Genomic DNA, 66180 nt, shown 5'->3' on the forward strand with positions numbered 1-66180 from the left:
TGATGATAGATGAGATAGGCTTCAGCATTCCCGTGACCTTTGTGAGGATAAGTGGTTCCGATAATGGATGGATGGATGTTATGTTATGAGTACTTTCTCTCTCTCGCTCTCTCTCTCTCTCTTGCTCTCTCGTGTGCACGTGCTTTCTCACGCGATGTATGTTTATATAGTGTACACATAAACACGTAAAAACCTCATTATTCTTAAATATTCCATCTTTTTACCCCTGGAATATACAAATATGTCGTCATAAAATTCTCATTATTTTTATCAAAATTATACAATTTTGTTGAGTAAAAGGCAAAAAAAAATCTGCCAATATTCTGACTTCTTTCTCATAATAGTCTTTAATACATCCAACATGTTTTTTTTGTCTTTCAAACATCCAACATTTTTCTTGAAAATGTATGTCTGAATATTTCCTCAAATATTTCAGTTTTTTTTTATCTGTGAAATATACACATTCAGTCCTCGACAAGTTTTATCATATTACAACTAAAAAAACATGTTTGTATAATTGTTTTTCAACTCTTGATTTGTTTTGTGTAATATTGCAGCTTTTGTCTTGAAAATTCTGTATATCATTTTTTAATCTAAAATATGTGATTTTATTTTCAAGTATTCACTGTTTACTGTGAAAATAAAGACGTTATGATGAGTTTGTTTTTGTAATATGGTTTTTATGACATTTCAAATATCCTTTTTTCCCCTCCATGTAACATTTTTGTCTCAAAAATATTCTACTTTCTTAAAAATGCAAGACTTTTTTCCCCAATATATAGTCGAACTGTTTATAGAACAACTTGACTTTAATCTAGTAAGGTAATTTCTTTCCTGTGGCCCTTTGTAGAGAGGGCGTGTCCTGCACACACACACACACACACACACGCACACGCACACAGGAAAGCAAGCAGGCCCTCAGCATTGTGCCTGGGGCGAGTCACTGCAATTTACGAATGAGTTAGCGTGTCAAGGTAGCGTGTCTCGCCGACAGACCACGCCTGCACCTGTCAGGCGTTACGTGCAGAAGAGCATGTGTGCGTGTGTGCGTGTGTGTTGCATACCCAAGTGATGATGGAAATGATTTTTTTTAGGGGTATAACATACTGTATACATTTGTATATCCTGTCACCTTTGTTGACATGTGCCACGATCAAAGTTTCTCTGTGCCAACTGTCACATTTTGTGTGTCACTGATTCAAAACACGCTGGGGCCTACATCCGACCTCACAGTGCTGCATAGTTCAAGCGTGACCTGCAGTTTTAAGTCTTCAGAGTAGAAATGATGCATTCTCAGATACATCATAAAACCTTTATTAACTGTATATGCCGTTTTAACCGTGCACACATTCGTGACTCACATTGCACTTGACCCCTATGGGCCCTCTCACAGGTGGTGAGCCCATGTCACCGTTTGCCATGGGTGCAGGCCCGGCGACGAGGCGCTCGCCTTCGAGCCCCACCTTCAGCCCTGCCCCGGTGACGTCCGGGCAAGGGAAACCTGAATCTATTTCTGTATACCATCATGTAGGTCTTTTGGCCATGCTTTGTCTGGTCCCTCACCCAGAACCTGTTTGCCATTGATGTCCGTACTGGGGCACGAAGTCCCACCAATCTTAGCTCCTCGGATCATCGGGAGAGACAAACCCCTCCACCAGGACAAAGTGGCGGCTCAAGGAGGGGGTAGAGTACAATATTATAGCAAATCCATATAAAAAGCTAAAATTTTTGACAAATTCTTAAGTTTATCCCAACTTGTTTAGCAATTTTGAGTTCCAACTGGATACCATTAGTTGACTACAAGGTTTGTTGAATTGGGGTCCATTCCATTCATTTTTGGCTGTAATTGGTAACATTTTACCATTTTTTGGTAGGCTCTTCTCATTTTCTCCGACCCTGCAATCGGGCGCCCCTCCGGCGTCGCCCTGCAACCCCCGGGCCACGCTTCGGATCGCATGACAAGCGGCCCACGGAAATGAGCTCATCTCTCCTTCTCTTTCTGCCACTTGACACGCACCCTTTCTTAGTTCTTACTTATTGAGTGAATTGTTTCCTGTTGTTTTGGGGCCCTGATTGTCTGTGACCTTGGCAACCTGTGGAGAGATGGCTGTCATGGGAGTCACGCACGCACACACCTCAAAACTGATTGGCTGACATTCGCAGCTATACAGAATGCCACATGCGTGGTAACTGGGAGGATGACATTTCTAGGTTTTAGGCTTATGTATGTTAATGTATGTATTAATGCACACATGCACACACATGCGTCATGCACAACCCAGTCTGATGACCATACATCACATTTCAGACAGTCCGCGCGATTGTGTTTGTTGAGTACATAGTAGTGGTGAGTGCAAATCCAAGCAAGCCCATCCCCCTTTCACTCTGCAATTATCCCCCCAAGCTGTTTTTTTTTTTATCTCTGACCTCTGCTACCTACACTTCTCATAATGACAGCCAGCCACGCAAGGGTTCAATGGTGTGTGAAGATTTACATTTACGCGTGAGTATGCATTTGTGTGCAGGAGTGTATGTGAAAAAAAGAAAGAAGAAAACATTTATGGCCTGTCATTGGTGATGACCTATTGAAAAACACATGGAAGAGTGGGATTTCACCAGAGTAGCCTCCTATGGACAATATGACCTTCAATAAAAAGAATAAAAAATTATACAATGTGTGAAAAACAGATGCTATTTAAAAACCTTTGTTAGGGGAAAAAAAGTTTGATAATGGGTCACAATTTATGAGAATTAAAGGAGGACTTTGTTGAAAAACATGGGAATGGGAGCATACACTAAAAGTTACTAGATGAGAGTTCAGTGTTTCTTTTAATGCCAGAGGTATCCACAGAATTCACCAAGAAACATCTCTAAATTGGAAAAGTGTTATCGCAATTCCTCTCTCGCTCAGACCTTCCAATGAGCCCGGCTGGATAACTGACAGCCAATCAGCGTTTGCCACGCCTGCAGTGCGTCCTGTTCTGACCCCCCATTGCTCGTGGATAGGTATCACCGAACAGAGAACGTCCCCTGTCTGGCATTTTCTGGCCAATTTTTATGAAAATTAATTACACACAAACAAAACAAAAATAGCATAATGCACAATGTTCAAGCCTGTGCATTTGAGCCAGAATACACACAGGTGGAACTTGACGTGTTGGAGAGGGGGGCGTGGCACTGACGGAGGAGCATAACAATGACAAAACATGGACCTCGGAGATGTTCCAGACAGGCTCATTTCCAAAGACTGGTGTTCGTGCTCTCTTTGTGACCTAATGCCAACTGTGGCAGAATGCCAGTGTTGTCGTGAATTTGAAAAGGTCGAACAAAAAATGGAGCTTATCGGAATGAACTTGGATCATGATCAACATGTCTGTATAACTACCTCAGATAGATACGAAGTTGTTTGTTTGGACAAAGACGTGTTACATATGAATTTACTTATGATCCATGACAGTTTGATGTAAGGACCATTTGTACATCCAGTGGAAAATCGGTGAGTACACATTTTTAACGTTCTTGGAATCCTATGTGAATGCTACGTGAATGCTATGTGAGCTATATGAATGCTATGGACTATGTCCAAAGTTTATTAAAAATGTGATCTTATTTTCTGAGTACAGCATATGACTATCAAATGGTTTATTTATATCTGGAACATAAACTGAAAAAAAGGGACTTCCCGAAAGTGATTACATGTACATATCCATCGATCCATTTTCTTAGCTGCTTATCCGCACGAGGGTCACAGGAGTGCTGGAGTCTATCCCAGCTGTTAACAAGCAGGAGGCAGGGTCCACCCATACAGACACAGGGAGAACATGCAAACTCCACACAAGGAGGTCCGGGATTGGACCCGGGTCCTCATAACAGTGAGGCTAACACTTTACAGCTGCACCACCATGTATGTTGTTGCTTATACAGTACCGGCACGCGAGGCTATCGCTAAGCGGCTAATAACCAGTAATGGTTAGATTCGTGCAAATATCCCTGGCTGACAAAAGAGCCTCAACTGTGACAGCCACAGCTTTATCCTGACAGTTTGACCCCACGGGAGGTTAACGAAGGACAAGTTTGGGTGCGTTTTCTCAGTTTTGTTGCAGTTTGGTGCACAACACGTCAGCATCTTGGCCTAGCTGGAACGAATGGTCTGTAGTGCTAAGCACTGGCAACGTCATGGGGTGGGGTCAAAGATGTTTCTTCCGGGTCTGGCTGTGAAAGCTGGCACATATCCAGATAATGCATGGATTTCAAAAATGTTCTTTATTTTAAGTTTTTTTTTTCAATTAATGTCCAAAGTATATGTAATAACAATATTTCTTCACTGCAATTGGCTGGCAACCTGTTCAGGGTGTACCCCGCCTCCTGCCCATTGACACCTGGAATCAGCTCTGTCAAGTCCCATCGGAACGAGAGTAGGACCCAAATGCAGGACTCGGAAGATGTAAAATAGCTCAAGGAGACACGTTTATTATATGCAGAGGTAGGGGATCGAGCAGGCAGTCCGGTGCGGCAGTGGTAGTTGGGACGTCGGGCAAAGAGAGCAGGTCAGCGGGCAGGCAGGAGTCGGTACACAGGGGAACAATCAAAGCAGGCAGAAGTATCGAAGGAGTCAGGCTTACAAGGTTGGTCGGAGAACATGCGAAGGTCGGTACACACAGGTTCGATCAGGGATACCGGAGCACACGAACGGGACATGAAGATCAACGAACTGGCGCCGGCCAGTTGTCATCGCGGTCATATAAATCCACAGCATAATCAGGCTGCATGAGGCGCAGGTGTGCACCTTCGCGGACACCCGCACAGCTCGTGCTGGAGCGGCAGGATCATGACAAGCTCCAGCATTCCCCGTGACCCTAGTGAGTATAAGCATGAAGAAAATGGGTGGATGGATATTACTTCAGATTGAAGGCTTTTGTACATATGAATTTTGGGCAAAGGGTTTTGAGAACATTTCAAGTTATAAAAGTTAAAATTATAGTACAAAAGTTGCAATTTGTAAGCATAAAAGCCTTCTAAAAAAGTATTTTTTTTAATTAAACAAACATATTATTTTATAATTGGAAAATATCGAACAGACGTGGTCGGGTCAGTGTGCTCCTTAGCGCCATCCTCTGGTTATAAGTGATAAAATAAATGGTTAAAAAAACACGTTTTTAATAAGCTATACATTTCTGAAAATGTGGTCGTATTAGATAAAGTCAAAATAATGCAACAAAATGTTTAATTTTTCTATTCATGAAAGAATATATGTTTGTTGTACAGGCTAGATTAAACTAACAATTTCATGAGGAAAAAAGTAATAATATATTGACAAAAAGCATTCTGATGTTTTGATTAAAAAAAAAAATCTTAATCCAACCATGAATGTATTTTTTTTCTAAAAGATAAAGACACCGTTTTCAAAATAGATTTAAGTATTTAAGGAAACATTCTTCAGTAACAAATAAAAGCAATAATTTTACCAAAATAAAGTCTTTTGTTCAAGAATGTTGAAAAAAACCACTGCAATGTTGAAAAAGGGTAAATTTGAACGGAATAAATTCGTCTTTTTCCTAAATTAAAAAAAAAAGGATTTCCCAAGGATCCAGACAAATGTCTAGGAAAATATTTTTTGTTGCAATGTTATGAGACAAAAATTTGCAATTTTACCATAATAAAATTTTATTTTATGTTTTGAAGAGAAACATAATTCGCTCGGGCAAATTCATGGAAAAAAAATTGAAAATATTAATTTGGATGACGGGTTTGAAATGAAGAACTGTGAGAATCTATGATAAAATTACATGGAAATATTAACATAAGCATTGAATTACGATCAATTCTTTGTTCCTGGAAAATGAACCTCAGTGACACTATACTGCATTGATTTTAGAAATGTGGTATTACTTGTGTAATGACAAATAATCACAACCTTTTTTTTTTTTTTACCGTTCAGTCGTAGTTTAACTTTGGCGTAAAATGATTTACATTAATAGTTTAAGAAGTGTTTGTTTTCAAGTATTTGATTTCAAAATTTCTGTACAATATATTTGAAAGAAATCATTATCCAAGTACTGTACTTAATTTAATGCAGCCCTTTGTGTGTCAGGAAGGGCATCCGGCATAAACACATATGAGCGTCGAGTCGTGGTTCGGGTTAACAACGTCCGACCCCGGGCACCGTCAACGTGCAGGGCGTTGGTTGAAATTTAGCTACTCCGGCTGCTTTTATCTTTCAAATTTCTCGTCCCACTAATCAGCTTCACAAGCGCTCCCCCCAACCCCCCCCCCCCCCAATTATCTGATGGACGTTGTGATTAGCAGAGAACACCGCGCTTGTTTGTTATTTCATTCATCCTGACAAAAAACAAACAAAGCATCGCAAAGCATTTCCTACTTCAGCCCTTCAGCTTGCGTCCTGTATACACGACATTTAATGTTTGGGTTAGAAAACAAGATGCAGTCGTGTTTTTCTTCTTCTAAGCCTTCCTGATATAGAAAATAAAACTGCCATATTTGCATTTTTCTGATTTTTGCTCGAGAGTCATCTAAAGTTTTATTGCTGCATAGATAGATAGATAGATAGATAGATAGATAGATAGATAGATAGATAGATAGATAGATAGATAGATAGATAGATAGATAGATAGATAGATAGATAGATAGATAGATAGATAGATAGATAGATAGATAGATAGATAGATAGATAGATAGATAGATAGATAGATAGATAGATAATAAGGGAGGCGCAAAAGGCTAAGAATGCAAAGGCCATATGAAAGAATGGACACACAAAAAACTTTTTTTTAAAATCTCAAAACACCACAACTTTTCTTTCTGTAAAAATACTTTATTCCTGTAGAAATACTATTTACTTCTCATATAATTGTCTTCATAATATTTTTTCTGCTAAAAACGTCATTTCACTTTTTTTAATACTATATATTTTCCTAGGGGTTTCAGTCACCTACTATTGGTTTTCATTTTGAGATGAGTTTTCACATGAAACAGTGACTTTAATTCTTTTCTTAGAACAAGTGTGACTTAATTCTAAAAGGAACCGCCCCCCCCCAAAAAAAAAAAACTTTTTTTCTTGAAAAGGGACCTGAGCTCATTGTACTGACACCTTTTCTTAGTGACATATTTTGCTCTTAATAGTCTTTTTTTTAATTGAACAAACGAGATCCTGAAAATATGACTTCATTTCCCGCGACAGACACGCTCGCACACACGCACACACACACACAGATTGCACTATGCAATGTCAATAAAAAATTGTAATTCCAAAGAAGCTTCGTGGTTTTCATGATTGCCTGCAGCAGGTGGAGAGAAGATGCTTGTCCTTTCAAGTCCTTTGTGTCCTTTCGCAATCCTCCATGTTTTTTTTTTTTTTTTTTTTTAAGAATTTCACCAGGGGCGTTCCAAAAGGATTCAGGTGCTGAACATGAGGTCCCCCTGGCCGGACCCCCACTCGGCGAAGTCCGCCTCCCCGCCGGAGGGAGAAGAGTCCAACAAGATGCCTTTCTTCTCTCCGAAGACCTTCTCCTGCAGCTCAATGATGTCGTTGCGGATGTCGGCCATCATCAGAAGCAGGAAGTCGAAAGAGCCTGGAGGACCCTGACGACAAATCGCTGTGATCAGTGTTTTTCTTCCCGGCAGAAAAGGTTGTTCTCGCATACTTGTAAATAATTGTCCCAAATCTCATGGTGAAACGAACAAAGAATATCAACAAGGTCAAGTCGGTCCTCCGATTGATGAATTCATAAATTAAGGAGGTGTCTCAATACTTTTGCCCACTTAGTCGATATCAACGCCACTGTAAATGTCAATTGTGTGAATCTATAATTCATGAAAGTTTACCTTTTACTCAACCAATCGATTTTCGTGCACCATGAATTATGTTTCATTTTTACTTATATATTTAGATAGATTTTATTTTTATTTGAAGAATAAAAAAATGTTTACCTGTATTTTCTTACCTTCATTTAAAAAAATTGCGTATTGAATATGCATGAATAAAATTTTCAATTAAATGTGCTGTCATTCTAAAATTAGTAAAGATTATTTTTTAAAATAGAATTTGAGTTTCAGTCACCCCCTTCTTATTTCTTGTATGCCTGTAAAAAGGTAAAAAAAAATACAAAAATATGCTAAATTAAGCCGCTACTAAACAACAAAATAATCTTATTTAAATAAAAAAAAAATAAAGATGTACACAGACATTTGTGTAACATTTGGGCCTTTAAAATGTACAACACACTTACAGGTGGACCACTAGGACCATTGGCTCCTCTCGCACCCTGAAAAAAGAAAATTGTGTATATTGTTAATACAATAAAATTCCACAAAAATCATGTATTCACATTTCATATTACAGAGGGTAATTGATGACTAAGGAATAAAATATTTTAGTGTTGTTGTAACTGCTACTTTGTCCACTAGAGGGAAGCAGTGCATCTCAAAGACACACGAATGTAAAAATGAGAAACTTTTATGAATGCGTGATGATATTGAATTGACCTTTGAGCCGTCTCTTCCGGGCGCCCCGGGTGGTCCCTTCATGGAGGATAAAACATAAGTTTCAAAATTTTATATTATTGCTTTCAATACACATGCCTAATATTACACATCTATACTGAATATGCAGTACTGCATTACTATTATTTATTTAAATAGATTTTTTAAATCTATTTATTTAGTTTTTTATTTTACCACTGGTCCTCTGCGTCCTCTTTTGATGTGCCTCAGATCAGGCTCTGGACCCATAGGCCCAATATCCCCCCGGAGACCCCGAGGCCCTGGAGGGCCTCCCCCGCCTGGGTCCCCTCGAGCTCCTGGTTCCCCTGGGTGACCTGTTGAGTGGTAGTTGGGTATTTTAGGTGGACCAGGTAGGAAGGAAGGAAGGTATGTCGTGTTAATAGACAGACTAGATATATATTTTGCGAGATTAGGTTCATACAGACATATGGGGAAATTAGGTAGGCAGGCTAGACTAGGTGGATAGGTGGATTCAGGTTGGTATTTTGGTAGATGAGGAAGGTATACTTGGTAGGTCGTCTATTAGGTTGGCGTATTAGGTAGGCGAGTAGGAATGTAGATTGAGTAGACTTTTGGTACAGTATGGACAATAGGTAGCTAAATCGCAAGATGAGGAACACAGATTAGGTACTCTACATGTACTGTTGGTAAAGGGATTCTATACATTGGGGATAAACTATGTAGAAGACATCACCTGGGACCCCAGGAGGTCCCGGAGGTCCAGGTAAACCAGGACGACAGGATCTTTCAGGAGTTTTTCCTGGCCTTCCACGATGAGGTTTAACACTGCGGCTGGCCAGGAGGTCAGGAACCTGCCATCAGACCGGCCGTTATGAGTGGATTAGCACTGTAACCATCATAAAACCACCAACGAGGCTACCTGTGAATTTGCCAGCTGTAGTTTTATTTGCAGCAGATTGCTTTTCATGTTGTTGAAGTCCTGGCAGGTAAAGGAGCAGGTGCCTGCACTCATCAGTGTGTCAGACTTCCCTGTTGAACTCACTGAAAAACAGGACAAACCAAATGAAAACATTCCATATATTTGGGATTTCAACGAGATGTACAACACAACAATGTAGCAATTCGCTTAGGAATTAACTTGAGAATGAAGATAGCGCTATGACCACCTCAGATTATGTACATGGAATATGGGTAGGTAGATTTGGTACATCCAGGTAGGTAGGTAAGGTAGGCAGGTTGATAACATAGGATAGGAAGGTAATTTACGTAGGTTAGTAGTTACAGTAGGTCGGGAGACATGTAGGCAAATAAATGAATAAATCAGTAGGTAGGTGGTCTAGTTCAGAGATTTAGGAAGGTTGGGACAACAGATTAGGTGTGTCGACATTACACAGGTCGGGGGGTTTGGGAGACATCGACTTAAGTAGACCAAATAACATTGATGGACCAGCCAGGAAATCTCTCTGGAGATGTTAACATGCAAATTTAGTTTAGTTTTGCATGAAGTGTGCCCCACACTCAAATGATACGACAAAGTTGATTACTGTATTGGTAATCAACATTGCAGTAAATTGAAGGCAGTATGAGGTAGTCAAATTAATACATCTTGATGCATTTCTGAAACTACAATGGGCATTTAAATAATCACAGAGTATCGATGTCCCCAGATCACTTTCAACTTCAGCGGTCCAGATAACTTAAGTGAAACAGCCAGAATACCGTGGTTATGTCAGCATCATTTGATTTAACTTTGCACAAACTTGATGGTCAGACCATGTCTCATAGAATTCAACGTGATTTTGAAGCTAGAATGAGACAGATTAGATAATTACATATTGTTCCGATATCAAAAAGGATTTTCATTACATTGTGCAGCATGTTGACAGCACAGTGGAGCAACTAGTTAGAGCCGTAAACTCACAATTCTGAGGACCGGGGTTTAAATCCCAGCCCCGCCTGTGTGGAGTTTGCATGTTCTCCTCGTGCCTGCGTGGGTTTTCTCCGGGCACTCAGGTTTCCTCCCATATCCCAAAAACATGCATTCATTGGACACACTAAATTGCCCCTGGGTATGATTGTGAATGCAACTGTTGTTTGTCTCCATGTGCCCTGTTATTGGCTGACAACCAGTTCAAGATGTAGCCTGCCTCCTGCCCGAAGATAGCTGGGCTGAGCACCAGCGATCCAGTGACCCTTGTGGGCATATGCAGCTTGGAAAATGAATGAATGAAGGTGTGGGATGTCCTCTTAGAATAGGAAGGATTTTTTTAAAAAAGAAATGCCAATTCAATACTGTTGGTTTAAGTCCAACTCATATGCAATGACAAAAAAGCAACACGCCCTGATTTTCTACCCCCATAATATGTGATCAACTTCTTGTGCTACATGTTGCTGTGCCTTTGGCAAACTGCGCACATGGCATGGATTTATTGCTGTGCTTCACGCTTTGGAGTTACAACATTAACAACATTCAGCTGCTCCACATAAGATGGATATAAATATATAGAATGACTACATGTCTACTGCAAATGCACTAGCTTTTTATATCTTTATAGCGCATAATGTGTTTCACATGCACAGGGTGCACCTGCAATAAAGGAAGTCTACATGTACTTTTAATTTTATTTATGCAGCACATTTTAGAATGCACACAGGCAATGTGGCCATTTATAGGGCAATCAACCATATAAGGTCAAAAACAAAATGGACACCACAAGCATTCACTATGAGGTAGTGATATCTCCAAATATCGGGACACTGAGAGGACTGAGGAGAGGTGAAAGGAATACATTGAGATGCGACCTAGGGCAAGGGTAGAGCTGGCGAAGGCTAAACAAGAGGCATGTGATGACATGTACTCCAGGTTGGACACTAAAATAGGAGAAAACAATCTCTACAGGTTGGCTGGACAGCGAGATAGAGATGGGAAGGGTGTGCAGCAGGTAAGGGTGATTAAGGATTGAGAAGGAAATGTGTTGACTGGTACCAGCAGTATGCTAAATGGAGGGAAAGAATACTTTGAGAAGTTGATGAATGAAGAAAACAAGGGAGAAGGAAGAGTAGACGAGGCAAGTGTGATGGACCAGGAAGTGCAATGATTAGTCAGGGGGAAGTTAGAAAGGCCCTAAAGAGGATGAAAAATGGAAAGGCAGTTGGTCCTGATGACAGATATGGAAGACATTTGGAGAGGTGACTTTGGAGTTTTTGAACAACTTGCTCAACAGATTAATAGTGGGTGAAAAGATGCCTGAACAATGGAGGAAAAGTGTTCCAGTGCCCACTTATAAGAACAAATGTGATGTGCTGGGCTGTGGGAAATACAGAGGAATAACATTGATGAGCCACACAATGAAGTTATTGGAAAGAGGAGCGAAGGCTAAACTTAGGACAAGCAACAGTATGGTTTCATGCCTAGAAAAAGTGATGCAGATGCATTATTTGCCTTGAGGATGCTTGTGGAAAAGTACAGAGAAGGTCGGAAGGAGCTACATTGTGCATTTGTGGATCTAGCAAGCCTATGACAGAGTACCCAGAGAGGAACTGTGGTACTGCATGCGCAAATCTGGATTGGCAGAGAAATATGTTAGAATACTACAGGACATGTACGAAGGTAGCAAAACAGTGGTGACGTGTGGCATAGGTGTGACAAAAGAATTTAAGGTGGCGGTGGGACTGCATCAGGGATCAGCTCTAGGCCCCTTCCTGTCTGCAGAGGTAATTAATGTGGAGACAGATGAGGTTGGACTGGTATACCCTTGGACCATGATGTTTGCAGGTACCATTGTGATCTGCAGCGAAAGCAGGGAGCAGCCAGAGGAACAGTTCAAAAGATGGAGGCTTGCAATGGAAAGGTGAGGACTGAAGATGAGTCAAAGTAAGACAGAATATACAATGAAGAAAATAAGTATTTGAACACCCTGCTATATTGCAAGTTCTCCAACTTAGAAATCATGGAGGGGTCTGAAATTTTCATCGTAGGTGCATGTCCACTGTGAGAGAGATCATCTAAAAAGAAAAATGCAGAAATCACAATGTATGATTTTTTTTTCATGATTTATTTGTGTGATACATCTGCATATAAGTATTTGAACACCTGAGAAAACTAATGTTAATATTTGCTACAGTCGCCTTTGTTTGCAATTCCACAGGTCAAACATTTCCTGTAGTTTTACACCAGGTTTGCACACACTGCAGGAGGGATTTTGGCCCACTCCTCCACACAGATCTTTTCTAGATCAGACAGGTTTCTGTGCTGTCACTGAGAAACACAGAGTTTCAGCTCCCTCCAAAATGTTTCTATTGGGTTTAAGTCTGGAGACTGGCTAGGCCACGCCAGAACCTTGATATGCTTCTTACCGAGCCACTCCTTGGTTTTCCTGGCTGTGTGCTTCAGGTCATTGTCATGTTGAAAGACCCAACCATGACCCATCTTCAATGCTCTGGCTGAGGGAAAGAGGTTGTTCCACAAAATCTCACAATATATGGCCACAGTGGACCTTTTTTCACCAAGCTGCTTGGCAATTTCTCCATAGCCCTTTCCAGCCATGTGGAGTTGTAGAATTTTGTCTCTGGTGTCTTTGGACAGCTCTTTGGTCTTGGCCATGTTACAAGATTGAGTCTTACTGATTGTATGGGGTGAACAGGTGTCTTTATGCAGCTAACGACCTCACCCCGGTGCATCTGATTCAGGATAATACATGAAGTGGAAGTGGACTTTTAATCGCGGACTTACAGGTCTTTGAGGGTCAGAATTCTAGCTGATAGTCAGGTGTTCAAATACTTATTTGCAGCTGTATCACACAAATAAATTGTTAGAAAATCATACATGGTGATTTCTGGATTTTCTTTTTAGAATATCGCTCTCACGGTGGACATGCACCTATGATGAAAATTTCAGACCCCTCCATGATTTCCAAGTGGGAGAAATTGCAATGTAGCAGGGTGTTCAAGTACTTATTTTCTTCACTGTACATGCGTGAATGAGAGGGGTGGAGGGGTCAGAGTGAGGCTACAGGGTGAAGAGATAGCGAGGGTGTATGACTTGAAATACTTGGGGTCAACAATACAGAGCAATGGAGAGTGTGGTAAGGAAGGGAAGAAATGGGTCCAAGCGGGGTGGAACAGTTGGCGGAAGGTGTCTGTTGTGTTATGCGACAGAAGAGTCTCCGCTAGGATGAAGGGCAAAGTTCATAAAACAGTGGTGAGGCTGCCCATGCTGTACGGATTAGAGATGGTGGCACTGAAGAGACAATAGGAAGCAGAGCCAGTGGGTGTTGGGGAGGAAGATGCAGGAGATAAGCTTAGATGGAAAAAGATGACACGCTGTGGTGACCCCTAAAAAGACAACCTGAAAGAAAAAGAAGAAAAAGATATATGAGAAAAAAATTGGTATTAGCTTCCCATCTTACGGTTGTGTATAGCGATGCAGGAATGCTGATCGGGAGCCAGAATGTATCCACTGTGGCATTGACACAGGAAGCTGCCGCCTGTGTTGACGCATTCATGCTCACACACGGCACCATCCGACTCCTCGCACTCATCGATATCTGGCACAAAGGAAAAAAAAAATCACAAAATAAATACTCGCAGTTCAAGTTCAAGACAAATAGTACCCCTCACCATATACATAGCATGATTACATACACATACATAGCCTGTAAGTGAAATACAGAGAAGGGATTCAATTTCACGATCCATGCTAATAAATAAATAGCTCTCATAAACCTTTGAATAGACGGCCGCACCACCACCACCACCCCCCATTTTGGGAATTCACAAAGCAGTAAATCACCACACAAGTGTGGACTGAGTATGAAAAAAATGAAAAAGAAGAAATAAAATGTGAGTAAATTAAATGCAAAGTAAATGTTAAAAAAAATTATGATAGCTGGGATAAGCTCCAGCACTCCCATGACCCTTGTGAGGATAAGTGGCTCATAAAATGGATGGATGGACAAATAAACAAATGAGCAAAATTGTAAAAAATAAAATAAATACAAAATTTGAAAATAATATAAATGTTATACAAAGTAAAAAATGAAATTATTAGAATAGAACTTTATTAAAATAAAAGCAAAAAATAACTTTAAAATACATTGGCTAAGTGAAAACATACAGTAAATAATGATGGAAACGAGTAAATGAATGAAACAAAAAAGTCAGTTTCGCATGCCCAGATCCTGCAAAATAGCTGTAACTGGGCCGGAACATGTCTTTGCTGGGTTCAGTTCTGTGATTCAGCCTTTGAAGTCTCCATGGGAACGCGGGCTTTTCGTGATACTGACCCAGACAATAAGGAGACAAGTGTCTTTGGTGTCTCTCTCGGTCGAAGCGATAACCTGGGTAGCAAGTGCACACCACCCGTCCAAAGTTGTCTGTGCACTGCTGTTCGCACGGCGACGCGGCGCACACGTCCACACCTGTGCAGAAGAAAAAAATATATGGAGGAAGACCGTGAAAATTTGGGGGGATGGGACAACACAATCCACGTCACAGTTCTGATGTCTACATACAACACTCCTTGATGGGGGGCCGTTCATTGTTGGTCTTTATTTAACTTTGAACTATTTTCTTTGCGAAATTTACTGTAAATTCTCCATGTTTCTCTCAAAATGGAAACCAGGTGAACAAGACCCACTTCTGGTCTTATTTTACTCTTTTATCTGTCGTTCAGTGTATTCTGTGTCAATAATCTCTTTATTAATGCAACCAAATACATAATGATTGACGATATATTGCACATGACGATCAAAAAGGAAGCACAAATGTTCATCAGCCTTGGCCGCTTTGTTGTCGACGCCAGCAGTGAGTTAACTCGGCTGACGTCATCGATCCAATGCGACAAAAAGGCAATGATGCGGAATTCTTTGGCGGGCCATGCACGTCAATGTGGTCTGCAGACCTTGTTTTAAGGCAGGATGTTTCCCAGCTATAAAGGCGCCGGCGCAGTGGCAGCACTGGATTGGAAAATGGGAATTCTGTGAACGCGTATGTATGTGTGTGTCTGCATGTGTGTGTGAGAACAAAAAAAGAAAACTTGAAAAGGAAGTGTGTTTTACCTACTTTCAGGTATGCATTGGCCCATAACGAACCTGAAGCCTTCACAGCATTTCCTCCTGGGGAAAGAAAAATGAGAACAACTAAGATGAATCATTGCCGTTATAAAAGAGGATTTAAAAAAAATATATTATTTTAACAAAGACCATGTCCAAAACCTTGGTGTACTGATAGATTCTGACCTGACTTTCAACATACACACTCACACACACACACACACACACACACACACACACACACACACACACACACACACACACACACACACACACACACATATACTGTATAACTTTATAAAACATACAAGAGCAAAGTCATCAAATTGTCCAACCCAGCTGTCAACAAGCAGGAGGCAGGGTACACCCTGAAGTGGTTGCCAGCCAATTGACCCCTCCGTGGATGTTGTGCAATCCGCATCACTGACCAATCAGAGGCCAGAGATCTGCATAATCTCAGACTCAAATATCAGACAACACTGGCTGGATGGTCCAGTATAGCTTCTGTTGGCGTTTTGTCGCGTATTTGGGTTCTTTAACAATAGATATTGCTAAGAGGTGTAGTCACGGACTTTATAATAGTGACGACAGGTATCCTGAAAGGCTAGTTGGTGGAGTTCAATTCGTACCCTTTCCAAAACCGAAGACCCAGTATGAAAAATGTCTTTGATGGATCAAACTTTGTGTAAGACCGCATCGTCAACTGAATCCATCAAAAATCAACCAGAACGGAAGACCGAGTACGAAAAATGTCTTTGATGGATAAAACTTTGAGGAAGACCGCATGATCAACTGAATCCATCAACCGGAACAGATATGTTTGCATGAAGGTAAACCCTAAATTTGATTTTCAATACATGTCTCATATAAATGAATTAGCAGTTCTTCGCTTGCATAACATAGCTAAGTGTGAATGATTGACACACTTGATCTGTGTTGAGCGATACTTTGCGAGTACCTGACTGCACAAACGTGTCTCTGTTGGGCGGCTCCCAAGCTAAGCTAAACCGGACTTTGTTAGCACGAAGGTATGCCCTATATTTGATTTTCAATACATGTCTCATATAAATAAATTAGCAGTTCTTCGCTTGCATAATATAACGACGTGTGAATGATTGTCACACTTGATCTGTGTTGAGCGATATTTTGCGATGATCTGACTGCACAAACGTGTCCCATTGTTCGCGGCTAATTAGCTAAGCTAAACCGGACTAGCAGTCCTAAAAGCCTTCGACGTGCACCGAGACACCAAGACTGAAGGAAGGATGTTTGAGGACACTAAAGTAGTGATTGTCGTACTCGGTCGGGACTTACGTAGGTTCGGCACTAATTCAAGAATAATTATTGAGGGGAGCGCGTGACGTTACACAAAGAAAATGAGAGAAACAACTCTTAAATCAAGCCTCGCCTTCTTTTCCTTCATACGGCGGTTCACAAACGGCTATACAGATACATATACAGATTCTGCACACAAGTGTGATAGGTAACACTGAAATAGGAAACTCTCAATGACGAATTCGTCTTTGGGTTATAATATATTATATTATGTGGCTTCTCTGTCTTCCTCTGACTCTGGAAAGATCTCGCGCTAATATCAATGGTTTCTCCGTCGATATGCATGTAAATACCATTGAAATACCCCTCGCTGAAATACTTGAACCCTGCTGTCTGCTTTTCAACGATATTTCACTGTTAGCTAAGAATGCGAGTGAGAAATCAGCCGGTAAATTGGACAGTTTTGCTCTATTCCTTTCTTGCTGCGCCGATATTTTTCCTAATTGTTTGTCTGACGTCAGCGCACGTGGCGTGACGTCACTTCAGGAGGCGTGGTTAAGTGCCCTGTACGGAGGGGTCAATTGCAGGGCACATCGAGACAAACAGCTGCACTCACAATCACACCTCGGGGCAATGGACCTCTCCGACCTGTTAATCACTCGTACAATAATCAGATAGCCGCATTGTCTTAATCCCTGGCTTGACACGCCCCTCTTGTCGTAATGTCCCACAAGCAATGCTGGTTGTCAGTGACGTGCTCTTGGAAAAGTGAATGTTACGAAGAAAATGGTCCTCAGATGCATTTGGGGAATGTGCAATTCTGATGAATGATATCCAGGTAGGTTACAATGGGGGCCCGGTTGATTCATTTTCCAGATTTCAGATTCCAATTTCCTATGATGGATTAAGGCTCGCAGAAGAGCACACGTACAACTTGTGTGTGGACAACAACAAACACAAGGCTGTATGTTCAAAGGTAAGTGAGGGAGAAGTATATTCTCTGAGTTTGATTTAATCATTGTCAGTGCTTTATACATTGCAGGAGAACATTTTTAGTGTATCACTGACCTGCTAAATGAAGTGTGTCATGATTCATGCCGAAGAGTCGGGTTAGTGATACTAAATGCGTGATGTCATGCAAGTGAAATTTCTATTTGCCCATTTGTATCACATCGGACTTTGAAGACAGAGCACTGGGTTCAGTTACGAGCCAAGTCAAATGAATACACCCACTCACTTCTAAAGACGACAATGATACTGCCTCACGGAACTTTCATCTGTCAATCAAATACATGACTTCGGGCCTCAGAGAGGTGCTCAATGGCTGCCAGGCAGTCTCTGAGCCCCAGCGTAAAGCCGTTGGGACAATATTCTTGAGCTTTGGTGAAATTCAACGGGCCAGTGGTGAGCTCTTATGGTTTGAATGCGTCCACTGCAGTGCGATTCGACGCAGTCCTCCTGGATGATATTTTTTTTCCTCATCCTCCCCCCAGGATTTCGTGGCCAGTAATTGTGAGATTCCCTGCCTTAGTGGCAGTCAGCGAACCACTGGCTGCTCGTCAGTCTGGCGGCGAATTGCCATGGACTGGCGGAGCTCTCCGCTTTGCTGCTGCCTCACTACTTATGCTGCAGGTGCACACACCACTGATACCGAAGTCCAATTATCACACAACACATAATACTCCAGGTAATATGCTTTTTCAATTTTTTTTCAATTTTTTTGTTTCGCTGTTATGCGAGAAATAGGTTGATGGCTAACTGCACACTGCAATGGTAGAAATGGGGCAAATAATTATCAATCTGAAATTGCACCGATTGGCCATTGAATGAAATGAGGGCACTTGGTGCTTATGCAGTGCGAGAGGTGCGCTTGTTACATTACCGGGCCACAATTTTAGCCCCACCTGAAAAATACAGACAACTTGAGGTGGTAAAAAAGAGATTAATGCTATATCTAAAAAAATCAGTACTCAATTGCTATCAGTATTTGGATGTTATCAGAACTCACCATCTAACATATTGTATGTATAAGAAAAACCCCACAAAAACATGACTTTACTTTCTGGATTTTTTTTTGTACAGTCAATGGAGCTTGTTTCCACCTTTTGCTGTATGGCGCTAATGCTCTTTGCGCACCACAAACAATGTAATCACTTGAAAAAAAATGTAAAGTATACATGTATTGCTTTTAAAAATACTGTCCTTCAGCGCCATTTTAATTCATTCATGGAAGCCATTATCCCCTTAAAGTGATTTACGGTATTTGTCACGTGTGGCCCAACATGTGTTACGCACATCATAAGAGGAAATGACTGAAGGGGCATGACCGCACAACAAATACCACACAAGAGGGGAGGAAACGCCTTACAAAAGTGTGCGACTTAGCGGTCTGCGTTGTTCCACAAGTCGCTTTTTATTCATCTGCAGCCTCCATGCAGCGTCACTCTAAATCATCAACACAGCCCCCACCCGTCCCTCCCCCCGGAGTGAATAATCACCCATAAACCACTGAGACAGGCTTGAACTGATGAGATCCAGATGATTCGGCCGCTTTAATCCCAAACCAAGGTGGAGACAGGTGGGTGAAAGTTAAGATGAAAATTGTCACTACTTCATTGAGTCCGTCGACAAATCAGTCATTGGTGGTAATGACTTGCAGATGGGACCCAGGTCCTCAGGGAGAAACTCATACGTTTTACGCCGCTTGGATTAAAGTAAACGCAAGGTTACGTGACATGAGGAGTCCAGTCGGTGTGATTCTGATGTTACAAGTGACGTTAAGGCAGACCGAAAGTGCTCTTTATTACAGATGACCTCACTTCTACAAGACGTGCGTGCTGTGAGGCCGAGTCAGAAACTGTTTGACATCCTAAAAAAGAGATTATTCCGAGGAAAGAACTACTTTTGGGGAGAAAATGTTGCTCCAGAACCCTTTAATAGGGGTGCAGTATGTAAAAGTGACATTTTGTATAAAAATAGTTAGGTTTCTTGAGGGCCGTGACCCATCAAGAGTTAAATTCCAAATCCAAGCAAATCTTTAGTGTGCTGCCTAGTTCTTAAAATGTGTCTGTGAGCAAGCCTTTCTAAATTTTGCTGGATTGCAATGTCACATACACACGTTTGTACATAATACCAGCCCTTCATAGAGTTTCTACACCCAATTCATACAAATATTTACCATAATTATAACTATTATTGTGCTATCTTGGGTCTGTGATAAACTACAACATGCTACGACTTATGTTCAAATACGGGTTACAGAGACATCGAGGGGAACTCTCCGCTACTTCTGTGGAGCGTAAACCAGATATCCCTCAAATTAAGATAACCTTCAGCGACGCCTCGATCCTCAATTTTTGGTCCTCCATGCGGATCTAGGTCACTTAAGATGCTCCTTAATAAGGTGCCGTGATAACTTCAGTGTCACGTTTAATGTTTTGAGGACAGAGGAGGTCGCAACGTTACATTTAAGGAACTTGAGCTGTGATGTATCAGAATCCACCTCTGGTTCTGAAGTGATAACCCCATCATGTCAAAGCCAAAAAGTACACAGTTTGAAGAAAATGGACAAGAGGGTACTGGTATGCAATCACCTTTGTCTTCCTTTCTGCAATATAGTAGTGGAAGCATGGACGATGTTGTAACGTGGCAACGATATTTACGTAGCGGACCGGCAGCCTGTCAGCCAGCAATTCTGCATCAACATCTGCACGTGTCCCATGGGTGCTCCCGGTGGAGGGCACGGAGGAAACCGGAGTGTCTGGACGAGAAGATGAGGGCAGCAGGAGGCTTTGACCCGTGTGTTTTTGTTTTGCTGCGTGCAAGTATGTCAAGTAGACAGGAAACAGGCCACCAGAACACACTGACGAGTCTGTGTGTGTGTTCATATTTGTGCGTGTTTGCGTGTGCGTGCATGTAAGTGTGTACGAAGTGTGACTTCATGTTTGAGGGTTCTGCGGAGTACCTTTGCGTTTCTTCGGAATCCTGCTTTGGCATGATTCCTGGAACATCCTGCAGACCCTTATCCAATTCAGGATTTACAATCCTAATACCACAGGAGTATTTAGCCTCCACTTCCACCCCAGTCCAACGGTCATTTTCTCTTTGGTGCTTATTTGACAAGATTGCCTAATGGAGTGCTAATGCCTGCTTCTGGTTACGGTCAACTCAGAACTGTCAACAGTAAATCTTTACATTGTCAACCGACCGCCTTGAGCATGGACTACCATCTGGTCTTAAGGACTTCTCGTTTGTCTTCTGGACTGATGTTCCTACAAACATTTCTGAGTGCAAACAGATCATCAAGTTGTATCTCCCAAGCTAAAATCTACACCAGTGGTTTCCAAACTGGGGCCGCCAACCGTCGCATCAGTGCTGGAAAAATAAATGTACAATTCATTATTTAGTATTTTTTTCAAAAGGCAAATACATACATATGTGGACCCACACGTTAATGAAACAAACCTACCTAAAGCAATTATCCCTCCCAACCAATGAAAGACTTGGATATGATTCTGATGTATCATCACATAAATATAAGATCCCAGCAAGAATGAAGTTTTTTTTTTTCACAAACAAAAGGCTTATTAGGACCAGCCTTCCATCCATCCATTCTCGACTGCTCACTGTGGAGTCCAATTCTTACCCTACAGATACAATCAACACTATGACATAGTGCACTATATTTCTCCAAGGACCCCCAATTAAGTATGAAAGTAAAAAAGCCGAACGTCTGAATAGGATGCTGAAAGACAATCTTAGATTGAACTGAACAGATGACAGGGGATTTTTTTTTAGCTTGAACTGGTCTACTAATTCAGAATTTGACCTAAAATTACATGAAAAAGAAGACAATGACAAAGAAAGATGACTTGGTCATCATTTATGGAGTTTTCTGTTGAGCAGGTGGTATATTAAATATAAGATGGACAAACGGGTGAAAAGGGCCAGCTCTGTCCTGAGCTGCTCCCTGGACAAACTGCTAATTTAAACAGAAAATTGTTTGAGTCAGGTTGGCTAGGATTAGAAATGAGCTCATCAGAGGGACAGCCAAAGTTGGATGTTTTGGAGACACTCATATTTGTTTGGCACAGTTTTTACACCGGATGCCCTTCCTGTCCCCCTTGCATGTGATTTAGATTATCCACAGTTGCTGCTGAAATTATGGAAATTTCCCAAATGTGGGACTAGTAAATTTTTCTCATCTAATCTTATTGTATCTTCTCAAACAGAACAAAAAAATGATCTTTTTCTGTAGTCAATAGCATGAGGGAGAACTACATTTTTCACCACACACAATGAACCCGCTCCTATTTACAAATTCACATGGTTAAACACACCTGTCATGTATTTTGTCGCACTACTTTTGTATTCAAAGTGCACAAATAAGTTATTTGAACTTTTTTTTTCAGATATTTTATTGCTTAAAAATGTGATGTAACATGCCATGTTTTCTTGGCATCAAAATAAATGTTTCAAAATTGTCAAAATGTATTCTTAATTATTGTAGTATTTCTACTTTGAACTTAATCAATATCACACCAGTGAAATCTATCCATCCATTTTCTCCATCACTTATCCTCACGAGGGTCAAGGGTATGCTGGAGCCTTTCCCAACCCCCCTGAGGTTCAGGAGTCGGGGCACACCCTGAACTGGTTCCAGGACAATTTCAGGGCATTGAAATGAATATCAATCAGAACATATCCAGATTGAAGGCTTGCATGTGTCAAGATGACCAGGAGCAGCTCATCCATGTTTTTACATCAAGTAGACTTGACTATTGTAATGGTCTTCTGACTGGCCTCTCCAAAAAGAGCATTTAACAGCTGCATCTCATTCAGAATGCCAGAGCTCGGGTTCTGACCAGAACAAAGAGGTCAGACCATATAACTCCAATTCTAAAGTCCTTACACTGGCTTCCAGTCAGCTTTAGAATATAATTTAAAGTTCTGCTACTGGTCTACAAATGACTAAATGGTTTAGGTCCTGAGTACAGTACATGAAAGAAATGCTTACGAAATACAAACCCAGTCGAGCTCTGAGATTGACTGACTCAAATCAAACAGCAGAGCAAACATTGTGAAGCAGCATTTGCTAGTATGCTGCACACAAATGAAATAAGTTGCCAATAGAGGTGAGGTCAGCCCCAAGTAGGAATGGTTTTAAATTCTGTTTAAAAACTCTAATTTTTTTCTCATGCTTTTTAGCGTATTGCCATCTTGAAATTATTTTTATTGCACTGTATGCTCTTGTACTTGTTTTTCTTTCTTTTGGGGTGTTCAGGGGGTGTTCTTTATTTTTAAATCCTTTAAATCCCGTAACCACATTGAGTTATCTTGAGTATGAAATGAATTTGCTTTGCATTTGCTTTTCTTCATTTAAATTATTAAAATGGTCAATCATGGCGGCACGGTGGCTCACCTGGTCAAGCGTTGGCCTCACAGTTCTGAGGACCCGGCTGTGTGCAGTTTGCATTTTCTCCCCGTGTCTGTGTGGGTTTTCTCCGGGCACTCCGGTTTCCTCCCACATCCCAAAAACATGCAACATTAATTGGACACTCTAAATTGCCCCTAGGTGTGATTGTGAGTGCGGCTGTTTGTCTCAATGTGCCCTGCGATTGGCTGGCAACCAGTTCAGGGTCTACCCGGCCTCCTGCCTGTTGACAGCTGGGATAGGCTCCACCACACCCCGTGACCCTAGTGAGGATAAGCAGCAAAGGAAATGGATGGAAGGATGGTCAATAATGAACATTTTGCTACCATTTTGCTCATTGGTAGGGTTCAGTACCAAAACCCACTAAAGAGCTGAAAATGATGTAATCTGTTTTGCAGCTGTTGTTAACTTTTGGTAAAATGGGAGCTTCTTGGCTTCTTTTCAGGATGCTATAACACATTTTCTTTGTCACACATTCCCTGCCTGTAAATCAAAGAAACACACAACTGTGAGCCTTTTAGCCCTCATCTTCAGCATAAAGTGATCCAGTTCAAACTATGGAAAGTGTTTCGTGCAGCGGTGCTCTGCTGCTTTTGGCACCTCGAACCCAGAGTGATGGCGGTGTTAAAGCTTAGTGATGAGATGTTCAAGACCCCCCCAATGCAACACGCCCCCAAAAGGTCAGTTTAGCGTGTAGACACTCGTTGTCATCACTCACAAACGGCAACTCACCCCCCCCCCCCCTAAGGCATCCATCACAGAGAGGGATTAGCACAGCATGTTTTTTGAACGATTTTAAATCCTCATTTTCGCTCCTCGGCCAGCTAGCGTGATGTGTTGCCGGGAACAGACAGCAGATTTGTTTGAGCCACGCAATGCTTTGTTTACTCTGAAGATGACCTATCTCACATTTTGCGGAGAATACAACAGCGAGTAGCAGAGTGAGAGAGACTTTTGCCACGATCATTTGGGACTTGCTTGAGACTTAAAGGTTGGGGCTTGAGGCTTATTTATGACTTGCATATGCTTATTCCAGCCTCACGAGAAATGACAACATCCGATATTCCCTCTCACAGGATTCCTATTGGAAATTCACCAGTTTCAGGCTCAAACTATCACTACCCCAAAAGCTTTTTATTAAGGAGACATATTTTACAATTTCTCTTCACAATTCAAAACAGTCCACAAGTCTTTTGATCACACACCTCTTCTGTCAAAATAATTGTCCCACGGGGATGAATATTTTTTTCCGAAACTGAATTAGAATATCCAAAAGGATCAACGATCAATTTTATTTTCTCTCTTGTTTTTTTTTCACTGCTTTTTCATTCAACTGGGAATCATTACAATACATTTAAAAAGTGAAAGTGAAACCTATTATGAGAAATTGTTTTCTTATATCAGAACAGTCATAATAATTTTATGAAAATGTAGTTCATGACAGAACTTGCAATTTTCAAAGAATTAAGTTGAAATGCTACATGCTCATTGCAACTTATTTCCTAATTTATGAGTTGTCACTTTTGTACTTTTTTCTTGCAATTTTAAGGTTTGAATAAAGAAAAAAATGTATCATTTAATATCATTGAAATGCTATCATAATATGAGCGAAGATTTCATTTTGTGAAATGAAGTTGTAATGTCAAGAAAAAAAACTTAACTTACTGCACTCATAATATCTTTTTATTCATCTGAGCAAAATCATATCACACTTTTATGAGAATAGAGTTGTGACATCATGATAAAAGATGTAATTTTCAGAGGTTTTGAGGTTTTGAGCTCATACCTCCTTAAAAATGTTCCTTTTTTTCTCCTAATATTCCAATTTTATTGAGTCGTTACTCTTTCTCTTCATGCAATTTTAAATTTTGTTTAATTTTTTGGCTTTTGAGCAGCCTTAACATGCCCATAATTACTACATTTTAGTGCTCTTCAATACGACCCCTGAAATACTCGTGTCCCCAAGAAATTGATTGAAAAACGTAGCCACCGAGACCAGTTTCACCAAGTGACACAAAAATAGTGTATGTCTCTATAGTAACACAAGAAACATTTTCGGAATTCAACCATTTTGTGAAACAGACATTTGGGCAAAACTATGATTGAAAATTTGTCCCAATGAGCCCCAAATGGAAGCAGGTATCCTGGACAGATACGTGATGCCAAATTGGAAATTTATTTCATTTTGTTTTTGCTGCACCATCAAATGTGTGGTTTCAAAATTTGTTAACAAGTTCAAGGATTCTCCAAAATTATTTTTAAAAAAAGTCTCAAAACACTACTTATATGCATTGACTTCAAATTGAGTGTACAGGTCTGTCATAACAGGATGCACCAAAGAGTCTCAAGGACCCATGCCCAAAGTTGACCATTTCGGCACAGCTTTTATACTGACAAGTGGGACAGGTGTTTCTAATAAAGTGACCAGTGAGTGCAAAGCTCAAGCAGCCGTTACAGAGTGCAGATTTCTTATTTATGTCAGAGTTTTGCTTATGTCACCACTTGTGGGTAAATTGCATGCAACTGCCCAATTTCTGGCCTTGGTGAAAGCCAACTGATGAAATGCTGGTGTAATATTTGGATATTCTTACAATCGTGTTGAAAATGTATGTGTGTGGTCATCAGTTTTGTGTACAGTACGCTCCAGATGCGACAAGAATACTACTGATTTGGAATGTGGAAAAAAGTGGGTGCGTGTTTGTGTGTGTGCTGCAAAAGATGTGTTAGCTCAACATAGGCCTCTCTGAGCCTTATAAAGATGGATTCAGATTTACTATTTTAAATTTTAAAATGTTTTATAAACCACATGTCAAGCTATATATACTTTTTTTTTTTCAATCACTCTGGATCTTTTTTTTTTTAAATATTCGTATCTGTACATCCACCAGGGAGGATTTGTTTCTTCTGGATCGACTCTCTACCCAGCGATCACTTCTCCTTATTTCGTTGAAAGATGTTTCTGTTAAATCCATACGTAATGGTGTCATTAAAATGTCTTTATTTTATCTTCTTTCTCTTTTATACAGGTTTTTAATTGTGTTGCATTTCATGACACGTTTAACTCCAGACTTTCAGTACAGATTTTTTTTTTAAATATGTATTGAACATCTGATTGGTATTTGTGTATTTTTCCAATTATGATTATTTAGACATGAAAGCCAACCAACATGCTTTCCTTTTCCAATGGAGTGTGTTACAGCCTCTCTGGTATTGCCTCATGATTACATGTGGCCTATGCACTTCTCTTGTGTGAAGTTGTTCCACGCCAAGACCTTCTCCAAGGCCTTCTCCTTGGCTGTTTATTTGCCCTGCCAGCCCATCACACGCTTCCAGGGCGCCGGCCTCCGGGGAGACATCAGAGCTTAGCCTCACAGAGGAAGCTTTGACTAGAGCGAGCCGAGCAGGAGGTCCGGAGGGGCTTCCACGACCAAATACATTTGACCTGAAGTTCCTGCTTCACTTCCCGTCTTATGCCTGGCCTCCCTCTTGGCCATGGCTTCACCTGTCTGTTACGTTCCCATCTTTTTTAAACAGATCCCAGGTGTCTTCATAACTCGTCTGTGGCGTGCTTTCATCAAATATCCAAAGGACCAAGAATTCTAGAGCACCTTTTCCCTCGACGTTTTCGTCTATAAGAAATTACCGTGTTTTGAGGTCCTATCTGATGTATAAAAAGTACTTATCACCAAACTCCTCAGGAGCTAGGACGGTGCAGCAAGATGAGCATATGAGTCCGGCCCACACTATGAAGAGAACACTGAGCCCCTAAAGGCAAAATAACAATATGGGGGACACAGCACTTCATAACCAAGGTGATGAATAACGTGGCAGACAAAGAGACTTGCAGTCCATTCCCCTGAATAAGGTAATCTACCATATCCCCAAAAATCTGTTTTTGATTTCATTTCAGGTATAGTACAGAGCAGAATTTAATTGAAATTCTGTTAGAATATCGGTTGTTTATCCACGGCTAACCAATCAACGTTAGAGCAACATAGCAATATTTCCCTCTGGCTAGAATTTATTCTGTCGTCAACTGGAGTTCACCCCAAGTTAGCAAAATGTCATCAGAAGTGTGAGTGGAAATTCTCACCTGATACAGCGTGGGAAAAAAATGTTCCGATCAGCCCATCTGAACAAAATTGACACTAAAGCACTACCTCCGCAGAGTCTCATTCATCCTGAAGAATTTCTGCTGCTTTGATTTTCCCCAAATTTTATTTACTTGACCAGAGCGAGGCAGTACAGTGGATAACTGGTTAGCACATCTGGTTCACAGATCTGTTCTAAAGACCGAGGTTTGAAGCCTGCATCACCTGCGTGGAATTAGCATATTCTCCTCATGCCTGGGTTGGTGTTCTCCAGATACTCCAGTTTCCTCCCACATCCCAAAAGCATACATTAATTCAAGACCCTAAATTGCCCTTAGGTGTGAACGTGAGTGCAAATGGCTCTTTGTTTCCATGTGCCTTGTGATTGGCTGCGGACCAATTCAGGGTGTACCCCGCCTATCGCCCGTGAACCCGTGCTCCAGCACGCCCACAACCTGAGTGAGGATAAGCGGAACAGAAGGTGCCTGATTTAATGAATGACCAGAGAGAAAAAAGTTAGACTCGTGACAAAACCACTTCTTCCAAGAATTGAAAGTTATTTTGGTGATTGTGGAAGATTGACTCACTCATTTCCGGACAAGCATTATGATCTTCCGGTTCCAGCCTTTGAACAACCTAGTACGGGTACAGATTTATCACTCTGTTCACTGAATCAAGTTTTTGTTAGTGCTGAGTTCAAGTGCTGTGTCTTCCAAGTAGACCTTCCCTGGCTGTGTGCAAACGCCTGCTCCAGAACTTGGTGTTTTCATTAGTAGCGGCTGTAGCAGAACTTCTGCTGTGAGGTTGCGAAGAACAGGTCCTGTTTTGAGCGACTTGCTATTGATAAATTATTATAAATGAAATGATGATGCATTGGCACAATGTCCCAGCTGTAAACGTTCTGAAGCTGGTACGAACTGCAGGTGGAGACAGAAAAACTTTTTGTAAGCGATCCACAAGGCCGGCTTGGCCTTGTCGACAAGGCCGGCGGTGATCCACAAGGCCGTGCGTAGGCCGTCCTTCCACGCCGTCTGACCCACACATCGACACATTTAGCACCCCTGACTTAGGCACACGGATCCTTTGTTACGTTAGGAGAGGATTCTGCAACTCTGGACCAGCTTGTCAATTTGTGTTAAAAATATGTCCATGTGGCGCATTCAGCAGATAGCACGTGAAGAAGAAAAGTAAGCCCTCACAAAATCAATAGACAAGAGAAGAGGTGAGAACCAGCAAGGGGGATTTCCTCAGAGAGGATGAGCATGGGGAATGTGCCCCTGACCCCCAACAAAGGGATCAGTGTCACCACAAGAATTTGGCACTGGTGACCTTCTGAGTGTCTTACTATCACATACACACGCACACACACACCTGCACACACACAGACACACCTGCACACGCACACACACACGCATTTTTATTCATATTGGTAATTTCTACTGTTGTACTTTATCCTCAAATCTTAACCAACAATATCGGAACAATTTTATCTGAGAGAAGGCACCAAGGAAAGCTAAATTCATCAAGTGTATTTATGTTTATCATTTTGGGAATGTATCCTCAAGTGTTAGAACATTGCAAACATTTTAGACAACAGGAGACTACCCCCCCCAAAAAAAAAAAACAAAGCAGTGATGCAACAAATTGGAGATCCATCCATCCATCCATCCATCTATTTTCTCATCCTCCACTGCTTTTACAATTTTCAGTACGAGTACCCCACCCCTAAGCCCCGTTGCTGAAAACTTCAAGTAGCTGGGGGGCACAGAAAAAGTTGATCTCCCAAAAGGGGTCCGTGCCCACAAAAGTTGGAAGACCACTGCATTAGCACTAGCGTTTATTGTTGTCATTAATAGCTGTATAGTCCCAACGGGGCAGGAATTTTATTCAAGTGGAAACTCCACTGCTTCAAAGTGGAGACTGTGGAGGAGGCCTACAATATTACCAGTACAGCAACATGGGAAGATAATATGTTTTATTTTTCACACAAGTATTAAGTATATACCATTCTCAAACTTTCGCCCGGTGCATGCAGTTTTGATAGATGACAGTTTCACACAAGAGGTTATATGTACACCACCGGATTTTTCTTGCCTCAGCCAAACAATGGCATGGCAAGAGTGTAGTTACAGTGTGTTATATTAGCCTGCTGATTTGTTGTGTTGAGGCATTGACACTGACAGCCTGAACACTGCTAATGAAGACCACATTGTATGAAAAAAAAGCTGTCATGGTGGTTTTCTATAGGGGCATTCAGGTGCTTGCTAATCAGAAAAAGATGACTAGAGTTTTTGTTTGTGTCTTTTGTTGGGGTGTTGGGAGGGGGGGGGGGGGGTCTGACTCTTTTGGTCCACAGCCGCTACCAAGACAATTAGGCCTCTATTAAAGACAGGAAGCAACACTTAAAAGGCTTTGTAAAATGATTAGGAGAATGATAGAGGCATTTGAGGTGAAATTGAGCAAGTGTGAAAAAAATGATCAGGGTACTGTTCTCTCAGCTTTACCCACGCTCCCTGTTGGCATGTCAAAGTACTGCAAACCATTGTTGTATTGAAGAGGTGCTACGGCAACTCTGGGGATGTGGAAGCTGGTGCATGTCTAAAATGTTTAAAGTGCAAAATTTATTACAAAGTCAGTTTAGCTGTTGAAGGTTTTGTGTGGCTTATTAAATTGGCAATAAATATTAACATCTTGTTGGAGGTTATGGTGGGAAAAGTGGTGAGCCAACTCAGTTGGGAGGTTTAAGGTGTTGCATTGCTTCAACTTTCTGCTGAAAAAGTCTTTTTTTTTTTTTTACACTGTTCCAACTCAGCCAAGATGGTAATGGTGGTGCGGTGCTTAAAAAGTGGGGTGCACCAACTATGTCGGCATATTGAAGGTTACATGAGTTTATCCTTAAATATTTGTAATAAAAGCTTTTTGAGGAATTTTTTGGTGTGTGAAAATCTTAGCATCTAGCGTCTCTTGTCAGACTCAAAAACAGCAGATATTTGCGAGGAAATATGACGCACGTCCTCATCTTTGGCACACATTATGTCATAGGTGTGCATCTGCGCACACACGTAACAGCTAGAATATGACAGTCAATCTTGATCAAGTGCTCTAACCCAATCAGAGTAAGGAAGCGTTAACTAATGCACAAAAAAAGCTTCGGTTCTTCTTTTTTTGTGTGTGATTATTGCAGCAAATAAGCCAATACAGGCACGAACGGAGGGCCCATTAAGAAACAATGAGGAGTAAACGCAGCGAAAAGAGACAAGTGGCTAGACATGCAATGGATGACGTGTGTACTTTGGGAATAGAAGAATGAAAGTACTCTGGAAGCGTGCGGGATGTTTTCATCCAGATGAAACAAAGACACTCACCCCATGGGGAGAATTGGATGGGTTGGCCATTTCGATAAACGAACGGCAGCCTGACACAACAATTCTCTTGAACGCTCTCCTTATGCTGTCAATATTTGATTTTAATGCACTCTCTCTGGCTTTGAGTTTGGCTTTCAGTGCCAGACATTTTTACGACTTCACCTTCCCAGTTTTCTGTTGCTTCCCTTTTACTTCCACTTGTTACCTGCTGTTTCTCCATCACTCATCATCATCTTTCTGTTCCACGCGCTGTCTGCTCTCTTAAACAGCCATTCACCTAATGGCCAAATGGGAAGTGGTGCGTGGATTAAAAAGTTAGGATAAAAGCTGGTGTGACTTCTGTATTGGGGAGTATGCTAGGGAGAGAGCTTGCAGCAGCAAGAAATTGGATGGATGGATGGATAGATGGAAATCAGTTGGCATGCTGACTGCGTTGGAAAGGTGTGTGTTTTAACAATTAGCTGTGTCAATTTAATTGGGATGTTCAAATGTGTTCATGGCTAAAAGTGGTGGGGCTGGGGGTGTACGCACCCTCATTTGGGTAGTTGTAAGGGTTAAGTGGCCTAAAAAAGTTGTGTACTACCTGAATCAAGATGTTGAAGGGGTAGCAAGGTCTTAAAACAAGTTATGCCAAATTTGTTGGCAAGATGGGAATAGTGGGTGGCTTAAAATAGTGTTTTTGTTGTTGTTTTGGTAGAACAGAGGCGATGCACCAACTCAAAGGGTTGTGGTTTAACTTTCCTGGCTTAGTCATTATGGATTCAGTCAGCCTGTAACACTCGTCTCTGGTCTTCGTGTCTCTTTGTCTTTTCCATTTACTTTTCAACTGTCATGTTAGCGTGTCTTGCCCCCAGCACTGTTTGCTGAGGTGGGTAACTCATTAGCCGTGTTTTGTTTTTTTAAATCTAATCCGCCGTGGAGTCTCCCCCCCCCCCCTCCCCAGAAGACCTGCATAGCCTCATTACAATTGCTCTCATTTGGCTTGTACGGATGCTGATGTGTGTTTATAAGGGCAAGGTTCGCCGCTTTTTTTTAAGTGATAGTCGGAGTGAAAGCCAAGTGCAACGGCGTAAAACAAAAGAGACGAGTTAAGCGGGTTGGAGGTATTCCGTGGGGGATAATCCCGCTTTGGCACGCACACACCATCAGTACATCTGCCGTGGTCTCCCTTAGTGATGACATAAAGTTCATCAATCAATTTGTCAACTCGTCAATTGACAAATGAGTTCAACTGTTCTGAGTTCAGAAACTATTGTGATCTCAACCAGCGTGACTTCACAGGGATCATCTCAAAACCAGAGCATCAGAGCCGTAATGGAAGATGGAGAATGAAGTTGGTTTTTGTATCCATCCATCCATTTTCTTCACCGCTTATCCTCACGAGGGGAATGCTGGAGCCTGTCCCAGCTGTCAATTGGCAGGAGGCAGGGTACATCCTGAACTGGTTGCCAGCCAATCGCAGGGCACATGGAAACAAACAGCCGCACTCACAATCACACCTTGGGGCAATTTAAAGTGGCCAATTAATATTGCATGTTTTTGGAATGTGGGAGGATACCGGAGTCCCCGGAAAAAAACCCACGCAGGCACGGGGAGAACATGCAAACTTCACACAGGCGGGGCCGGAATTGAACTCGGGACCTCAGAACTTTGAGGCCAACGGTTTACCAATTGATCCACCGTGCCGCCTGGTTTTTGTATTTTACACAGAATCCAGCGAAGGGGGCACATTTCTGCAACTGTGAGTCTTTTTTGGCTTTGATACTCAAGGCAACTTAATACTGGGTCAACCTTGCCTTCCCTATTTCCTGTCAGAGTTCTAGATCAATGGTACAGATACAGCAAAAAGAATAAAACAACAACTTTTAAAGGCAGTGTTAAACTGACTTTTGACACTACCTCCGTTAATCCCACCGTTCTGTGTTGGTGCCATTTGTATAGAGCAGTGAGTCAAAGTAAGGTGGAAATATGCTTTCTTTGGCAGTCTGTCTGAAAGGGGATTCATCTACAAAAGGTGGAAAATTGCATGATTGATATGGAATAAGGTAAAAAAAAAAAATTCACAGGAAACATAAAAGGGGCTACTGATACTAGAGCCACAGATGCCTCTCAGGGTCAACTTTGTTTCCCCTACGGTGCAGTTTATACAAATCAGTGACCTGGAAAAAAATTAGTACAAAACGTTTTTACAGGCATTGTAAAAAATGCTTCTGATATTACCTCCAAAGATAGAATGATGCTAGGTCATCTTTGTCCCGTTCCATGTTGGTCCCGTTTATAAAGAGAAGCAGCCAAAAAATAATATAAAAAATAAAGTGTAAAAGTAGCCACTGATACTATCGTACTTCCAAGGATGTAAAAATGTCATCTGAAATTTATTTCTCCATTCCATGTCAGTGCAATTTATACAGAACAGTGACCGAATAAAAAGACAAAATAAAAAAGTATAAAAGTGGCTTCACCTACTAGTGCCAAAAAAATGCTCAAATGCGTCAAGACATATGGATCAGTTAATACACAACAGCGACTTGAAATAATTTGGAAGAATAAATTTTAAAGGCTGTTTGGAAGTAGCTTCTGACCAGACAACTGAAGTTAAAAAAAAAAAAAAAAGGCAGGTAAACTGCATCCCACATTCCATGTCAGTGGAGCGTTGCAAGAACTACGACATAAAAATAAAGGCAGAATTTTGTTTTTAAAAATGGGCTGCCAAATGTTAAACATTGCTGTGACCTTTCGTTTTTGTTAACATTACTCAATGGAAAGTCCATGACTCTTGGCAACATGTTTGATGAATGTTGTGTCACTTTTCTCCAGAAATTCCTGCTTCTTTCCACATTCCTAAAATATGCGTGTTGGGTTTCTCAAAGGCTCTAAATTGTCCTTACGTCTTAATACTCATATAAGTGATAAAGGTTGTTTGTCTCCATGTCCATGTAATTAGTTGGCTACCAGTCAAGATTGCACCTCGCATCTCATCCAATGTTAATTGGGATCAGCTAAGGCAAGCTATGGATTGAAAGTGTATGAATCAAAAAGCTCCACTGTAATGCCTATAAACAGATATTGTAATGGAAAGTACATATAACATTAATCACTTCAATGTCAATACGAGAAAATAAATCTGAGTGGAGAGCGTGTCATTCATGCGCAAATTTGTGGAAGTCTCCCTCGACATCCAAGTGGTAGCCATATTGCGTGTAACGTCATCAGCAGACGTTACACCGGGACATTCGCCATTGAAAACATGTTGTGGCAACTTGCTATGAAACACGGAAGGCCTTTTCGAAGAAGAGAACATCTTACAATTGAGTGAAATGACCTGGGCAAGATTACCCTATCATTTCAAGCCATATTTTGATGATATGCGGATCACTTCTAACTAACAACAGACTCCCCGACAGTATGTAGCGTACTCAGGAGGACCCATGCCGGGCAGGGGGGAGAGCTCCTTTCTCGTCCCGCACCCTCCCAAACCGGGTCTTTTTTAAAGGTATGAAGAGTAAAGCCATCCTCCCGAGTGTTCGAACAATATCCAGCAATACAAAGAGCCGGCATTTTGGCTAACACGGAGGAACAACGAGCTATTTTCCAGCAGGTAAAACTACTATAAACACACAAGACCGCCTGAGTTCACTGCTGCTGTTAATGTCACTTCCTGCTTCTTCTCAAAAACAAATCCCTTGAGAGGATTTTCATGGCGGGAGTTACAAAAACCCATATATGTCAAAATCATGTTTTGTGGTGAAAAAACGGATGGGTCTATTCCGGATACCTTTTTTTTCATTAATAACATACTAAAAATCATGCATTTCATGACAGTGGACCTTTAAAGTACAAAATACATTTGTACTGTATATAAGAGGTGGCATATGTGTTAAAGTTTTTCTCTGTTACTGATCCGAACGACCATGATTTGGCCTTACCAGAAGTCTTCATGCTACTCTGGTTGTGTTTTCCCTCAGTATTATTACTGGGGACTAGAGTCAGCAGGATGTATACTTTGCCCGCAGGCCTTGACATTTCATCTGAAAGAACGAGATTTACGTCTGACCAACAACCTCTGACGACCTCATTTGCCTGTCACTGGTGTCACACTTGTGAAACACATTGTTTACCCCACTTGACCAAACGTTAACATGACGGCTACTAAGCAGATGTCTGGCTTGTGTCTCTTTCCCGACAAGTCAGAGGGACAGGAAGTCATAGAGCTGGAGATGTAGACCAGGTGCATACTTTGTCCCAGTCACTGGAGGAACATTTGACATTGACCACCACTACCCCCCCCCCCCAAAAAAAAAAAGTACTCACTCACAAGGCATGAAAAAACATTTGTGGTTACATGACAAACAACCTCAAAAAGACCCATTATGTTTTTTTTTCCCAGTTTTCCAGGTGTCTTTAGACCACATCCGTGACATGCTTTCATCAAAATACCCCAAGGATAAAGAATTACATTTCACACTTTCCACTCTATTTTTCTAGTGAAATTAGTGTGTTTTAAAGGCTACCATGACAACCAAAGAACGAGCTTGGGCGTTGCAACGAGTCACTTCATTACCATCCATCCATTTTCTGAGCCACTTATCCTCATGAGGGTCGCGGGGAGGGCTGGAGCCTATCCCAGCTGTCAATGGGCAGGAGGTGGGGTACACCCTGAACTGGTTGCCAGCCAATCGCAGGGCACATAGACAACAGTCGCACTCACAATCACACCTACGGGCAATTTAGACTCTCCAATGAATGCATGTTTTTGGGATGGGGGAGGAAACCGGAGTGCCTGGAGAAAACCCACACGGGCATGGGGAGAACATGCAAACTCCACTGAGGCAGGGCTGGGATTTGAACCCCAGTCCTCAGAACAGTGAGGTCAATGCTCCACAGCTGTACCACCGTGACGCCGAGTTGTACACATGCTATTAAAAAATAAAATTTTACTTTTAGATTATTTACATTTGAGAGAAAGGGCTAACCTCCTCCAGGTTACTTCAACACAAAAAGTATCAAAATCCACAGTGCGGTCCAAGTCTTAAAGCTAGGCCAAAGATAACAACATTTACTGACCACATTGGTATTTCCCAGGGTTCTTTATGCAGAAAACAATGAGTAAGCAAATGGTCACAATAATAGTTTGTACGGTAAGTAAATCAAGAACTAAGTGCTTAGAAAAGACCACTATTGATACACAGACAGCGGACAATAAAAATCCTATTTGGTTTGCTTTAGTTGTGTTTTGTGGTATTTATCACCTCTGACAAGAAGGTTTTAAAGGCAGTAAGACAATAAGTCATTCATGTGATCAACAATGTGAAAAATCAGTTAAAACCCAAGATAAGAACTGTGGCCAGAGCTAACTCTTGTCCACATTGGAATTGATATGATCTAAATTGAAGAGGTTTTTTTTTTTACAGCAAAAGACAAAAAAAGGGCTGGCAATAAACAATCACAATGCTGTATATTCTACACAGCTGTTTTAAGTAAGGCGGCATGTTGGCGCAGCTGGTAAGTGTTGGCCTCACAGTCCTGAGGACTGGTGTTCAAATCCTGGCTCTGCGTGTGCAGAGTTCGCATGTTCTCCCCGTGCATGTGTAGTGTTTTTTCCAGGCACTCCAGTTTCCTCCCACATCACAAAATACATTTTAAGTATTAGATGCCAACCAAGGATCCCTGAACATTTAAAGCTGTCGGCCGAGAGTGTTAATTGCTCGAGTTCTGAAGAGAAACCATGTTGTCAACTAATGTTCTGGGTTGAATTTGTTAGTCTCACATGTTCTTAGCTAGCAAATAATAATCCACGCATGTTTGACAAAAAGACAAATTCATTCAGTTTTTTTATTCAACTTTGGATGTTCCTCTTGTGTTTTGACGACAAACTCTCCATTCAAACTAAAACTGAGTTGTGGAAGTAAAAGTACTGCTGTCGTTCAATAAGACTGTCAGTTTAAGATTTATTCATGTATTGCTTGTCTGTGATTAACTAGTAGTGTCCCGTTCGCAAGTCATGTTGTGGTAGTATATCTTTTCACTGGAGGATAATTTCATCAAGATGTCCCCTTTAAGTAAACTCGGTTATTCACTACTTTTGGACTTTTGGTCACGTGCGAACACAGCAGAATTGTGATTGCTCGAGTGCCGAATAGACTGAACGCAAACATGGCATACCAGGTTCAAATTTCACATTTTGACAAATGGGAAAGAAAACTGGAAGGCTCAAAGAGTGATTATTTTTGGTCATTTATGAGTAGAACTAAACACAAATGGGAGAACGCTGACATATTTGAGTGTAATATATTATATTTAGAAAAATATCAGCGTGAGGTTTATGAGCCACAAAGAACAAAGTACATTATTCCCAGACTCCTAAAAATTGCTTGCTGACCGCACATCAAAAATCTTCAACGTCAAATGTGGGTGTTTGGATACGCCAACACACACTTATGAGATCCCGCACATAAAATACAGAATCTTTCCTTTCGGGATACGGGATGGAAACTCCTGTCAGACATTCCTACACCAGTGAGGATGTGAATGCATCTAAAGTATCCCCTGATGGCGACAGAGTCCAGACTTGACATGCATGGGAACGCTTCCTGGGCATGTTCAGACAGGGGAAACCCTGCACGGGCGCCCTAATGAGTCAAGACAGGAAGCGATTGCGGTTAAAGTGTAAGGTTGACCTCACGTCGCCATAGTCTCGAACCAGAAGAGCTCTTTAGGGGTCATTAGGAGCCCAAATGTCTGCTTCTTCTCATCCAAAATGACATTCATTTCGATGTTGCTTCAATACAAATTGTTTACTCAATTTTGGCCAAGATTCCTACGAGCTCAGTGACCTCCATAACCCTTAAATGGAACACGTTTGGGATGACCTGAACCCTTCCTATAGCTTTCTGTTTGACCAAACTGAGGAAGTGGGGGAGAAGAGGCTTGGTGAGAGAGGCAGCTAAAAAACAGCCCCAAAGCACGATGCGCCACCAGCATGCTTCACTGTTAGGACTGTATTGGACTGTTGATGAGCAGTGTCTGCTTTTCTCCACACATACCGCTTAGAATTAAGGCCATAAAGTTCTATCTTTGTTTCATCAGACCAGAGAATTTTATTTCTCATCGCGTTGGAGTCTTTCAGGTGTTTTCTCTTGGAAAGCTCCATGTGGGCTTTCATGTTTCTTGCACTGGGGAGAGGCTTCTGTCAGGCCACTCTGCCGTAAAGCTCCGACTTGTGGAGGGCTGTGATGATGGGTGACTTTCTAGAACTTTCTTCCACTTTTTGTATCTCTGGAGTGCACTCACAGTTGAGTTGAGTTGAGTTGAGTTGAGTTGAGAGAGACCGGTTGGAATCAAAGGAACGATGAATGCAGTCAGGAACAGGAATATCCTGCACGAAAACCTTCTCCAGAGTGCTAAGGACTCTGGACAAGGAAAAAATAAACTTAAATGATTTTAGCAAATGCAAATATCAGATTTTTAAAAAAAAAATCTGAGGGTCTGAATACTTTCCGTTCCCACAGTAAATAACCAATTATTAAGACAGAGAAAGTAATAAAAGAACATTATTAAAAAACTTGATTTAACCAATTTCAGGAAAGAAACAGCTAAATTAGTGAGTTTTTGTTGACTAATATTGGATTAATCCCAGTAAATCAATGAGCTAATTATTTAATAAGACATTGAATGCATTTATATCAACCAATGTTGGGAAAAATGGAAACACTAATTCAACAAATATTACAGGATTATTGTTTACGAAATTGCTCAGTGGACCCCAATGAAGACAAAACTATACCCCATGTGGGTGTCGAGCCATGCTATGCCCATCACCCAAATTTGTGCAGAGATCCCGCAAAAATGCTGAAAAAGAAGACTTATTTATCTAAATTTGCATTCACCATGCAATCTAGCAAAGATGAACGATTGCAGAATTTCCTTCTCCGACCTTTCAAAGGTAATAATGCTTTCAATAGGACATGACAGGAGGAGTGAATTTTGAAATTTCACTCCCTTCTCCTTGTCTTGTGGAGTTCCCTGACACAAGTGCTTTACAAACTGGCCGGGGGGGCGGGTGCACCCAAGGGCGTCATGAGCACCGTCATTATACAGTATCTACAAAATACTTTTATTGTGTGAATAATGGCTGAAACAACCACTGTTTTTCACTCGAGCATGATGTCATTATTGCTGGCCCTTTACTCTTCCAACTAATCTTGTTCCTTTGTACATTTTCTTTTTTTTTCTCATTCACCTGTTTATTACAGCATCGAGCTGTTGTCACACTAACTCTGCCGTTGAGCCATACATCTGCGAGAAGACGGACTCCAGTAGTCCGAACATTAAAATCTTAACATGTTTGGACTTCCTTAAATTATTGTCTTTGTGTGGGGTCTTGTTTTAGGACCCGTCAGTCAAAACAAAACCAAGCTTGTTGTCTTGTTGGTCTTTCAAATGTGAGAGCCTTCCACAGCTGAGAGTATTTATCCACAGATACGCGCACGCACACACAAAATACCATCATGGAGAATACAAAACATTTGGAGGCAGAAGCAACATGTACGCTCGTGGCTTCCCGCCAACACTAAGTAATACGAGCAAGAAAAGACCACAACAATGAAAATGTTAAAAAGTCGTTTTTTGGCCTCATTGCTGAGAAAACCACAGAATGCGGGATAAAGTGGTCGTTTTGTCAGCGGGTGGCAAAGGGCCTCACTGCATTTTGACGCCGTAAAAGTGCTTGATGACCAAAACATTATATTTGGATTTAGAAACCTACCTGAACAAAGAGAGTGCTGCAAAGAAGGACTGTGACAGAAAGAGACAATGAGAAGCAAGTTCCCGAAAACGGTGTGTCAAGTCAAGTACAAAATACTTAAAGGTCTACCGACACTAAAGCATGATTTTTAGTATGTTTTTAATCATTAAAAAAAGGTAGCCAGAATGGACCCATCCGTTTTTTCACCACACTTCATGTTGTCGTATATGTATTTTTGCATCTGCCGCCGTGAAAATCTTCTTAAGGCATTTGTTTAAGATAAGAAGCAGGATGTGATGTTTTTTGCAGTAGCGAGGTCGAGTGTTTATATTGGTTTATATCTATTCTACCGGTGAAAAATTACTCGTTTTTTTCATCGTGTTAGCCAAAATGATGGATCGTCATATTTCTGTATTTTGCTCGGACACTCGGGAGGATAGATTAACTCTTCACACATTTCCAAAAGACCCGGTTCGTCGGTAAAAATGGATTGTACAGGTGCAAAGGATGAGAGCTTTGTGGGTTCTAAATGACAGCGAGGTGCGTATAGAGCAATTGAAAAAAATAATAGTTGTGGGGGACTAATTTGTCTCACAGTTTCTACCATATGTTACATGTGAATTTAGAATAAATTCCCTTGGTCAAACCGTCAAAATATAACAAAGCACTTGTGTTGCGTTTAAGACAATTTAATCACACACAGTACAATACAACACAAAACAATAAAATAGATGATACAATGATAGAGTTTAGTAGCGTGTAACACGAGCTAACTAGCTAACTAGATGTATAGTCACCAAACTCGAAGAACTTGTCCAAAAGCAGCAATAATAAAAAGCTCCGTCCGCGTCCGACGACATAATCCTTCTCTCAGAACGTAACAAAAGATTCGCGTCATATCAGTAATGTCCGTTGACTTGCTCGATACCAGCAAGATTACTAAAAAGCTCCATCGGAGTCTATTGACGTAATCCTCTCAGAACATAACAAAAGAGCTGCGTCAAATCGGTAGTGCTCGTTTACTTGTTCGTTAGCAACAGGACGAATAAAGAGCTCCGTCGGCGTCCGAAGACGTAATTCTCTCAGAACGTAACAAAAGAGCCGCGTCATATCAGTGGTCGCCACAGTTAGCTGCCGCTTCTCCTGACGCGGAGGCGGGACGGGCCGGGAGGCTGTCTCGCCTGTGTTGTCACACAGCTGGCGGCGAGGAGAAAGGAGCTCTCCCTCTCACCGGCAACCGGTGTTTGGGTACCGCTGACGTACTTACTTCGCCCGGCATGACTCCTCCTTCCTGAGTACGCTACATATGCAAGACTTGGAAAAGAGTGAGTAAATCGAACAATTATAGGCCTGTCATTTTGAACATTTCATCAAATTTGTCGTCCGTCTGTCAGGGAGTCTGTTGTTGGTTTGAAGTGATCCGCATATCATCTAAATATGGTTCAAAATAATAGGGTAATATTGCCCCTGTCACTTCACTCGATTCTGAGATGTTCTCTTCTTCAAAAAAAGCGCTTCAGTCCCAGAAGGGTAATCAGAAAAATCTGAAAATCTCTCTTGTTCATTTGCCATAGCAGGTGGCTCAATGTGTTTCTATGGCGACATTCCCAGTGTGACGGCCTTAAATGATGGTGCAGGCAAAATAGGATGTCAAGTGAGACTTGGCACATGAATGACACGCTCTCCACTCATTTTTTTTCGTATAGACATTGAAGTGAATAATATTATGTGTAGTTTTCATCACAATATAAATTTTAAAATGTATATCGGGATGTCGCTAGACCTTTAAAGAAAGAAGAAAGAAAAAAGAAATACAAAACATTTCACATCCATACTCTGATTCTGAATCACTCAGATTTTGGGGGGGGGGGGTTGTCTCCTGCAAAAGCTGAATACATATATTATGCAAAACAGGATCTGAACCCCAGTCCTCAGAACTGTGAGGTAGATGTGTTTGTCCGCCATTCCATCTACAGAAATTTGCTTTGAAAACTAAAAGAATCATAAATGCATACATGCATCGTATTGCAACCCATAAAATAAGCAATTCTTAAGCAATAACATGACCCTCGTCATTTGTTAGTGTGAGCATTTGATAGTCACTCAGTAGAGCAAAAATATACAGGTGGAGCAAATATCTGAAATTTGGGATCCTGGCTGAGATACAAAGATCTTAGTCATTCAGTGGGGGCTCTAAATTGGCCTCTGGTGTGACTTTGTGTCTGAATGGTTGTTTGTTTCTAAATGTCTTGTGATTGGCTGGCAACCAGTTCAGGGTGTACCCCGCCTCCTGCAAAAAGAAAGCTGGTATAGGCTCCAGCACTCCCGTGGCCCTTGTGAGGATAAGCAGCTCAGAAAATGGATGGATGGATGGATGGATAGTGCAACAACATTTGTAGCCAGACAATGCAACAAAGATCTGTGGCATATATTCCTTATCCTCTGTAGAAAACGACTAATACACTGCATCTTAGTTGTGACGGTCTTTGTGTTCCATAATAAAATGGAAGTGTATTATCGACTTTGTCTGCATAACAGTATGACAAGGTCACAAGCTGTTTACACAAGAAGGAAGCCTGTTGAATTAAAGCATATAATCATGATGAAAAAGAAAAAGATGAATTATTTGCCTTCAATTTAATTCTGTTACTGCTGCATATTTTTTACAAAGTACTGCACAATATCGTAGGGCTACTATTTTTCTTTTTAAAAACACATGACATTTTCTGTTGGTGTTGGTTAGGGGGTGGAACCGATTAGTGACATTTTCAATCCTTTGAATGTGGAAATATGATTTGAGATACATGTGTTTTGAGTTACGAGATCGGTGGTGGAATTAATTAAACTTGTAATTCAAAACACAACCCTCCTTCCTCAATGACTATTTTCCTATCCAGCTTTGGCGCCATCCTGTTGCATCTTAGGCCTGGTACACAGAAGGATTTTTCAGATCTTAAAAGATTATTATTTTTTTTTTTATCTGCAACAGATCCCACACATGATGTTAAAAAATCTGGTCGTGTTGTTTGTGGTGCGTTCCAATAATCTCAACACAGTACACCACACACATAATGATTCGTTCCACCATCAATTGCAAAATCTCATGGGATCACACGTGATCTCATGAAAATGAAGAAGAAGAAACATTTCTGGAAATGTGCAGATGTTTGCTGAGTGTTCTTGGTTATTGCCAAAGTCAGCAGCTTTGTAAAATGTCACCGTCCACCAATAAACAACTTGCTTTGGAAACTACTTCTTGCTCTCTGAGTAACACACTTTTATGCAAAAAAAAAAAGCACGAGATTCAAATTGTTTTTATTTACAGTGTTTTCCTTTTGCAGAATCAGGGCGCTTTTTTATTGATTACATTCTGTTCCGCATCACAATTCATGGCGCGACTCAGATGAAGTCGTACAAGAGTTTTGGTCGTGCATATTGAACACAATCAATATAGAACAAGATTGTTTCCTAAAATCGAGCTAAATCCACTCTATACACACCTAAAAGATAAGAGTAAGCAGTGTAATCTTTAAAAATGTTAAATGGTCTTGCAATTACGTGGCCTCGAAGGTGCGAAATTGGGACATTTGTGCCTTAGGTTGTTCCAGAAATAAGAATAAAAGCTGCAAATGCGTGAGTTTTTTGGTGAATAGCTGAGAGTTAGTTCTGCGTCAAGAAAAGAAAATGTTTGGTCAATTTGGAAAAGGTGGACAATGAATTGTGGCGATTAACTGTACCTGTCTTTATTTAATCTTAAACTCCCCTTTCACTTGACACTTTGCAGAAATGTAATTCCAAAAATCTACAGCCATTGGCAATGCTACCATAGTTCAGGACAAAAAAGCAATACAATTAATTGTTATTAATAGCAACATGTGTTGCTGGACTTATTTGAATAATTTTAGGTCAAACGTGGCCATGTGGCGCAACGCAGCAGCTGTACAACATGATAGAATGTGTCAGGCAATCGTCCTGAGTCAAGAGAACTCGTAGCCGAGGGTGGTTGAAGCACCATAATTGACGTAATTAGCCAGGCTGTTTGGACAGAGGCCAGGACCGCCGCTTCTAAACGCTTAACACGTCAATGCCAATCACACGGAAAAAAAGATCCGGCGCTTCGGGCGATGAAGGACTCACTGGTTGCCAGTCAAATGCAGTATAACAGCATCACTCTCACACTCGCTCTTCCCCTCTCGAGGCGCTCCTGGGATGACTTATGTGAAAGTGTTGAGTAGACCCCTCGCAACTCCGAAACATGTTGCCATTGTAACGTTTACATTTGTGTACGTTTTACTGACGTGTGTTGTGTTAGCACATCCGAGTGCGTAGTAGAATGAAGCTGAGGCCTTGTTTACGCTATGAGGGGCTCCTATTTACACTGCTTAACATAATGTGTGAGATGGTGATGCCAGTAATGTATTACTTAGTGATGCATTAGTCTAATAATATTGCGGCTTTGATCAAATTCAGACTCTGAGACTAGCTGCACCCACTTTGCAAAATTACAAAATGGTTAATTCTACCTGGTAGGATTCAGAAACTAACTTTGAGACCCATTTATAGCTTCACCGTCTTGGAGGAACATAGGATTGTCAAAAGAGAAATGACAGATAGGACATGAAAAGAAAACAAAATTTAGTCAGTCAAACGATGAGTATGTTTTTTTTTTTGAAGGGTTGACAAAATACCATGGTTTGAATCAAACCTCTCGAGTTTACTCCCACATCCCAAAAACATCCAGTGATTGGAGACTCTAAATTGCCCCTAGGAGTGATTGTGAGTGCGACTGTTGTCCGTTTCTATGTGCCCCGTGATTGGCTGGCAATCAGTTCAGATTGTACCCCGCCTCCTGCCAGATGACAGACGGAATATGCTCCAGCACTCTCGCAACCCTTGTGAGAATAAGCGGCGAAGAAAATTGCTGGATGTGCGACATTACAACCAGGTAATCAGTAAAGTAAGTAAGTTACTTTTTCAAGGTAAACTTACCACTAATGGTGGATCATATTTATTGACATGAAGATCGACCAATGAGTATATGCAAATCGGAAATGAAGAGCCACATTTTTTAGTGTCACGGCAAAGAGCCACATCATACACATGGATATCATTGTCTCCTCACACACACCTTTGCTTTGTCAGATTTATTGTAAATGTCACACACCAACATGATGAGAAAAATCGACTCCTACAGACCACAGGCCAGTATTTTTAATAAATAAAATTGTGTGCTCTCTCACGCAGATGCACTACCAGTTCAACCAAGGCTTGTCTTGCATGGCACAATTCTCCTCTGATGCAGCAGTAGAATACTCACATGATTCGAGATCTGAGTTCAACTGTGAATCAGTGGCCATGCTAATGTCCAATATTCTCTGCTCAACAGTGTGACGGGACAGTTGAAGGTCCGTTACCATTTCCTTAAGATTTTTGTTTTCAGGACACCAAGATTTAAGTGACATCACTGAGACATTTTTTAAATAAATTATCCTTCAGTGTACAGTCTTCTGGCCCTTCCAATGTTCCAAATCACTTGATATGATCCAAGCATTCGTCTCTGGATGTTTTTTTATTTCTTTTAAAAACTAGATCTGCTCTTCTGTGTGATTTTTCAAAGTGACTAAATCGTGAGTGGGAAGTTTAGTCCCTTTTGGAAACTCCAGGTCAATGTTAGCATGGAGTGAGCTCAAGTGAAGATTTGAAGCTGTGAAATGCGATAGACATCTGAAACAAAAGGCAGAGTGGCTGGCGGTTGCGCTCACCGCCCATAAAAACATGTGCTCTCCCACTCTGGTAAAAGGGTCCTGTGTTCATCCATATATTTTCATTTAACTCTGCATCTCTCCCTCGCATTTTGAAAGCAAAATGGACAAATTATTTTCTCCACGATCCCCATTCGACTGGGAAACCTCGAGCTATTTTCATTCAATGCGACAGCCAGTTTTGCAAAAATACATAAACTTTCCCGCTGCAGTCATGTGACCGTGGTCAGGAGACGCAGTGCTCTTCTCCATGCCAAGGTGGTCCTGCTTGGGGTTAACTCTTCCTTCTCTCGTTGCACAGCTGAGCTGGGCGACGGGAAGAGTAATGGCGCTCTTCCCCGGTCGCCATAGCGTTTTTTTTTTCCTTTCCCCACTCCCGCTGTGCAGTCCTGTCTCATTCATACGGTGACGGCCAATGGACACATACACACTGAGCTTGTTGTCACGATAGACTGTTTTCGACTGACGCCACACACCTTCCGATTTAGAACGCGTGGCGCCATCTTGGTTTGGTGAATTCACGTAAACACACGTAACTCAGCAGGAATCATTTCAGAAAGGCGTATGAATTGGGGTGCACTGCTATGTTATCGGTTGCTCAAACGGACATTGTCAAAAATCTTTCTTTTGACTGCCAACTGTGATCAAGAGCCAGCGCGAGAAAACGGAGCTCTTAGCAATGAAACGGCGACAATGTAGCTGTTTCGTATTAGCAGAGCTGATCTAGCAGCCAAGCACAATACTCGTGTGTGAATGCAATGCATGTCACCAAAATCTGTATTTCCTGTTTAATTATAATAAGTTTGCAAAAACGAGTTACCGCACCGCGAGCTGTTTCGTGAGTTGAGTTAAAAATGTAGCCGTGGAAGTGGAGAAAAAGGTTCAGGCTCCACTTGGGACTCGAACCTCTCTCTTTCTCTCCCTCTCGGTAACAAAACTGAAATAATAATCTACACCTCTTTTGTTGGTATAATCAACATAATTTAACACTGACTATAGTCACGTGGTACATATTTAAATTGTATTGTGCGGTACAATAACCTTAGCAGTGTGGAGACACGGGTTGCTTACAATGGATAGCCAAACCCAGCCATTGATGAATTGGTTGTAGGCCTCCAGACCGTTGTAATTATTTAGGTAGTCAACGGTATAAGCACTTGTCAAGAAGAGGAGATAGTTGACGATGATAGGTTACTGAGGCCCACACTTGTGTGCTCCGTTTGTGTTTCTCCAAGGCATATGGGTTGATTTTGTCGCTCAAAGCGCACTTCTTGTCGTAACGGTTTCTTGAAACAACATTTAATGAGCACCGATAATTTTTCAAAGTCTTTTTACCCATCATGCGTCACTTTTAACAGTCGTACGAACATTTGTGTAACTCCGGTCTTTATGCAAAAGCATTAGCAGGAACGGCATGTCAGTAGAGTGAACCCATCCAACACGACCAGGTGCCCCAGATGTAGTCACGTGGTTGAAAACAGTCTATAATAACCATAATAAACCCAACTAATGCTCACTCGCAAATACCGTAATGAACTCAAGCAAAGTACGTGCCCGCACGCACATAACTAGAACGTCGATATGCTTTCGTGCCTTCATGAGAGCCACACGAAAGGAGTTAAAGAGAGCAGCAGGTTGGGCACCCCTGGTATATATATACATATTAAGAGACATGCCAAGCAATCATGGTGATGAGCGTAATGAAATCATCAAGTGACGACCAATCACTGAGATGTACATAAAGATTTGTGTGTAAACTAGACTATACTATGATTATCATTGTTATTATGTTATTGACACAAATGAGTGCATGAAGTAAACGAAATGAGCCGACTCACGTTTTTTTCATGTTACTCTTTTTTTAAAGAGTTGGATGAAATGCCCGAATGGCGACAGGATACAGGGACACCTGCTGATTCAGAAAGCCTTCGACAACCTTTTTTTCCATAGAACCAAATTTGGATTTGATTTGAATATCATGAGCTACAAAATGGAATAATAAAAGATTGAGAAGAGAACAAATTTTTGTGGCCAGTACTAATAAAATCAATGTCAAAATTATTTTACGTTAGAAAACACATATTTCTCCTGTTTTTGCTACAACAGTCTACCATGTGTGTGCTCTTGGTTTCAGCCAGTTAAACCAGGCCCCCAATAAACCCATCTCAACCTATCAGTCGTGAGCTATTATTTGAAAAAAAAATTGATCCAAGAGGGGGAAAAATAATAACAAGATGACATCCATCTTCATGTAAAACTACCCCCTGCAGAGTCGTTCGGCTTTCAACAGGCCAAGAAAGCAAACGAGATGCAGTCCGACCGCGACTGTGAGAGCATCCTGACTATACGCCAGCCAGTTTTGCCTTCAAGGGGAACTTGTCTAAATAATAAAAGGACTCACTGACGTGTTCCCCTGGCGTGTGGGAAGCTCCGTGCGCTTGTCATTCCGACATAAATCTGCATTGAATTCTCTATTCTGTCTATTTTTACACTGCGCAACCAGAAGGATGTGTGATGATAACCACAGAGCAGTAAATGGAACGTACACTGTTAAATGTCAATTATTTGTACATTGTCTTTACTCACTTTGGCATGATGTTATTATGGTGCTAAATTATTAGCGCATAGCGACTAAAGGAGATCACACCGATACATGATTTGGAGCTAAATCATTATGTAACATGGTTAAAAATTGCTACTGTTAAAAATTCAAATAAATAGAGTAGCAATTAAGTTACAGGTTTTCTTTATACAAGGGTGGTGGAATATTTGTTCAGGTGTGTGCTGAATGTATTTTCTTTTAGGGGCTTTGTATTGAAATGTGTTTAATATTTTTGTGAAAAATAAATTGTCAATTAATTTTTTTTAACCAATAACGCGTTAAGAAGGAATTAAGGACAGGAAGTGACATGTTTAGGGAGAACATTCGCGAGACAGGAGCGGGAGAGAAGAGCACGAAGGACTCATTGCAGTTAGATGAAGGAAAGAGGAAAGTTAATAGCATGTATCAAACTGTTGAAAAGTCAATTGTGGTAGTGTGTCATTTGAGTGGACTACTCAAATTACGCCGTAGCGTGGTGGAGTTAGCTGCTAATACAGAGGCTATGTGGATGCATGGGACTTTGCTAGGATGCTAGCGACAAGCTAACGCAAGCTAGCAAGGCCTGTGTTTGACAGCGATAAAGAAGACGACAATGACGATGAGGAGAGCTTCTCAACGTTAGCAGACAGAGAGGACTTTGCTGACGCTGGACACGTGGACACAACCCTCAACTTTCTTCGCTCCTGCTGTTTAGAACAGTACCGGACCATTGGGGTTTGAATCTCTTTGGTTTGCCAGCTATTTTCAAAATTTTTTGGAGGCCCGTACCTTAGGTAGTTTGTGCATGTGGACATTTTGTGTTGACTTTATATATTTGAATGGCCGTTTTTTTTTTTTTTTAAACAGATTGGAATTTTCAACTATTATTTTATTATTAAATGTTCAAACTTTTTTTTTATACAACCGGGTCTATTATTTTACTATCTGAAATTTCATTTTAAAATAATTTGTATTTTATATTATTATCATATTATATACTTTTATATTGTAACTTGTTTGTCCAAATTAGGATAACATTAACTCATAAAGGAAAATATTATTTCAGAGACCTTTTGAGAGGAAACAAGTTCACAAGAGTAAAGTTTCAATAGAAGTTAGTGTAATTACCATTGAGTTAATTGATTAGTTCCTAATTTTGATTGAGGAAAAAACTCCACAGGAAGCAGAACAGTCACTCAGCAAAAGCAGTGCTAAATCCTTAGCACTCAAATAAAACAACCCATTACACAGGTACAAGGTTAGCTAGCAGCTAAAAAAAAAATCTAAAATGTCTACTGGTTTCCAGCACACAGCAAGTCCAGGTGTACACAACACTAAAACAGAGCTAAATCATTAGCAGAACACTAACAAAGCCAATGACACAACTAAAATGTTCTCAAACAGCTAAAAGAAAATAAACAGAGCTTTGAGTGGCTTTCATACAACTTATGTAGCTCTAATTCATTTGTACACAGCTAACACAAGAAGCTAAAGTGACTCCTTCCGTAGCTATTAATGTAAAGTGCGGGTGGGTATGCCCTCAAAATGACGAGTTTGTTTAATTTTCCCACTTCTTCTTCTGTGAGACGAGGGCAATTAAAGTAACGAATCACATCCTCTGCTGTCAAATATCAAATGGATGGAAAAAATGGACATGGTGGTGAGGTTACAAAACGCATCCTGGAATGCAGAAGCACGAATTATGATCATGTTAATGTCTCGTAAGTGGACTTGTTCAAAGTTTCTATGCTCTTAAAGATGATTTTTTTTTTTTTTTTAACCATTTGTGGGAATACACTATGTGGGTGTTTGGGTCCAGAGAACCTGGACATTGTAGGACAGGGTGCTTTAAAGGAATATTATCAGGATGTCTTACCTGAAGCATTTAGTGGTCTTCCCTCCAGCTTGGATGCAGGGATACTCCACAGTTAGGATTTTGTTGTCGGGACACTCGCTGAGGAAACAAAAACATTTGGATTATTTACATGATATTCCCGAACACAATGTATGATCTGGTCACGATTTTAACTGTTCAAAGCAACTTGAAGGACTGACAAGATAAACTAAACTCTTTCACTGATAATTATTGAAAAGTCTATTCGATTTAATTGAATCCTGGCCACTGATTTGCTCCACCTGTTGGTTTACATATTATCAAAACAATTTACAGAAATTTCTTCCGGAAGCACATTAGTGAGGTCGCACACTGATGTTGGATAATAATGGCTTACTCTCAGTCTCCACTCTAATTCATCGCAAATGTTTTGTATCAGCTTGAGGTTAGGACTCTGTGCAGTCCAGGTCAAGTTCATCCCTACCAAAATCTCTCATCCATGTCTTTAAGACTTAGCTTTGTGCACTGGTGCAAAGGCATGTTAGAAAATCAAAACCTGTTCCCACAAAGTTGGGAGCATGGAATTGTCCCAAAAAAATCTGACTCCTTGGTTCCATGGAAATAAACTCTGAAGCGTTCGGCCTAACAAGACGTTTTGAACAGCTTATTGCTTTCCACTTTGTGGGAACAGTTTGGGGCTGGCCCTTACTCCTCCAACATGATTGTACACCAATACAACACAAAGCAAGTTCGGTAGACGTGTGGGTAATGGTGATGGTGTGTCTGGCCTGCACAGAGTCCTGACCTGCACAGTTCAGACCTCAACTGATAGAACACCTTTTGGATAGATTAGAGTGCAGCCTGAGACCCAGGCCTTCTTGTCCATCATCACTTTATGACCTCACAAATCCGTTTCTGAAAGAATGCTCACAAATTCCCAACACACATTCCTGACTGTTGTGGGAAGGTTTTTCACAAGCGTAAAAGCTCTTATACCGACAAAAGGTAGAAAAATGTCATTTTAAACCCTATCGATGAAGAAAGGGATGTCATTTCAGACCATACATGAGTCAAGGCATCTCAGCAAATACTTTTGGCAATAGTGTATTTATCTTTATCTTATCTTTCAATCTAAATATCTACCTGACCATTCATCTACTATATCTACCTATTTTATCATCTACCTATCCACCTAGAGTAAGTGTCCATCTATACATTCTCCTACCAATGAATCAATCACCTACAGTATCTATCATCCATGAATCCCCTCACCAACACTTACATACCTAATTTCCTTCCTACCTACCTACCTACCTATAAACCTGCTCATCTATACTACATATCTATCAATGAATCAATCGAATAGGCTACCTATCATCGACTCTAATCAGTCAACAAATCCATCATTCCACTCTCCATCCTTCCTTTCATCCACCTCCACCTATCCACATAATCTGCTGTATATTTATCTGTCCATCGACTGATCCACTGAAACACTGATCCACACCATCTACCCAATACTACTTAATCTACGTATCATCTATCTATCCACCTATCAATCTGCCATCTATCTATTTAACTCTCCATTTTGTATGCATCTACCAACACCATCTATCCAGTTATCTATTCCTCTCCTTATCAGTCGAGCTATCTACAGTACCTATCCATCCAACAGTCTGTCTACCCACCTATCTGTAAGGGACATTATTTGAATGCCAACCAAGTGGCTGAGCTAAGAAGCACGTACTGAGATGCGTCCATCCCGTGTGCGGTCCTGATGAAGCTGGCACCAGAGTCGCACAGCAGAGCTGCACACACGACGGCACCAAACGCTAGTAGAGTGGCACCATCAATGTGACCCATGTCCGTGACCGATGCTCCTGAAGCTCCTTCACCTTTTCACATGTGTGCCACCTCCAAAAACAAAAAGAAGTCAAAACTCTCCTCCTCTGGCAGTTCCACACCGAGGTGCCGCGCATGTGAGCAGAAAATCCCTCCTGCACTGAGCAGTCCACCCTGACTCGACCCACTGAGGCGGAGAAAGAGGACTTTACATCACACTGCGCTGCCTCTAATCCCCCCCTTGGATTTACACTCCTGCCCCCAGCCAGCCCCCATGCCTCCTCCTTAAAAGAGGAGACTTTTTGCAGAGACAAACTCCTGCTCCTCCTCCTCTTCACCGCAAAAGACAACTAACTTGACTCATAACAGACAGTGCATTTAACATCGCCAAAATATTGAATGGCCTTTAATATGGTAACAATTAAATTACTAAATCAATTTCATTTACGTCATTATGAGCTTTTTCCCAAGCCATTTACCCCACAAATATCCTTTCTATTCAATATTCAGCACTATAACCATGAAATGCACTTCTTGAACTAGTGTAAACTGGTGAAGGCTGAGCGATATAGACTGACCAATGAATTACAGTGCTGATTATAGCGACTGATGTCGACGGCATTAAGTGGGGGAGGCATATGGACCAATCATTATTCTGCTCATAATGATGAATATGTTGATTGCATCAGGTTGGAATGACATGCTGACCAATGAGGTTGCTGCCTCTGCTTATTGTTATCTTTTCTGGCAAACGTCTGGATCGGAATTGAGGAGCACGCCAACCCACACTGACCAATGTCTAAATAAACCAGGGGAGACAAGCATACAAGTCAGGCGCCCAAAAATGAATGATTGGCATCTATACTGACCAATGGTCTCATGAAGTGGGCGAGGCATGCCACCCAACTGATTTGTATTTGTACTGACCGATGACCTTTGTTAGTCACAAGGAAATAAGAGCACAAATAATAGAGTTGGGGTTGAAAAGTCTTTTTTTTTTATCTCAATAATATAATTACATTACATATATTACATTGTATTGAATGTGAACTATAATCTTCACAAAGTCATCATGACCATAGCAACACAAGAACACACTCCAAGGTATGTTCCATCTGTGCGAGGGAGGAGGATTTACTGGAAGCAGTCAGATTAAAATCAGGAGAAATTAACTAAAAATAAAGAATTGACTGTTTTTTGATGACGCATCATATTTCTTCATCCTCTTCTGAACACCTCATATGGAATAAATGCCAAAACGTTGTGAGATCAGGATGAAATCAATCATCTAAAATAAGTAACTTAATGAAATGTAAGCCAAAGTACAATGCAATGTATTGCTCAACATCCATTCATCCAGCATTAAGATCTCACAGGAAAAAAAATACAAAATATGAGGTGAATCCTAAAAATAAACTGCTGAAAAAAATGTAAGACCTCCCTATTCTCCAAACTATCAATTACTATGCTGTGTGGAATGCTTGACACGTGTACTGACCAAAAGTAAATCCTGAAGTAAACAGAAAGTGAAAAAAGGGTTACCGAATGAATGAATAAATAAATGTGTATATGAATAATCCAAGGTGGCACGGTGGGCAGCTGGAAAGCGTTGGGCTCACAGTTCTGAGGTCCCGGGTTCAATCCCGGGCCCGCCTGTGTGGAGTTTGCATGTTCTCCCCGTGCCTGTGTGGGTTTTCTCCAGGTACTCCAGTTTCCTCCCACATCCCAAAAACATGCGACATTAATTGGGCACTCTAAATTGCCCCTTAGGTGTAATTGTGAGTGAGGCTGTTTGTCTCTATGTGCCCTGTGATTGGCTGGCAACCGGTTCAGGTTGTACCTTGCCTCCTGCCCATTGACAGCTGGGATAGGTTCCAGCACTCCCCTCGTGAGGATAAGCGGGTAAGAAAATGCATGGATGGATGGATGAATAGCCCTAACCTGCATCAATTTATTTGACATGATGCAAAGGACTATACTAGATTTTAGGTAATAATTCAATCAAAATATACAATAATTCAAATTTTAGCGAAATACATTAAATCTGTTAAAAATACATTAGTTGAAATAATCTTTTCATGTTTTTAATGAAGGCACTAACTTCAGTTGTATGTATGTTGTATGTAAATGGGAATGCTGTGTAGTAATCCTGCACAAATGTTGACATGGGCGTTATGTCAAAACCAGGAATTATTCTGGTCGTATTTTTCATAAAATGAGTTGTTACTGTATTACTATTTGATCATAAATACTTTACTTTCATGTTTTATTGTCCAATATTGATGTTTCTGATTGTAAGTGAAGGCATCATTTATTCCCTGTCTCTGTGTTTTTTTTTTTTAATGCAATACGAGTCAAACCGCAACCCAGGCAAAGTCAATTGTAGCCCTTTGAAAGCCCGGACAAAAAAATATTTTGGCTATAGAAGTAGAGCTGATGCCAAAAGGCAACTCCTGCAGTCATTTGGGTTTTGTAGCTTTAACAGTTAAGTTTGATATAAACAAAGTTTTATCATTATGTCACAAAGACGCAACGTAGACAACTTTAAAATGGCAAGCACTTGCAAAAAACAGTAAAAAAAAAAAAGAAAAAGGACAACCCAAAAAAGTGGCTAGTGGGAATAGCTGTATTATCCGCCACAGTGGCAAGTGACCTGGAAATGGGGGGGGGGGGGGGCACAAAATGACCATACGAAGAGGACGAAATATGCTAACCAATCACTTTTCAATGCATGATTGATGTACTGTGTAGAACGAGTGATGACTAAATGGCAGCCAGAGAAATTCTGTCCAATCACTGAGCCGTTGTAATGATTGACATGTACACTGATCAATGAGTGATGCATGACAAATCAATAACTGCATGAAGCGGGAGAGGCATGCCAACCTATCACAGTCACGTGCGTCCATAAATTGACATGTAGACTGACCACTGAAGAGTTGCACATCACTGTGGAAAGATGACTTCAGAAATTACAAATTATCCTGCTGAAAGTATAATAACAATGTAACTTGTTTTATTTATTTACTACTTTGCCCATTTCATATAATTTAGGCCCAAACTGAACAATGCTTGTTCAATCGACGAGAGAATCCAAATCGGGAGGATCTGGATGAAGTGAACAGAATGGGAGCCAAAGAATACAATTTCATGCTCAACATTTCTAACATTTCTAGCATTAAAATTCCGACATAAAATAAAGCTTTAGAAATTACAAATAAACCACAGGACCAGTTTAAAGCATTTGTACTAGTTCAACCCCACCAAAAAAAAAAAAAAAGAACGTTGAGGTTGTGATTAAAACAAAACAGAAAAAATGAATGAAAAATGATATTTGTTATTCAAAAGAAACTGTTTAAGGAACATGCGCACACACACACAGACACATACTGTACATGTTGTACATTGTGGTGAAATATAGCTGTGGTAACGTATTGGAGCTTTTCTGCAGACAGATGGGTTGTCAGCCCCTCAACAACACCAAAAACGAGAAGGAATTATTGGATCCTGCTTCAAGGTTTCCTTTGTTGCTGGGAACAAGCTGCAAGTTATTAACTCTGTTCAGCCTCCAACATTTTTTTTTTGTTTTTTACGACCAGAAAAGTTGGCGTTCATGTTTTTTTTTTTCTTGATAAAAGGTGAGAAGGAAAAAGCACTTTTCGTGTTGGGTGGTAGCAGAGACTTTAAAAAAAAGACTATACTACCTTTCATTGATATTGGCTGTTTACACTGTCTGCCACGTGCTGCCGTTTTAGTTCGCAAAAAGCTGATTGCGTGCGTTTGTTTTCTCATTGTTAATAATAAAACACAAACTAGTCTACGCCAGTAACTTCAGAAATTGAAAAAGACATTCGTATCCTGTGTGTTATGAATGACTTGTAGACTGAACAATGACTCCAGTAAGTGGAAGAGGTATTCCGATCAATTACTATGGTGTGTATAATGATTGCCATGGAGATTCATTAATGACTTCTGAAAGTGGAGGAGACTTTCTGACAAATTACGATGGTGAGTGTAAACGATTGACATATAGACTGACCAATCACAATTAATGGCAATTAATGGTCAGTCCATATGTCAATTGTATAATCGCTTTACCTTATTAGCATATTTCAAAAACACAATTCAAATACTTGATGTCACACGTTTAAATTCAATTTTAATTTCAACGTATTTTTTTTATATTACTGTAGTTTACATTTGGCGGCACACTGGATCAGCTGGTAAAGCGCTGGCCTCACAGTTCTGAGGTCCCGGGCTCAATCCCGGACCCGCCTGTGTGGAGTTTGCATGTTCTCCCCGTGCCTGCGTGTGTTTACTCCGGGCACTCTAGTTTCCTCCCACATTCCCAAAAACAAGCAACATTAATTGGACACTTTAAATTGCCCCAAGGTGTGATTGTGAGTGCGGCTGTTTGTCTCGATGTGCCCTGCGATTGGCTTGCAACCATTTCAGGGTGAACCCCGCCTCCTGCCCATTGACAGCTGGGAGAGGCTCCAGCACTCCCCGTGACCCTGGTGAGGATAAGTGGCGAATAAAATGGATGGATGTAGTTTAAATTAACATATATACACCGAACTGAAATATTTCATTTTTGAAAGGACATAATTTACTGAATGTGATTTCCGCATCCATTGCTGACGCAGGCGGATGGAGCGACATTGACATCCATCCATTAATTTAACCATATTGCTTATCCTCCCCAGGGTTTTGGGCATGCTGGACCATATCCCACTAACTCTGGGAAAGACCCAGGGAACAACTTCAACTGGTCGCCAGCCAGTTGCAAGGCAAAACTGCCTAAAAACTTATTTTTCTCTCAGATAAACAGAAAATCTTCTTAATAAAGGTAAAATGTTATGCCTTTCGTGACTCTTGACTGAGTGAGTGAATCTGTAGGAGGACCGACTGCAGCTGCTGTGCTTTAAAACTAAATTATGCAAGTCAACAAGAGCCAACATTTGGGCTAATCCTGACAAACATGGTTTACAGTACATGAAATGAAAAAAATTCAGGTTAGACTTTAAGAATACACAAAATCAATCCTTTTCAAAACTAAAATATTAAATATGACACATTACTTCAGTTTTTCAAAGCTAAGCAATGTCTATTTTATCCTTTTCAGTGCAGGAAGACTGCATGTCAATCATTCCAAGTGGCACAGTGATTATTTAACATGCCGGTCAGACTGATGACAGGATACCATTTGATGAACGTGTGCGTTTACGGTATCACATGCATATAGCATAGCATTGGCAGTATTGTGAGGCAAGGTAGGGGCCTGACGAGGTTATTGTGACGTTTTAAAAATCCCCTATGCGTGGTGAGCCCATTCTGCCTCCTTGCCACTCAAGGGGGCTCTTGGCTGGCGCTCCGCACCAACACATGATTTTTATTCCGACTAAAATGAGGAATTAACCAGCCTTAATGCGACCAATTCAATTGTATACTGTATTTTGGCTTCAGTCTCTGAGCAGAATGAAATAAATTTATAATGTATGAAGAAGAGGGGTGAGGGGGGACGCTTGTTTGAGGAGCACAGCTGTTGCTGAACTGGCAGACTGGTCTTCATTATTCCCACCACACGGCTTCACTTTCTCTGCTGTCCTCAGCGCGGATAGTCCCTGCGTGTTTCCCATTGATCTGCTTTCCATTTCATTTGACTTCTCGTCATTCGCCAAGATCCAACCTCCTCAATTAGAAATGCTCAGAACTCCTCCAGAGCTTTTCCCAAAAGGAGCCGCAGGGTTTTTGAAAATTGAGCGCGTCTCACCTTTGGCCATCATGAATATTCTTATAATGACAAATTAAAGGGAGTATAAAGAGGTCAGTGCAGCTCTGTGGCATGTGGAGTGACAGCCTCAATTCATCAGGATTTGTGAAGAAGTGGTTGTGGAAGTGGTTCACTGCTGGGGCAGAAATTTCAGCCTAAGACAGATTTTATTGGCTTCACTTCCAGCGGGACGTCTGTATTATTTACATTTGTAGTTCACGTCTATGGGAGCACATCACATTGGGGCTCGTTCACAAACCGGCAATTTACCAGTTCAATCTACGGATAGAATATTCTCTCGACAATCCCGTCAATGTCAAAGGACAAGCAGAGTTGCGTTGGTGTTGGACGCATGAAATTAGCGAACAAGTGGTTCAGTGTTCGCTTATGATAAGCACGTCCTTGAATAATTTTTCAAAGTTGTCAATGTGGAGGCAGGACAGTAACGTTTTGCAATGTATCCACTGCATGCACCACATGCACGGATCCGCACAGAACAAATGTAATCCGGTAGATTGGTGACGATGTGCTTCCTCCACCAGAGAAAATACAGTCCACGTCTTTATTGTTTTGTTTTTGTTCTTAGATACAGAGTTCATAAACTTAAAGTGACCCCTGGAATGTTTTGACTGCGACGGCAATGGATTGAGCAGACGGGGCTCTTTAGCCGCTAATTATAAATGCCTCTTTAATCGGCTCTCATTGTTATGGTTTTGACAGGGCAGACTTTACTCTCACGGACAAGGGGAGCCTTCCTTTGCCCCGGGCGAACAAGATAAGGATTTGTCAAAAACGTAGGAGCATCACTACTTACTGTTCCATTAAATGTTGAACCCCAGGGAGGAGGAAAAACAATAGAGTAGCTGGAGGTCACCCAGGAGGTAAAAGTATTACTCGAAATATTACTTTTTACTCTGCTGAAAATGGCCTTTTCTATGGTGTATATGGGCCACAAGTTGCAGTGATTGACTCTATTTCAAGTTACAGGTGCAGGGAGCATTTACGCAGCTGGAAACACATTGACCTAAAAACATGTCCGCCGTTCAAAGCCAAGCCCTCCCCTCATGTGCTCAAATGTGTGTCAGCTGTGAGGAAGCACAATGCAATGAAAATTCTAAATCGCCTATCGTCTTTACAAAAAACACATTTGTTTTAGTCACCCAAGACTCTGACTTGTATTCTGTGTTTACACAAACAAAATGACAAGTTGTGAGTTCACAGAAGACTCAAAATCTCTTCAATGAAAACAAAACACAATATGTCGAATGAAGAAAATTGTCATTGATGTAAATGTATAATAGCCTCACTGAATTTATCTTTGATGCTCATGAAACATTTGTAAAATGTAGTTAAGGGGAACAAAAACATACTTTATATCTGCAGGTCATATGTTGACCATTACTAGCCTCTCATTCCTGAGTCGCATCTGCTCCACTTGTACAATTGATTGAGGAATATCTGAAACATTTGCACAATCAACAATGTCCCAGACTATCGCAAATCCGGCCTCTCCTGTGTGGAGTTTGTATGTTCTACCTATGCCTGTGTGGTTTTTCTTACACTTCGTTTTTTATGTCCTTCCCACTTAAGGATTTCTGGGTTGAGATTCCCAGCTCTTCCTTACTCTTCTTCCTGGAGGTCGGCGTCCAACTGTATGATTGTGTATGTTTATGTATGTGTGTGTAAGAGAGAGAGAGAGAACGCGCATTCATCCGTGTGTGTATGTACACGTCCATGCTAAATGATACGTAGAATGTGCTAGAAAGTGTGCTCACAGTCAGGAATGCTGCTTGACCTCGGACACGAGAGATAACACGGATGACCCTCTCACCTAAAACACTTGGATTATACAAAGAGGTAATGAAAGGGATTTGTAACAGTGCACAGCCTCGACAAGTCATGTTGGGTTTCTGGTTTTGAATGGCTCATTACACAACACTAATGTTGCTCAATCATCTACGACATCAGAAAGTAGCTTCCGGGCTTTTCCTTTTCCTGCTTTGGGAAGGAAAAGTCCAAATATTACCAGACAAAAAAAGTTTTCAAAAATAAAAAAAATTGCAATATTGCAATATTACCAGAGAAAGATGTCTTTCTAATAGAAAATGTTGGGAAAAAACGTATGAGAACAGGGTTGGATTTTTTAAATAATATATAACTTATGATAATAGAGTGACAATATTACCAGAATAAAATTTAAATATTATGGGAAATAAATTGTTAAGAGAAGAAAGGAAAAAGCTCATATTTATGAGATGAAAAATTTTAATTCCAACAAAATTGTAATATAGCTTCTTAATGTATGGTTGTATTATTTCTAGAAAATTATTTTTTAGGCCATGACGGTAAAGTCAGTTTTACAATAGTAAAGACAGAAAATAAAAATAAAAACGCTTTTTTTTTGTTTTGATTTTCAGAAGAAAAAATGTAATCTTAAAAGTTAATAAAGTTAAAAATTAATCACCCCTTTGTTCAGAACTCTTAATTTTAGACAAAATTTAACTTAATGAGGAAAAAGTCTGAACTTTACCAAACAAAAAGTCACAATATTGTAAGGATTGTATGAATACAAAAATGTTTAAAATAGTTTTTAAATAAAAGTATAAACTAACAATTTACGTTGCACAAAATTTTTTTTTACAAAATAAAGATCTTTTTTGGTCTGTACCAAGCCTGCATGTCATTATTATGATTTTAATTCATGGCTGTCTGAACCATGAAACCGACGTTGACAAATAGGCTGTTACCCAGACCGAAATTTCTAAAATGAGTTTAACAAGACACAGTGAAATCAAAAACAATTTCCTCCTCACCTCAAGAGTTCCCTTTAAACAGCGGTTCCATTCATCGGGAATAATGCAAACACGTCTCGCACCAATTGGGGTCCTTTCCTTTCGGACTACCTGTTGTTTTTACGACAAAATGACTAACTTTGCTCAAAGAATACACATTAAAACATTATGTACAAGACAGGTCTGCATTGTTCCCATGGTCACTGAACCTAATAAAATGTTTTTTTTTTTTTTTTTTTTTATGAGCAGTGCCAACCAGGTGTTCCTGCAGCTTTCAGGTCATGGGAGATCCTGTATTGCGTGGAAGTGACAAAATTGGTTCCATTCTGGACTTAAGTAGAAGTCAATATCCATCCATCCATCCATCCATCCATCCATTTTCTTAGCCGCTTATCCTCACAAGGGTTGTGGGGAGTGCTGGAGCCAATCCCAGCTGTCAACGGGCAGGAGGCGGGGTACACCCTGCACTGGTTGCCAACCAATCGCAGGGCACAGAAGTAAATATAATTGTGCAAAAAAAAAAAAAAAAAAAAAAAACCTAAAAAGGAGAAGTAGAATTTCCCCCCAATCCGTGAGGGATAGGAACTGAGCCGTGTCACAAATAGAGAAAAGGCACAAGTAAAAAGTCTTAGAATTGTCTCTGCAGAAGATGTCAAGTCACATTTTTGGTTTAAACGAAACTCCTCAACTCCCTTCTCTATTGTCAGCTCGCGCCAGATTCACACCGCCACCCGATAACATGCTCCAGAGCTGAACCCCAGCAGTCTTGAGGAAGACCTTGCAAAGGATTAACCCCCATTAGGCCACAGGTCCTGACAACATCCCACTGCAGGTACTGAAAGACTGCGTTCACTAGTTGGTGCTAACAGACATTTTTCAACATGTCACGCCAGCTAGCGTCTGTTCCAATCTGCCCAAAGACTACCTGCATCATCCCTGTACCCAAAAGCTCCACAAGTCTGAAAGACTAGTGGCTGCGACCCCTCACTCTGACAGTCAGGAAGTGTTTTGAGAAGCTGATCATGGCACCGATCAAAAAGTCCAGCGACGTCGCTGTGGACCCTTAATAGGACGTCTACAGCAAGAGGTGCTCCACTGATTATGTTGTCTCATCAGTGGTCCACAAAGCCCTCACCCAACTGGAGGGCAAGAAATCCTCCTGCCCTTGCTAGTCATTCGTCTAATGTAGTAACCCACCGGATATGTGAGATGGAATATCAACGAATAAGAAGCCATTTAGACTGGAGGCAACAAATATGGGCTCTTAATGAGGTGGCCTGTGTGCCAGTGCAACTGTAAAACTGTGCTATAAGCAGGAGCAGATGGGGGTGGGGGGGTGGTTGGTGGGAGAGAGAGAAACGACACAAGTCGTCAAACCATGAATAGTTTTTATTTTATTGTTTCTTGGAAATGTCACAATCAGAGCGCAGAAAGGATAGTGACAAATGGGGTTAAAACAGAATTCAATCGGCTTAATGAAAAACATCCGAGAAGCAACCTTTATTATTAATTCACCGCAACAAAGCTCATTCTCTCCTCCAAGCACAGAGACATGGGCTTTCGGAACAAAATGTCCGGCTGAGCTCAGTGACAACACAACTGAAGTGAGAACCACACTGTGACATACAAAAAGGTGGAATGACATTGTCAATAATATACACATTCATTTTAACAGTTGTAACTTGTCACCCATAGCAACCTTTAATTCCTTCCTTAAATAAGTGACTTAAATAACTGTATACCGGCGGCACGGTGAATCAGCTGGTAAAGCACTAGCCTCACAGTTCTGACGCTTTCTCAGCTGATCCATCGTGTAGCCACATTTAAAGCTGGTAAAGTGTTGGCCTCACAGCTCTGAAGTGCCGGGTTCAATCCTGGCCACGCCTGTGTGGAGTTTGCATGTTCTCCCCGTCCCTGCGTGGGTTTTCTCCGGGCACTCCGGTTTCCTCCCACATGCGACATTAAATGGACACTCTAAATTGCTCCTAGGTGTGACTGTTGTCTGTCTCCATGTCCCCTGCGATTGGCTGGCGACCAGTTCAGGGTGTACCCCGCCTCCTGCCAATTGATAGCTGGGATAGGCTCCAGCACTCCCCGCGACCCTTGTGAGGATAAGCGGCGAAGAAAATAGATGGATGGAAATAACTTTTATACCAAATGTAAACGCAAAAAATATACTTGGAAAAACATTCATTGGAGCAATACTTATAAACGGGAACCATGTTTAAGTCCATCAACAAAATGTAATTAAATTCTTAAAAATACAATAAAATGCATTTACAATGTTCTGGAAAAATCTGCCTCAAAAGTCAAATCAAACATGCAGTTCAAACCATCATTACAGGAGGCGTTAGTGAGCATCTAACGAGGCGTGACTACAACAGAGGGAGGAAAGTAGCCAAACTTTTTCCACCTTCCAGTCAGAGGATTTAAAGTCATGCTTCTCCTTGTTTGGTTTTTGAACCTCTGCATATTACGTTTCCCGTAACTTCGCCGTAACACGTCACGTCATCTGAGTTCCATTATTGTTTTATTTATTTATTTATTGACCACTGGCATGTGAACACAAGCGAAATGACGCAGTCTGCCGGCCCCGCCGTCAGCGTGTGTTGAAGCTCGTAAAAAATAAAAAATAAAAATGTTGCACAGCGCACGCACTGCATGTGCGGTAACACTGACTGGGTGCTTTGATTTCTTAAATTGACCTCTAAAGCCCCTGTCGAACATTACAAGAGTTTACGGGTATACCAAAATATTAGTTTATATACACATAGACAACATTATTAACTGTCATGGAAGTGTAAAAAGAACTGAACTACTATACCAAAGTACAAATGCTCTCACTCACCATTTATAAACTACACAGCCAAATAACATTTTAACATTTTTGACCACCATATGAGTGGAAAGTTAACAGCTGTATCGTCTTCCTTTCCTTTCGGCTTGTCCCATTAGGGGTCAACACGGCGTGTTATCCTTTCCCGTGTAAGCCGATCGCCTGCATTTGCCTCTCTTACATTAACTGTCCTCAAAAAAATTTCCAACCTTCTTCTTTAGTTTTCCTCTTGGTCTCTTTCCTGCCAGATCCAGCCTCGTCATCTATCTACCAATATAATCTCTCCCACTTGGATGTGTCCAAACCATTGAAGTCTGCTCTGCCAACCTTTTGTCTTCAAAACCTTTAACCTTGGCTACCCCTCTGATGATCTCATGTCAAATCCTACAGTTTCCAACCTGCTTACTCCGAGAGACATCTTCATTTCTGCCACCTCCAGGTCTGCTTCCTGTTTTCTGTCTCTAATCCATACATCATGGCTTGTCTCACCACTGTTTTGTAAACTTAGCCCTTCATCTTAGCAGGGACTCTTCTGCCACATAACACACCAGACACGTTCCTTCACATTTTCCAACCTTCTTGGACCGTTTCTTCTCTTCCTTACCACATTCAACATTGCTGTGGATTGTTGACCCTAAATAGTTGAAGTCATCCACCCTTGCTATCTTTTGTCCCTGCAGCCTCACTCTTCCCCCTCCTCCCCTCTCATTCACACACACTGTTTTACTTCAGCTAATCTTCATTCCTTTCCTTTCCAGTGCATCTCTCCGCCTTTCTAATTGTTCCTCCACCTGCTCCCTGCAGATCACTTTGTTATCTGTGAACCTCATGATCCATGGGGAATCCACTCTAACTTTATCTGTCAGCCTGTCCATCACCACTGCAAACACGTAGAAGCTTAGAGTGATCCTTGTTATAGTCCACCCACATCACCTTAAAGTGGGACTGTCATCCCTATAAACATTCTAAAATAGATATTGTAATAAAAAATACATGTAACAATATTCACTTCAATGTCTACAATGAAAAAAAAAAGTGAGCGGAGAGTGCGCCATCCATGCACAAAGGTGCGCAATTGAGTGTCCCTCGACAACCAAGTGGTCGCCATATTAGTCGCGTCCTCTGTCCTTGACGTCATTGTCACTTCCGCCGTTGAAAACGCGCAGTGCCTGCTACTACGGAAGCCGAACAACAGAGATATTCGCATTTTTCCGACGCCCCTTCTGACACCGAAGCTCTTTTCGAAAAGGACAACACCACACAACCGAATGAAGTTACCGGGGCAATATTACACTAGTGTTTCGAGCCCTCAGGGCAATATAACACTATTGTTTCGAGCAATATTCAGATGATATCCGATCACTGCCAAACCGCATCCCGTCCGATCCACTTCCGCGGCGGAGATGAGCCATCGCGGCTCATCGCAGCCGGTCGGTGTGGCTTGTGACAGAGGCGAGTGGTGCTGCTTTAGTCACAGTCGAGCACTTAAGGAGCGCACGAGACTGAGTAAGGCATTCTTGGCTGGGTTCTTCAGAGCCGCCCCCGTCGCAAAGCCCGACACACAGCCTTCGCAGAAGCTGTGACTGCCGAACTCAGCGCCTCAGCCGGTGTGGCTGAGTTTCGGCGCCCGTGGTGGCATATAAGGAGGAGGTGGAGCCAGCTATGCTGCTTAGAGGGGTATGTTCAAAGTCGTCGCAGTACACAATGAACACTATCGAGACGAGGCTGAGTGAGACATTGTTGGCTCGGCGACCCGCACATCGACACATTTCATACGCAGATCTTTTGTTACGTCATGAGTGAGACCGATTATGTGGTCCGCTCCAAACTACTATTTTTTTTTAGTAGCTGTATGCGCACATCAACACATATCATACGCGGATCTTTTGATACATTATGAGAGAGACCGATTATGTGGTCCGCTCCAAACTACTATTTTTTTTTAGTAGCTGTATACACACCTACCTGTTATTTGGAACCCACGAAGCTCTCATCTTCTGCACCCGCGCAATCTATTATTCACAACGAACAGGGTCTCTTTCAAACTTATGAAGGGTAATTCTATTCTCCCGAGTGTTCAAGCAATGTCCAGCAATGCAATGAGTCGGCATTTTGGCTAACACGAAGGAACAACGAGCTACCTTCCCGGAGGTAAATCTAATGGAAACAAACGAGTCCACGAGGGGGCGCCGCTGTCCTTTACGTCACTTCTTGCTTCCCTCCCTGAGAGGATTTTCATGGTGGGAGTTGCAAAAAACTGTATACGTCAAAATCATGTTTTGTGGTGAAAAAATACATGGGACCATATTGTCTGTGGATTTTTCATTAATAATATAGCAGAAATCATCCATTTGACGACACTTGACCTTTAAACTCTTCTGTCACACCTCCAGCAGACCTCCCCACTCTTTAGTGTCTTTCCAACTTCCCCCTTACTAGTCATTGCCACTTCCTGGTCCTTCACACTTGCCTCTTCTACTCTTCCTTCTCTCTCATTTTCTTCATTCATTAACTTCTCAAAATATTCTTTCCATCTATTTCGCATACTACTGGCACCAGTCGACACATTTCCATCACCCTTACCTGCTGCACATCCTTCGCATCACCATCCCTCTGTCTAGCCAACCTGTAGAGACTCTTTCTCCTTCTTTTGTGTCCAACCTAGTGTACATTTCATCATATGCCTCTTGTTTAGCCTTCGCCACCTCTACCTTTGCCCTTGGTCGCATTTCAATGTATTCCTTTCACCTCTCCTCAGTCCTCTCGGTGTCCCACGACTTCTTCACGAACCTCGTTCCTTGTATGATCTCCTGTCATCTGAGGTTTCACTCCCAAGTCTGCTTCTCTCCTTTCTGACTAGAGATACAAGAACTCACTTGGCTGTCGTGCTTCCTCTCTGAAAACAACCTCTCTTGGCAAGCAAAAAAATGGAAAATGGGCGGTATCAAGACAGGTGGGAGGCGTATTATCTAGTCATGACAAATTTTAGACTCTAAAGATTGTATACATTTCTTAAAAAACAAATACCACTGATATGTTGTTGCACATTTGATTTATACTTTCTTTTTAATATTTCAGTGTGTTTATTACAGATTTAACTTTTTCAATGTTTTTTTTCACTTTTTCACATGATAAAGAAAACATTACATATCTGGAGGGAAGCGAAAATACACACAATCAATTTTCAAGAAATGTGAAGTTTATCCCACAACTTTGGATCAGTTTTTTTAAAAGTAGGTCAATGTTTCTGATGGACTTACACTAAGTCCAGCAGAGGAGGCCTTGCTAGCCCTGACGACTCAGCGTTGAGATACATTTAT

General features: G+C 41.1%; 1 protein-coding gene across 1 annotated transcript; it reads right to left on the reverse strand.

Annotated features, from left to right (window-relative positions):
* Nucleotides 1–6843: 6843 nt before the first annotated feature.
* Nucleotides 6844–51642, reverse strand: ccbe1 (collagen and calcium binding EGF domains 1). Its single transcript, XM_061813978.1, has 11 exons — nucleotides 51365–51642; nucleotides 49660–49737; nucleotides 15544–15596; nucleotides 14766–14900; nucleotides 13890–14027; nucleotides 9401–9522; nucleotides 9215–9332; nucleotides 8695–8834; nucleotides 8503–8538; nucleotides 8247–8282; nucleotides 6844–7599 (listed from the first exon to the last, which is right to left on the reverse strand). Exons 1-11 carry the CDS (start codon nucleotides 51478–51480, stop codon nucleotides 7414–7416), a joined length of 1158 nt encoding a protein of 385 aa, XP_061669962.1. The 5' UTR covers nucleotides 51481–51642; the 3' UTR covers nucleotides 6844–7413.
* Nucleotides 51643–66180: the final 14538 nt, after the last annotated feature.

Source organism: Syngnathoides biaculeatus, chromosome 3 (assembly GCF_019802595.1).
Source record: "Syngnathoides biaculeatus isolate LvHL_M chromosome 3, ASM1980259v1, whole genome shotgun sequence".
Lineage (NCBI taxonomy): Eukaryota > Metazoa > Chordata > Actinopteri > Syngnathiformes > Syngnathidae > Syngnathoides > Syngnathoides biaculeatus.

Excerpts from the sequence above, each read along its gene's own strand:
- ccbe1 (XM_061813978.1), bottom strand. The coding sequence starts at position 51,480 with ATGGGTCACATTGATGGTGCCACTCTACTAGCGTTTGGTGCCGTCGTG. Across the intron at positions 14,901-15,543 it reads GGGCCAATGCATACCTGAAA|GTGTGGACGTGTGCGCCGCG; the intron begins GTAGGTAAAACA and ends TCTTCTGCACAG. Across the intron at positions 7,600-8,246 it reads ATGGTCCTAGTGGTCCACCT|GGTCCTCCAGGCTCTTTCGA; the intron begins GTAAGTGTGTTG and ends ATTTGTCGTCAG.